Source organism: Terrapene carolina, unplaced genomic scaffold (assembly GCF_002925995.2).
Source record: "Terrapene carolina triunguis isolate 2854851 unplaced genomic scaffold, T_m_triunguis-2.0 Scaffold192, whole genome shotgun sequence".
NCBI lineage: Eukaryota > Metazoa > Chordata > Testudines > Emydidae > Terrapene > Terrapene triunguis.
Genome location: NW_020664543.1, coordinates 25,042,170 through 25,113,231, shown reverse-complemented (window position 1 = coordinate 25,113,231; position 71,062 = coordinate 25,042,170). Strand labels below are relative to the sequence as shown.

Here is a 71,062-nt window from a genome sequence, read left to right as displayed (position 1 = left end):
CTGTGCCTGAAAGAGTCCAGCCTCTCTGCTCCCTCTTGGGGCCGCACTCACATCTCTCACTGTCTCATAGACTCATAGACTTTAAGGTCAGAAGGGACCATTATGATCATCTAGTCTGACCTCCCGCATGATGCAGGCCACAAAAGCTGACCCACCCACTCCTGGAATAATTCTCTCCCTTGACTCAGCTGTTGAAGTCCCCAAATCATGATTTAAAGACTTCAAGTCGCAGAGAATCCTCCAGCAGGCGACCCCTGCCCCATGCTGCGGAGGAAGGCGAAAAACCTCCAGGGCCTCTGCCAATCTACCCTGGAGGAAAATTCCTTCCTGACCCCAAATATGGTGATCAGCTGAACCCCGAGCATGCGGGCAAGATTCTCCAGCCAGACCCTCCGGAAAAAGTTCTCTGTGGTAACTTTTAATATCCCATCATTGACCATTGTTACTAATTACCAGCGATGGCACGTTATTGACCTATTGACTAAAATCATGTTATCCCATCAAACCATCCCCTCCATAAACTTATCAAGCTTAATCTTAAAGCCAGAGAGGTCTTTCGCCCCCACTGTTTCCCTCGGAAGGCTGTTCCAGAACTTCACCCCTCTGATGGTTAGAAACCTTCGTCTAATTTCAAGCCTAAACTTCCCGACGGCCAGTTTATATCCATTTGTTCTCGTGTCCACATTAGTACTGAGCTGAAATAATTCCTCTCCCTCCCTGGTATTTATCCCTCTGATATATTTAAAGAGAGCAATCATATCCCCCCTCAGCCTTCTTTTGGTTAAGGTAAACAAACCGAGCTCCTCGAGTCTCCTTTGGTACGACAGGTTTTCCATTCCTCGGATCATCCTAGTGGCCCTTCTCTGTACCCGTTCCAGTTTGAGTTCATCCTTTTTAAACATGGGAGACCAGAACTGCACACAGTACTCCAAATGAGGTCTCACCAGTGCCTTGTATAACGGAACCAGCACCTCCTTATCCCTACTAGAAATATCTCGCCTAATGCATCCCAAGACCGCATTAGCTTTTTTCACGGCCACATCACATTGCCGACTCATAGTCATCCTGCGATCAACCAGGACTCCGAGGTCCTTCTCCTCTTCCGTTACTTCCAACTGATGCGTCCCCAGCTTATAACTAAAATTCTTGTTAGTCATCCCTAAATGCATAACTTTACACTTCTCACTATTAAATTTCATCCTATTACTATTACTCCAGTTTACAAGGTCATCCAAATCTCCCTGCAGGATATCCCGATCCTTCTCCGAATTGGCAATACCTCCCAACTTTGTGTCATCCGCAAACTTTATTAGCCCACTCCTACATTTGGTTCCGAGGTCAGTAATAAATAGATTAAATAAAATCAGACCCAAAACTGAACCTTGAGGAACTCCACTGTTAACCTCCCTCCAACCTGACAGTTCACCTTTCAGTACAACCCGCTGCAGTCTCCCCTTTAACCAGTTCTTTATCCACCTCTGGATTTTCATATCGATCCCCATCTTTTCCAATTTAACCAATAATTCCTCATGCGGTACCGTATCAAACGCTTTACTGAAATCGAGGTATATTAGATCCACCGCATTTCCTTTATCTAAAAAATCTGTTACTTTCTCAAAGAAGGAGATCAGGTTGGTTTGGCACGATCTACCTTTCGTAAAACCATGTTGTAATTTGTCCCAATTGCCATTGACCTCAAGGTCCTTAACTACTTTCTCCTTCAAAAATTTTTCCAAGAAAAAATTGCATATTACAGATGTCTGCTGTCTGCTGGCTTTCACTGCTCTAGCATACCCTGAGCCCCTGCAGTGCCACGGAAACCCCTCAGGCCCCATTGCTTACCCCAGCTCGGGCTTTGTCATGCAACCCCATGCCTTGGGGAGTAACTCCTATAGTTTCCACTTATCACTACACAAATGGACATTTAATTGCTCCTTCCATTTAGCCTGAAGAAGGGTGTTTTGCACACCCGTCGGTTTTAACCAGGTCTGTGACTGTGTAATGATCAAAGGCCTGCTTGATGGCAGCCACTAACACCTCCCAGCCTCACAGCACAAGCGTTTTTGGCCCAGGTTCTGCAGTTACAGTTCTTACATGAGATGAGCCCAGGTCAATGTGGGATAAAGCTGACACAGCTGGCACCCTATATGCCAAACTGCACAAGAAAAGACTCTTGTCTGCATTCAGAGGTCTCCTTGTGAAAATGCTGATGCAGGGAGGGGACAGTAGCAGGGAGGGGGGCAGTGGCAGGGAGAGGGGCAGTGGCACACTGGCTGTACCAACGCAGTGACACGGGCACACTTACAATGCCTACAGCCGCATCCTTAAATCCTTGTCCAAACTGATGTCTTCCAATGTAGGGCCTGCGTCTGCCAGCACTTTGTTACAGAGGGTTTCCAGGATCGGGCCTTTGGAACGCTGAAGGAGAGAGCAACGGGGGTAATACTGCAGTAGCCAGAGGCCTGGGTGTCCTGACTCTATCCTCATACTTGTAAATGTTTAGGTTTCTTTTGTGTTGATTTTGAACTGAATTTCCCCTGGGTATAGTCTTGTTGCTCTAATATCTGCACCATCCTTGCAAGGGTTTGTTACCCTCGCGCCACGGATCTGGGTGCTCAGCCTTCGCTATGGTTTAATGGAATAACAGCACATGGCATTTCACCATGGCTGGGCTGAGAGCTAAGGATTCCCACCCTCAGCTGAGCGGCCCCTGGACTTGGGCTCTTTTGACAGTTGCTGTCCTAGCTGTTCAGGTAAGTGAGAGGTTTAGCTACCCTTTTATCCAAAGGAGAGGGGCTGGGCAGTGCCTGGGAAATGCCAGGTCAATAGCCGTTCTCTGCTCTGGAAGGCTGGTTATTGTGCCCTTAGGAACAGGCTGCAGCTGCTGCTACATTTGTGCATGACGATTGGGGTTAAAAGGGAATATTGTAACACTCACCAAGTAATGCACTTTGACACCCATCATCGCTTCCATGCTCAGAATTAAGATGTGGAGTTTTCATCAAGGTGGTAAAAGTCTCAGCTTGTAAATTTCAGCAGTCCATGCCTTCAGCACCAGGACAAGAGCAGGTTATATTGCTGCTCACTTAAACTACTTAAAACCCTGTGACAGGTTCAGCTAAATCATACCAGCTGCACCAGGAACAGAAAATAAGGAGGAACTCATTTAAAGGGCCCTGCTGCCACTCAGACCAACAAGGATGATTGTAATTTCTAGGCTGGCTGTCAGAACATAAAATAATCACGACTCATTGCATGTGGAGTGCTAGCAGCGGCAGCTCTAGGCACCAGCGCTCCAAGCGCGTGCCTGGGGCAGCAAGCCACAGGGGGCGCCCTGCCGGACCCTGCGAGGGCGACAGTCAGGCAGCCTTCGGCGGCATGCCTGCGGGAGATCCGCCGGTCCCGCGGATTTGGCAGCAATTCTGCGGCGGGTACGCCGAAGCCGCGAGACCGGTGGACCTCCCGCAGGCATGCCGCCGAATCTGTGAGACCGGGGACCTCCCGCAGGCGCGCCGCTGAAAGCCGCCTGCCTGCTGTGCTTGGGGAGGCAAAAAAGCTAGAGCCGCCCCTGAGTGCTAGGTGTTTGCTTCCCCCCGATCACTTATTGAAAGAACAGAAAGCAATCCTTCCCCAACTGGCCTGTGACTGGATGAGAGGTATTTGCCGCCATGGGGGTCACTTTCATCCATACATCTGCTTTCTTGGCAACTAGAAAAAAGCAGAGTTCTTGACAAAATTAAACATAAGAAATGTGAACTCTCTTTTAATGAACTCTGCTAGATTATACCTCACTGTTGGTCTGTGCTCACTGCGGTTGTTCAGCACCTGGCTCTGAGAGCTGCCGGTGTGTTAATAAAGCACAAAACAAAACCGATTTGGGGGAGAAAAATTGCAATTTTGAATAAAAAGTGTTAACTGGAGTTTTCCTGTCTTTGTTTCTATTCTAGTTCTACAAGGTTTTGCCCGTTTGTTCTGTCTCTACAAATATTTCACTGGCCTGATGAGAGCCACCTGCAAAATGAACAATTTCTGCTTCATCTGAATTTGCACACATGACAAAATGGAATTGTTTGCAAGCATTTGTCACTGAGGTGCAGTGTGAAATATTTCTGTTTCCATCAGCTGTTGCTGATTTATATAAAAAACTTGCAAAGCGTCACTTACTGGAAAATATGGTGAAATGTAGTGAATGATCTCAATTCAGAAGTTCACCATGTTCATAGCAAAACCACTATTTCCAAGGTGAAAGGATTTTTCTTCCACTAAAATCGACCTCTGCTCAGTACAATAGCCAAAGCTAACAGAAGTACTGCTTGCCTCAGAAAGATTGCGCTTATATAGCTTCAAACCCACCTGATTTGTTCTGTAGATCTTATCCAGTTCTAAACACGAAGGCATCTTTGAAGAAAATCCATCTGGTGGTTTTAGAGTTACGAAGGTTTCAGGTGGCCATCTTCTCAGAAAATGGGCGTGGCCCAAATAATGCCTCGACTAGCAAAAGTAGAAGAATCAAATCTACTTTGTTCTGTAGAGCACTGTAGCACGGAGGCAGGGCCTCCCGCGGACGGGGAGGGAACGCCGCAAGCCACCTGGTGGGCGGAGCCAGGAAAACCATGCCCCGCACGCCAGAAGCAGAGGGACAGGACAGGAAGCGGAAGTATAAAAGGCTGACCCAGCAGCTCAGTTGGGAGGGAGCTGCCGAAGGAGACAGACGCTTCTTCCCCACTGCTGGAGATGGATGCCAAGGAGAACCTCTGCTGCCCCAGGACCAGCCTGAGCTTCCTGAGAGCACAGATACTCCCAACGCTGAGGAGCTGCTACTGTTACCCTTGGCGGTGTATCCCGGGGATCCTGAGGACGACCCCTGGACATAGGTACACCCGAGTGGGAGAGTAGGAAGCAGCCAGGGAAACCAGGCAACAGTCTGGTTGAGAGTGGGCCTGAAACAAGATCAGCATGTTGTGGGCAGATCCCAGCTGACCAGTGGCAGACCCCTCCGCCGCTGTTAGGGCCCTGGGCTGGGATGCGGTGGAGTTGAGCGGGCCCGCGTCCCTGCTGCCACCCCATCCCCAAGGTGGCAGTACTCCCCATCCCCAAGGTGGCAGTACTCCCCCTCCTTAGGCCAGGGGACCTGTGCTCCTCAGTCCCTACCTGAGCCCCAGAGACTGGGCTGGTGCTACAGTTCTGCCTCACTGCAGGCCAGAGACCATACTGTTTACGGCCCCGCCCTGCTTGAAGGCCAGGGCCCATTGAGAACTGCTAATTCCCCCCTTTCCCCTTTGCTTGGAGAAGGCTCTAGCAGACCCAACCTGCAAGGAGGCGTGGCCTCCCTAAAACAAAGATGTGGAGGGATGGCCCCGCCAGCCTACAAACACATTCAGATTAAAAGATCGAGGCATATTTGAATGAAAGTGCCCCACTGTGTGAGTTACATCGGAGAATGACCTGTCCACAAAGAATATGGCCACGGCTACTTGAGGTTTAAGTATTTGCCCATTTGTGCTCAGTCTCCTCAGGAAAAAAACTTTGCAATGCATCTGCCTGGTTCTCAGAAGGTGGGAGTGACTCAGGGACGTTTGTCAAGGCAGCGTGGGGAAGCTGGCACTGCCCCTGCCTGTGCTGTACGGATTCCCTGGGTAACAGAGTCTGCTGCTCTTCACTAGTACTAACGCCAGCTGAAAAGCCAACAAGCTGCCCACATGTGCCCCTGCACTGGTGGACCCCTTGCCAGCCGCACCTGCAGATTCCCGTCCAACTCCACGTCCCAGACAGGTTTGGCCTGGAGGCTTGCACCTGCAGTCAAAGGAGACTGCACTGTGACTGCAAACTCTTCAAAACACCACTCACCTCCCCGCCCCCAGTCTTCTTCATCCCGCACCCCATCCCACAAGGGACATGGCTTCCCTAGAGTCTACCCTTTGCCCTTCCTTGTCTGGAAAGCCAAGTGGCCTTGGTGGTACTGGTGCCATGAATAAATGGAATATGCTTCTCTCCTGCTCTTCCTGAGCCTCCAGGAGGTCCCCCATACCAAGCTCTGGCTTGCTGTGGCTATTGCCTGGCTTTCACGTTCCTTCCCTTCCCTCCTCTGCTACTGCTGCTTCTCATATTGGCCTGCCCAGTTGTCTTTAAGAGCAACGAGTTTCATAAGCAGCTTAAAGGGCCCCTGAGCCACCAAAATTCTTTCTATTGTTCTCTGTCATACCTAATCTATACTGAAATCTGTTCCTTTAATAAACCAAACCGATGGGGGATGGTAGATAATCACTATGATAAACAGCCTCTGTGTTAGCAAACAAACGGAAATATCAGTGTCACCTGGGGGAAAGTCTCAGCGTTAACCATCCCCCTTGTCCACTCAGGGTATCTATCGGGATATTGCTTTTAAATCTCTCTTCTGACACAGCGATGCTATCACAGCAGTTAACCAAGCTCTGCATTACTGTGTGTGATTTAAGTACTGATGGCCCAGCTGGGGCTTATTTCAAAGCTTCCCCTTCAAACCTGGGGCAACATCTGGCCCTTTGATTTCCTAACAACTCCCTAAGCTGGGGATGATTACAACATGTGATCTTCACCCGCTGAAAAGATGAAGCATTAGGGAGAAATTAGATAGTAATTTAGCCTTATGACACAGGGTAAGCAAAGGCCTGAGAGCCTGGATTCCAGAAAGCTCCTGTCTGCTAGGTGCTCTGCTCCCCCATCTTTACACAGCATAGGGGGACGGCCATTGTCCGTCTCCACAGCCCAGCACTGGGTACACATGGTACATGCCCTGCCTGCTTGCTAAATGCATGTAGAAGCCAAAAAGGCAATGGCAGTTACAGAGCAAGACACCTAATACATGAATATTTATCTGCACTTAGCACCAGGGTCTGAAGTTTTAAAGGCAATGTGGTGCTTGCAGAGGGCACTGGATGAGAGCCCTGGCGTCTGCCTGATGTCTTCTAGCCACATGACAGGACAACACGTCAGAGCCCCTGACTCAGAGCCTGACACATGGAGACAAACAGGACATAGGCATTAGGCCTTTCCTCTGGAGATCCTGAAAACCTGAGCAACTTGCTAGGCCCTGGGTAGCAGGCCCCAAGCACCGGCACCTGCCACTCAGGTGCAGGGAGAATATGCCAAGAAAGTGCTGGCTGAAAATCCAGCTGGGGATCAGGAGAGAGAGCTCCACCATTACAGCGCCAATGCCAGCAGCAAGCAAGTCCTAGGCCCCTATTAACGCATGCCAGTTAGGAAGTGCCCCGTCCTCAGATCATCTCCACTTGTTGCCCTGCTATGGCAGGCAGGATCAGATGCCAACACCAACATCCTTCTGCCTGTTGTGCATCCCTGCTGTGGGCACGGGCATAGGGTTGCCACCTTTCTAATGGCTGGTAACTGGACCCCTGAGGCCCTGCCCCCTCCTCCACCTCTTACCCCAAGACTCCACCCCTGCTCCACCTCTTCCCTCCCAGATCACAAAAGCCAGACATCAGGGCTTGTCAAGTGGCACCCGGACAAACAAGCCAAAACCCAGACTGTCCAGGGGAAAACTAGATGGGGGGCAACCCTATGGGCAGAACACAGCCAGCTGCCTTTTCTACTGCCTCTACATTTATACTTTCATCAGTGGACACAGGAGTGCCGCCAGCTTTTTTGCCGCCCTAGGCGGTGGAAGGTCCCGCCCCGAAATGCTGCTCCCCACAGAGGCAGCGGAAGGTCCCGCTGCCGAAATACCGCCGCAGTCACCGCCCCCCAAATTGTAGCGCCCTAGGCGACCACCTAGGTCGCCTAATGGGTTGCGCTAGCCCTGAGTGGACACAAGGTAGCGAGCTCCTCAGAGGCCACCTCCCAGGCATGACATGTTAAGTATGGTGGGAATGAGCCCCATACCCATATGAGACGCAGGCAGCTGACATGGGGGGTGGGGAGGGGAGATAGGTAAAGACAGTTACCTCCTGCTTGAGACTGGACAGGTCACTGCCTCTGTTGCTCCCTTTTCAGGGTCTGGAGAATGAGAACAGGCCAGCGGCCTCCTGAGCACCCTTGTAAGGGATATATGGGACAGATATACCTTGAATGTTTAATAACTAATAATTCCTTCAGGCCCTCCAATTAGAAAAGCTCTCTCCTCTGTTTATGCCAAAACAGGACCCAGGCCCACCTAGGAAAACAATAAGAAAATTGTTCACATGATGTGAGACATATTGTCTAAATTGTCTAAAGACCCACAGATCAGCCAAGGTCAGGTGTTCCCCTCCCCAGTTACAGAAACTCAAATGGGTGAGCGTATTAATCACCTAGGCAAGAATCTCATAATTTGCATACATATAGTCCTCTTTCTTCCTCCCAGTCTAGCTAAAAACTCCAAGTTATCCCACAAACGTCAGACCCTGCTTTCATATGAAGAGTGTTTTCACCCCCACACTAATTATAAATTGTGCATTGTGTTCTTTATAAATCAAATATACCATAGATAATCTCTTTCACCCCAAATTAGAATCTGCACATTTGTTTGCCTTGAGTCAGATCTACATCCTTCTGTATGTGGAAAATGTCTCCTACTCTATTGTAAGTCCTAAATAATGTTAAATGCGCATGTATAACCAAAGGATGTATGGAGTATGGCCTCCAAATTAAGAAGGCTATAAGAATTTTGTTGGTTTTCATTATAAATGATTGTTGCAGTGTAGAAGTAATAGGAATTGTCTGGCACAAGGGAGGAGAAATGTTGAAAGATATAATCCAGGGTATAACTCTGGAACTTGCTTGAAAGGGGAGATCCCAATAATAGGGGCAAATAATGAAATATAGTCCCTGAAATCAATCAAACTTAAAAAGCCTCTGGATAAGAAAAGGATTAAGGACATTTGTTATACACCTTGCATGGCGACAGGTTTCAGAGGGGTAGCCGTGTTAGTCTGTATCAGCAAAAACAATGAGGAGTCCTTGTGGCACCTTAGAGACTAACAAATTTATTTGGGCATAAGCTTTTGTGGGCTATAACCCACTTCATCAGATGCATGGAGTGAAAAATACAGTAGGTAGGTATAAATATACAGCACATGAAAAGACAGGAGTTGCCTTACCAAGTGGAGGGTCAGTGCTAAGGAGGCCAATTCAATCAGGGTGGATGTCGCCTATTCCCAACAGTTGACAAGAAAGTGTGAGTATCATCAGAGGGAAAATTACTTTTTGTAGTGACCCAGCCACTCCCAGTCTTTATTCAGGCCTAATTTGATGGCTTCAAGTTTGCAAATTAATTCCAGTTCTGCAGTTTCTCATTGAAGTCTGTTTTTGAAGTTTTTTTTGTTGAAGAATGGCCACTTTTAAGAGTTATTGAGTGTCCAGGGAGATTGTAGTGCTCTCCTACTGGTTTTTGTATGTTACAATTCTTGATGTCTGATTTGTGTCCATTTATTTTTTTGCGTAGAGACTGTCCGGTTTGGCCAACGTACATGGCAGAGGGGCATTGCTGGCACATGATGGCATATATCACATTGGTAGATGTGCAGGTGAATGAGCCCCTGATGGTGTGGCTGATGTGGTTAGTCCTATGATGGTGTCCCTTGAATAGATATGCAGACAGGGTTGGCAACGGGGTTTGTTGCGGGGATTGGTTCCTGGGTTAGTGTTTCTGTTGTGTGGTGTGTAGTTGCTGGTGAGTATTTGATTCAGGTTAGGGGGCTGTCTGTAAGCGAAGACTGGCCTGCCTCCCAAGGTCTGTGAGAGTGAGGGATTGTCCTCCAGGATAGGTTGTAGATCCTTGATGATGCACTGGAGAGGTTTTAGTTGGGGGCTGTAGGTACTGGCTAGTGGCATTCTGTTACTATCTTTATTGGACCTGTCCTGTAGTACGTGACTTCTGGATACCCTTCTGGCTCTGTCAGTTTTCCCTCTGTTGATACTCACACCTTCTTGTCAACTGTTGGGAATGGGCCACATCCACCATGATTGAATTGGCCACTACAAAAAGTGAATTAGCACTACAAAAAGTAATTTTCCCTCTGTTGAAATTCACCCCTTCTTGTCAACTGTTGGGAATTGGCCTCGTTAGCACTGACCCCCACTTGGTAAGGCAATTCCCGACTTTTCATGTGCTGTATATTTATACCTACCTACTGTATTTTTCACTCCATGCATCTGATGAAGTGGGTTTTAGCCCACGAAAGCTTATGCCCAAATAAATTTGTTAGTCTCTAAAGTGACACAAGGACTACTCGTTGTTTTTGTTATACACCAGCACCATCTACTGGATACCAATGGAAGCAACAGAGAAACTAAGAGCGAAATCTGAGGACCTGCTTGGCACAGGTCCAGTAAGAATCAGAGGGTGGCCCCCTCTTACAAGCCCTGAAACTAAAGTATATAAAAATGAGGGGATGTTCTCGGGGGAATTGGGTTAACCCAACACAAGACACTGCAGAATACTGAGTGCGACTGACACCCAGTCCAACTATGTGGACAGGACTCTTGCCCCAGCCCAGGATTAAGAAGAAGTGGTGAGATTTCATGTAAAAGACTGTACTTCTCCTTCTATTCTTTAATATCAGTAACTGTATGGGGCACTTTAACTTTTCAGATATAAATGGGAGGACAAGTGCTTCTAATAATAGTAAGGCCCGGATTTTCCTGGATGTGACAGCTGACAGATTTCTTCACCAAACAGTCTCCAAACCAACAAGAGGTGATGCCATTTTAGATTTGGTATTAGTGAGTAGTGAGGACATCATAGAAAAATTGGTTGTAGGGGGCAACCTTGGTTCGAATGATCCTGAGCTAATTCAGTTTAAACTAAATGGAAGGATAAACAAAATAGATCTGCAACTAGGGTCCTTGATTTCAAAAGGGCAAACTTAAAAAAATTAAGGAAAGCAGTTAGTGAAGTGGACTGGACCATAGGTGCAGGAACTAGGGTGCGGGGGGTGCTGCACCCAGGTTTCACTGTGAAAAGTTTGCTGGGGCTGTCAGAAGCTAACATTTCGTGATTCTTGAGAATCCTGGAGCTGTGCTGCACTGCACCCCTGTGGTGTGAGCGGGAATTGTGCTTTTTCACATTGGTCTATTATTGTGGGTCTATGTGTGTTCAAAAGCAATCAAATCAATGCTGCATTGCTGTCTGTCATAGCAGGGGCAGGCGGCGTGGGAGATTTTGAAGATCACATAGTTGCAATCTCTCAAGTGTCAGATAGCAGTTGAAGTGTAAATTTGTTAACGTATGGCATGTCCATGGCATGTAGTCATTCAAGAATGTCACAAAAAAGAATATCAGACTTTTTGGTGACTTACTCAGCTGAACCACCAACTAAAATCTGCTCATCACAAATTCTGCTAACTGGGGGGTGCTGGTTTGAGCAGTAATTCAAACAATGCAAGTTCCCCGATTCCAGTGAAGGCGGATCCCGTGATTCCCGCCAGCAGTCTGCCTCAGCCAGAAACCACAGCCAGATCAGCCTTTTCAGCCAAGGGACTACAGTTCTCCTACAAGGTGCTTTGGGATAGAAAATTTCACCTGATGATTTCAGTTTGGCTGGGTTGAAAAATGGCCATGGCTACACTATATAAAGGGAAGTGATCATGTTCTTTGCTTTACCTGTTTAAAAGCAACTGAGAAAAGACTGATCAATGACAGGCGTGAATTTACTTTTGTTAGGGGTGGCTTTTGAAACTGGTGGAAAGCTTCTGAAACGTTTAGCGGGCATGAAAAATCACACTTTCACACAGAAGCTGTGAAGAAGATTGCCGGGCTTGGTTGTACACCCATTAATGCTCTTCTGCCAGATTGTGTTGCCAAAGAACAAAAACACTGCAAGAACTGTGTTAGAACTGTTGTTTGGGTCCATCAAGTTCCTTGGCCATCAGGGATTGCCTTTTAGAAGCCACAAAAATCATGATGGAGTATTCTGGCAGCTAATGTTAGAATGGACATACACTGAACTCACTGCTAGAGAATGGCTACACAGACATGACAACTGGATATCGGACACTATCCACAATGAGATTACTGAACTTTTTGCTCATGCAATTCAGTGGAAAATAGTGTCACAAGCCCTAGGAAGTCCATTCTTCGGACTGACTGCAGATGGAATGACAGATATAAGTACATGTGAGCAGTTTCCATGTAACTTGCAGTTTACAGATAAAACTCTTAATGTACAAAGTAATTTTCTGGGATTTTACAATGTGCCCAACACTACAGCAAAAACTTTATTTTTGTGTATCAAAGATGTTTTCTTTCGATGGAATCTGCCTCCCGAATGTCTGCAGGGTTATTGTTTTGATGGCGCAAGCAACATGACTGGTCGGTTCTCGGGTGTGCAATCCCGACTTAAAAGAAATATGTCCTGATTCACTGGCGCTAACTTTCCAATGTGCCTGGGGGTGCTCGACCCCTGGCTCTGCCCCAGGCCCTGCCCCCACTCCACCCCTTCCCCCAAGCCCTCACCCCCGCCCCGCCTCTTCCCGCCCCCATCCAACTCCTACCCCAAGCATGCCCCATCCCTACTCCTCCCCACTAGAGCCTCCTGCACACTGCGAAACAGCTGATTATGGCAGGTGGGAGGCATGGGAGGGAGGGGGAGGTGCTGATTGGCAGGGCCCACTGGCAGGCGAGAGGCACTGGGAGGGAAAGGGGGGAGCTGATAGGGGGGCTGGCAGTGGGTGCTCAGCACCCACCATTTTTACCCCATGGGTGCTTCAGCCCTGGAGCACCCACGGAGTCAGTGCCTATACCCAGATTCACTGTTTGTTCACTAGTAACCATTCACTGGATCTTGTTCTGCAAGAGGTGGGCCAGGAAGTACGTCTTGTGGCAGACACACTAAACTTTGTTCAGGATGTGTCTGTTCTTATTTGAGAATCTGCAAAGCATAAACACATTACGAATCTGTCTTTGGCTGCCGTGAAGCAGTGTGCAATATTTTAGGTCTGTGCCCCACTAGGTGGTGTGTTTGTACAGTAGCAATCTCCTGGGTTTGTTCCACTTAGTGTACTCCTGGAGACCCTGCTAACCCTTCAGCATGACAGCAGTGTTAGAAGCGAAATGTGAGCAAGATAGCCGGGCTTTTCAAACAAGCTAAAAATGCAAGGACATACTTCGGTTTACTGTGCTGCAAAGCTGTATTTTGGACCCAGTGAAACATTAGCTAAAGCCTTCAGAGTGGTAATGCAAGTGCACTTGGAGCATTTGAATGTGTACAATTGTTAGCAGAATGGATAAGTGTACTAAGACAGGATGCCACAGTTCAGGAGATGATGACCAAAATGAATTACTGTGCAGCCAAGAACAAGCTAAAGATTCCATAGCCTAAAACTAGGCTTAGCAAACACCAGCTCTCTTTCACCAAACTACTGAAGTAGAAGACGTGTCTGAAACAAATGAAATGCTATGGAACCAAGAATTTTACGAAGCCCTGGATCTGGTAAAGGCTGAACTACACTGACGTGTCGACCAGGATGGAATGAAAACTGCAGCATACAGGGAGAAAATTCTTATTGATGCAGCACGGGCAAGATAAGCTCTGTAGATGTCGAGGCAAACTCTCAACTTCACCTTCCACATCAATTTCATAAATCCAAACTTTACGTGCAGTTAATAATGCTGGATGATCTCACCAAAGAAAAGTCATTCAATACTGTTCCAGAGATTGCAGCATTTTTTTGGAACTCTACAGCTCAAACAAGGGAACTCTTTAAAGAAACGGAAAATTTCATTAAACTTAGCTTGTATTTACCAGTGTCAGTTGCTGAGTCAGAGTGATATTTTTCTACCCTCCATCACCTTAACACTTGGATATGTAGCACAATGACCCAGAAGAACCCAACACACCTTGCTCTAATGGACGTACACAGTGACATTCTGGATGCACTAGATATTCATTCCCTCATGAAAAAATTCATCAGCATGCCACCGGAGCCCAAGTCCACCTTTGGAGCCTTCTGACTGGCCATTGACAGTGCCAGGGTTTTGGGGTTTTTTAAGTAAACAAGTCATTTTTATGTTCAGCTATTTAACTGCATAGATAGATAGATAGATGTTGGCTTCATTTTCTTAACATACTTTAAAATAATAACCTAGAAGTCTCCAATCTGTGGGGCGTGCCAAGCAATGTTCAGGGGGGCACGGTTGGGGTCTGGGCCAGCCCACACGGACGGTGGAAAGGGAACACCACCCAGCACTGCTCTTGGCCCTGGCTCCGGCTGCTGGCCCCAGCTACCGGTCCCGTGCCCAGGGCTCTGCTCCTGGCCCTGGCTCCACTGCTGGCCTCGCATGCGGGGCTCTGCTCCTGGCCCCGGTTCTGCTGCTGGCCCTGTGCCCGTGGTCCCGGCTCCTGGCCCTGTGCCCAGAACTCTGCTCCTGGCCCTGCGCCAGGGGTCCCAGCTGATGGCCCCACACCCAGGACTCCGTGCCCACCCCCAGCTGTGGCCCCAGCCTCGGCACCCTTATCCACGTCCATGTCGTCCCCCCCCAGCCCCAGCTCTGGGGAGTGTGGGTGGGTGGGAACAGACAGGGGTAAGGGAAGGCACAAGGTAAAAAGTTTGGGGACCACTACTTTACAGTTTTGCTGGCTTTCAGCACCCCCACTATAAAAAGTGTTCCAGCACCACTGGGCTGGAATGAAGAACTCAAGGATCTGAATGTGGAGAAGGTTTGGAATTACTTTAAGTCAAAGCTGCAGAAACTATCTGAAGCCTGCATCCTGAACAAAGGGGGGGAAATGCATAGGAAAGGGTTGCAGACCAAGCTGGACGAAACAGCTCAAACAGGTGATTAAGAGAAAGCAGAAAGCCTACAAGGAATGCAAGGTGGGATGGATCAACAAGGAAAGCTACATCTTGGGGGCCAGAAAGTGTAGGGACAAAGTGAGAACTGCCAAGAGCCAAGCAGAATTGACCTTGCAAAGGGAATTAAAATGAAAAAGAAAAGGTTCTATAGCCATATAAATAATAAGAAAACAAGGAAAGAAGTGGGACCACTAAGCATTGAAGAGGGGGTGGAGATTAAAGATAATCTAGGCTTGACCCAAAACCTAAATGAATATTTTGCCTCCATTTTTAGTAAGGTAATGAGGAGCTTAGGGGTAGCGGCAGGGTGGCTAATGGAAGTGAGGATAGGGAAGTAGAAGTTACCACTTCTGAGGTAGAAGTCAAACAGTTTAATGAGACTAAACTGGGGGGGGAGATAATCTCCATCTATAAATATTAAAGGAACTGGCACATGAAATTGCAAGCCCACCGGCAAGGATTTTCAATTAATATGTAAACTCGGGGGTCATACCCTATGACTGGCGAATTTCAAATATAGTACTTATTTTTAAGAAAGGGGGAAGGGAAATGTGATTCAGGAAACTACAGGCCTGTAGGGACTGCCTACAATGGCATGTAGCAGATCTGTGACGGCGAGTATCAAATATTTCCAATGGCTGGTGATAGGACACTAGAGGGAGAGGGCTCTGAGTTACTATAGAGATTTGTCTCTCAGGTTTCTGGCTTTTGGGTCTCTCGCACATGCTCAGGGTCTAACTGATCACCATATTTGGAGTTGGGATGGAACTTTCCCCAGGTCAGATTGGCAGAGAAGGGGTTTCACCTTCCTCTGCAGCATGGGGCACAGGTCACTTGCTGGTTTGAACTAATTGTGTAAATCGTGGACTCTTTGTAACTTGAAGTCTTTAAACCATGATTAGAGAATGTCAGTAACTCAGCTAGAGATTCTGGGCCTATGACAGGAGTGGGTGGGTGAGGTTCTGTGGCCTGCAATGTGCAAGTCAGACTAGATGATCATAATGGTCCCTTTTGGCCTTAAAGTCTATAAGGTAAGGGAAGTTGGCAAACCAGATCTGTAACTTAGGGATAAGGATTGTTTCTAAGGTCATTTGGGCTGCAGTGTGAAGCAGGGCTGGGTTTGAGCCATGGGTGGCAGCAACTCTGGACTTGAGCCAGCCTTTGCCTGTGGATCAACACAGGTGCACCAGGCATACCACACCTCTCCCCCTCCATCGGGGAGGGGGACAGACCATTCTGCCTCGGCCGGCACCTAGCAGCTGACTTAGAATTGGTGCAGACCAGGGGAATCCAACAGCTGACACAATGTGTTTTCTGCCCAGTGCTTTGGAGGTCAAAGTGAAGAAATTCACTGAACTACGGGTAAACGGTAGGAGTAACTATGATTCTCCCTAAGCTGAGTTGGATTCCTGAGGCAGGAAGAAGCTGCTTGCTTGTCTCAGGAGGCTTCCCTTGCTGCTCCTGGGGTCAGGATGGTGATGGTGAGTCCTGGGCAGTTGGGTGTGTGTGTGTGGCGGGGAAACAGGGTCCCACTCTCAGTGGGCCCAATCCTTTTTCTCTTGAAGAGTTCCGGGGCTCCCCTGGCTGGTTCACAGGTTCTGATCAGACCCTTCCTCCCCATTGTCAGTCAAAGTTCAACCAGATATGGGCTGGCTGCAGAGTTTCCTTCTGAGCAAGGTACACACCAGATGGGTTCATCATAAGATCCTTTAATGCTCTGCCAGGTATGGCTGAAGTTAACTTAAATAAGGTAATTTTACACACTGTGCCACCTAGTGGCTTAACGGTACAATACAACAAGATGCACAAGTAAAAATAATGCACGTAGAAGTCCAGCAGCAGAGTGGGGGCTATCCAGTTCATTGCACAGTACGATTACTTGCCTTGTGTGCATTTGGTGCAAGGAGCTCCTTGCCCTCAGAGACCAAGTATGGCCTCAGGAGACCAGAGTGGTTGAATTGGAGGAGCTAAGGGAGACAGAAGTACATAGAGGAGACTTTCCGGGACACAGTAGAACGGTCCCAGTCCCGGTCTGACAGCCTCTGTGCTGTTAAGGAGGGTGAAAGTCTCAGGGAAGGAGAACATCCAACTGGAGTAGAAAGAAACGATCCCATAGTTGGGTCCCTCCTTCCAGATAATGTCGTGGTATCCTCTCACACTGAGAATACCTCTCCGGGGGAGGGAACTCCAGTTATTAGGAAGAGACAGGTAATAGTTATGGGGGATTTGATCATAAGAAACATAAATAGCTGGATTTGTGATGACCAGAACTGCATGGTGACTTGCCTGCCTGGTGCAAAGGCTGTGGATCTCTCGAGACATCTAGATAGACTTATGTGTAGTTCTGGAGAAGAGCCAGTGGTTGGTTTACAGGGAGGCACCAATGACATAGGAAAAGGTAGGAAAGAGGTCCTGGAGGCCAAATGTAGTTTTCTAGGTAAGAGAAGAAGACCAGGCAGAATGGTGGGGTGTCAATGTGTGGATGAAACAATGGGGTTGGGAGGAAGATTTTAGGTTTATTATGAACTGGGGAACCTTTGGGGAAAGGAGGAGCTTACACAAGAAGGATGTGCTCCACCTAAACCAAAACAGAACCAGATTGCTGGCATGTAAAATTAAAAAGGTCATAAAGCAGTTTTTAAATGAAGGGCTGGGGGAAAGCCAACTGTGCAGAGGAGCATACTGTTCAGACAGAGACATCCCTTAGGGGAGGACCTATTAACAGGGATTCTCTATATCCTAGTAAAGAGGAGAGGATAGAAGTTGATAAAGTAAAGGTAAGAACTGAAGAGAAACAGTATCACTTGAAGGCAGACAACTAAAGCGTGACATACTTAATAAGGGCTTGTATACAAATGCTAGAAGTATCGCAGTAGGAATATACTACCAGCTACTTGACCAGCATGGGACGGTGATTGTGAAATGTTCCAGGAACTGAGAGAGCCTATAACAATAGAAAACTCAGTAATAATAGGGGATTTCAGCTATCCCTATATTGACTGGGTACATGTCACTTCAGGATGGGATGCTGAAATAAAGTTTCTAGACATCATTAATGACTGCTCCTTAGAGTAACTAGTCCTGGAACCCACAAGGAGAAAGGCAATTCTAGATTTAGTCCTAAATGGAGCACAGAATCTGGTCCAAGAGGTGAATATAGCTGAACCTCTTAGTAATAGTGACCATAGGCACAGACTCTGTGGGTGTTCCAGGGCTGGAGCACCCACAGAAAAAAATAGTGGGTGCTCAGCACCCCCCAGCCACTACTGTTCATTGGGGCCCCACCCATCAGCTGCTGGGCAGCTGGGAAAGAGGCTTGGGGGAGGCCAGAGAGCAGCAGGTAAGTTGGGGCCTCCGGGAGGAGGCAGAGCAGGGGCGGGAAGAGGCGGAGCGAGGGTGGGGCCTCAGGAGAAGGGGCAGAGTGGGGGCAGGGCCTCAGGGAGGAGCGGGGATGGAGCACCCCAAAAAAAATAAAAGTCAGCACCTATGATAGTGATCATAATGTAATTAAATGTAACATCCTTTTGGGAGGGAAAATACCAAAAAATCCTACCACAGTAGCATTTAACTTCAAAAAAAGTTCCATCCTAAACAGCAGGAAGTCAACATTGATTCCAACTCAAAGAATCAAGTTGAAGAGCATTTCTGACAACTGACCAATTCCACGCAATTTGCCACCTATGTCTGGAACTGCAGTCTCAACCCTCAACCACAGCCCAAGTTTGCCTGAGGTTGCTAGGTAACATAGCTGCATGCACACAGGTAGTCTAATTTGGCCGATTGTGCCTTCATCCTCTTCAAACGTAGAATGCCCTCTACCGGAGTGGTCTATTTGGCCAAATGAAAGCGGTTCCGGATGGGGTCTCTTCCAGTCCTATGATTTTATGATTTTTGAATGGTTAGAAAAATTCTTAAATTCAGTTTGTAAAACACAAGTTTTCAAAGTGTGGGCACACCCCACTGGGGTGTGGGGGGGAATGGAGGAACGTTCCAGAAGGTGCAGGACCCCTGGGCACCAGCCATCCCAGGGTTGACAATGGAAGGCCACACCCCCCTCCAATCATTTCTATAGAAACATCTACCTTTCCCGCCTTCCAGTTTAGTATCATATGCTGTCCTTACAACAAGCAGTTGTGTAGTGCTTATTTCACTGGTGAGTTTGATATTTTTTTCATATCATTGTGTGGTGAAAAATGGATTGGTACTTACTGACAGAAGATGTTACTGTTCCAAAACAAAAGCCAGAAGCTGAAATGGCTAAAGTCTATACAAAGAAAAAATCTGCAAAAACAATAAAATATGATGAAGCATATATGGATTTTAGTTTCACTTCCATTGCAGTTAATGGAGAAATCAATGTGTAGTCTGTGCAGTAACTTTAGCACATGATAGCCTGAAGCCAACAAAATTAAGACACCATTTAGAAACAAAACATGGTGATTTGGTAGGAAAGATCAGAGATTTTTTCGAATGAAAGCTACAAGAAATTAATAAACAAAATGAAAAATGTGGTATCTATTCCACAAGTGCTTTAAAAGCATCATATCAAGTTACATACCACATTGCCAAGAATAAAAAGACTTACAAAAACTGGGGAAGAACCAGGGGCGGCTCTATGTATTTTGCCGCCCCAAGAACGGCAGTGAGGCAGCCTTCGGTGGTGTGCCTGAGGGAGGTTCGCCGGACCCACGCCTTCGGTGTACCCACCGCTGAAACCGCGGGACCGGTAGACCTCCCGCAGGCACGCCGCCAAAGGCAGCCTGACTACCGCCCTCACAGCGACTGGCAGGCCGCCCCCTCGGCTTGCCGCCCCAGGCATGCGCTTGGTGCATTGGTGCCTGGAGCCGCCCCGGGGAAGAACTGATTCTCCCAGCTGCAATTGACATTTGCAGGATGATGCTTGTGACAGTGTGGCAAAGAAGTTAAAACAACATAGTCAGCCGCCAAATTTCTGACATGTCAGAAAATATCAAGGCACAGCTAATCTCTTGATTGCAATCCAGTTTATTTGCAGTCCAGTTGGATGAAACAACAGATCTATCAAAAGCTCATTTAATTGCTTACATTTGGTACTCTCATGAAACATCAATATTGGAAGATTTTTTTTGTTCTGCAAGCCAATTAAGACACGTGTAACTGGATCTGAGCTGTTTAACACTTTAAACAAGTTCCTAATTTTTCACAAGTTGAAATGGGAAGCCTGTACTGGAATCTGCATGGATGGAGCCCCTTCTATGTCTGGAGATAGGGCAGGCTTGAAAGTCAAAGTGTTTGAAATTGCTCCACATATATAATGGACTCATTGTATGATACACCGTGAAGTCTTTTCAACTCGAAACATGGATCAGGAACTTACTGATGTTCTGAGTTCTTCTATTAAAATTGTGAACTTTATCAAGATGCAGCCCACAAAGGCACATCTCTTTGCAATGCTTTGTGCAGAAATGGGAGTGGAGCCCGATGCTTTGTTGTTTCACACAGAAGTCAGGTGGCTACCCATGGGGAAAGTGTTGAAACGCGTTTATGAACTGAGAAATGAAGTTTGACTTTTTCTAGTGGATTAGAATTTCAGCAACACAGACAGGCCTTGTTGATATTTTTGACAAACTGAATTCTCTAAATGTCTCATAGCAAGGAACAGAAAGTACTATTTTTGAACTGCACAAGATTCTGGCATTCAAGAGAAAGGTAGATCTCTGGAAAACAAAGATTGAAACTGGTTTAAGCAGTCCATTCCCGTTGTTAACTGACGCTATCGAGGAAAGAGAATCTGAACTATTGAGTGTTGTGGAGCCAATCGAGAATCACTAGACTTCTCTCAGAGCCAGTTTGAATAAATATTTTCCCAAAGGAAATGCACCCCTGAATGACTGGATTATCCAACCTTTTGTAACTGAGACAGTGACCTTGTCCCATCTCTCAAATGACATTCAAGAGTAGCTGATTAACTTCAGAGTGATAGGACACTGGAAATTCAATTTTAAAAATAGTCTATGGGGGATTTTTGGTTGAAAGTTGGCTCAGAATATCTAGCTTTGTCGAAGTGTGAAATCAAACCTCTTTTACCATTTGGTTCATCTTAGCTGTGTGAGATTGGATTCTCTGCGCTGGCTGTGCTAAAGACCAAGTACCATTCGAGACTGGAAGAGGAGGAGAACTTCAAAGTGTCAGTTTCAAAAATCTCCTCAAAAATTGATAAACTGTCCACAGAGAAACAGGCACACCCTTCACATTAAGTATCTGTGTATTTGAAATGTACAGGTGTAGGTAATTTAATTAAAGTTCTGTTAAGGTCTCTGTTACATTTATGCTATCAATAAGGCTGCAAGTTTGTCATGGAGGTAATGGAAGTCACAGATTAAGTGACTTCTACAGCGGCAGGCGCAACTCAGGCAGCGCCTGCGCCAACTGCACCGGCCGCTGATGGGGCAGTCTCAGGCCCCTGGACCTCCCCCCCCCCCAACAGCAGCAGAGTTTGGGTGTGTGGGAGAGGTCAGGGGATTGGGGTATGAGACGGGGTGAGGCGCACTCTGGGCGGCGCTTACCGGAGGGACTCCCTGGAAGCAGCAACATCCCCCTCACTCAGCTGCTAGGCGGAGGCATGGCCAGGCCACCGAGGGCACCGCCCCCGCAGCTCCCAAATGGCCAGGAATTTTTGTTTACTGCCCATGACTTTTACTAAAAATACCCATGACTAAAACGTAGCCTTAGCTATCAAGCATAATTTTGCATGTGTCTATTTTTGTCTGGATGGGGCAGGGGCCGCAACCAAAAATTGTAACTCAAAAGAGTGGGCTCAGGTCAAAAAGTTAGAAAACCATGGTTGTAAAACAAGGAAGATTGGCAAGAGGTTTTTGTTTTGTTTTGTTTTTTTAAGAAAGCAGTTCAGTTAAATGCCAGTTCTGGGAAAAACTGACTATTAAAAGAACTGTTATAAATTTAAGCCAGGACAGAGTATCGCAAGTGTCTAGTGAAAGTCCCTCTCCCAGTTGGGGAAATGGGGAAACACCAAGCTGAAGGGGCAAAGTTTGGAGGTACCAAGATCAGCCCCACGATTTTTGGTTAGTTCTGAGCAACTAAACAACAATAATTGGGTGTTTGGCAAATGAATGTGTAATAGGAGCTGTGACATGCACAGGAATTGTGGACGCTGACTCAAATGTAAACCAGACATGCTACAAATAGTAGGAAATGAAGCATCCAGAATTGAACCACCTAATTGGTCCCAAATAGATAAGAGTGATTGAGAAATTCGTAGTTGTACTCAATTAGGGGAAATTGGGTTTAAAAACTGGACCTCTAGAATTTGAGCCAGGAGTCTGGATAGCTAAGACAGTGGATGGTCAAATAATCAGTTTGAATTTTATTATAGCTACTAACTGTGAAATATCAAGAACAGTGTCTTGCAAATTCAATCTGTGGAAATTCCCTTTAAAGATGTGACCCATAAAAAATAGATGATTTGTAGGGGACTGGTTTGCAGTGAACAACTTGTCGCCCAGGGGCTGAAACCACAATATCAGTGACATGCTGTGGTAGTGAATGTGTGAGACTTGCTTTGAGACCGTAGCTGACAAAGTCCTATTGGATCTAAAGCAGGAATGGATTCTTCTTTGATTGCTGAATATTTCTGACAAACAATACATGGTAAAAGAATGGACCCACAGCTGTAAAATGTGAATCAGAGGATACAGTAAATGAGGCACAGAGAAAAATCTGAAGGGGGAAACAGTCTGAGAAACTTTCAAGTTAGGAATCAGGAGTTGTTCTCCAATGAAAATGTTATTACAAGGGAAGGGAAACCTCACTTGACCATGCCCTGATCCTTCAAGGTCAAGTATTCTCAGCCAGCCTTTGGAGATACGCACGCTAACATCGGCTTTATTCTTTTACACTCTGGGTATGTCCGGACTACCTGCCGAATCGGCGGGTAGTACTCGATCTATCGCGTCTCATCTAGACGTGATATATCGATCCCCGAACGTGCTCCCGTCGACCTGGAACTACACCAGCGCGAGCGGCAGTAGCGCAGTCGATGGGGGAGCTGTGGCCGTAGATCCCGCGCCGTGTGGACCGCAGGTAATTCGATCTAAGAGACGTCGACTTCAGCTACGCTATCCCCGTAGCTGAAGTTGCGTATCTATGGCCTGGTCCACACTAACCCCCTACTTCGGACTAAGGTACGCAAATTCAGCTAGGTTAATAACGTAGCTGAATTCGAAGTACCTTAGTCCGAATTCACCGCATTCGGGGCCCTTTATCTCGCAGTGATTGCCGCAAGCGCGGGACTGAACCCCCGGGAATGGTGGTTCGAAGGCGGGGAGGCTGTAACTGGTCGGGTTGGGGCCACGCGCCCAAACCGGCCGGGACCAGCCGCCCCCTTCCACCGTACCGACACCGCAGCACGCGCAGCCCCCCGCCCAGGGCCGGGCCAGAGACACGCTCGCGGCAACGCACTTCGGGATCCGCGTCAGGCCTGGCGCACACGGACGCGCTCGTGACACGCCAGGGGCCGACAGCCCGCCCGGGGCAGCGCGCGCGCTCCTCCGGATCCCCGCGAGCTCCGCCGGGCGGGGGGGCAGCCTCGCGCAGGCGCTCTTCGAAAGCCGCCCCCCTCCCAGCCAATGTCGCAGGGCGCTGCCAACAGACACCCGCAAAGGGAGGGGGAGCTAATCCCGCTCAATAATCCCTTAGCCATGTGACGACCCTCGGAACGTGAAATAGCACGGCCAGCATGTGTCATATGACAGGGGCGCGTGGCTGGCTACTGAAATCCCATTGGTTGGAACGTGACACGCGGATGCTGAATTCTCATTAGCTGATCGGTGTCTGGTGAAGGAAATAGAGGCACTAATACTTGATTTCGATTGGGTGGCGGTGTCACGTGAGAGGGAATTCTGGGTCCGATGGCGAATGTTTATTGGCTGCAGGTGCGCCATGGTTGAGGTGAGCGCGGCGGGATTGGTCCATGAGTGTCACATGCGAGGGGAGTGACACCGGTCGGAGAGCACGTGTGGAGGAGGCCGGGCCAAGCCGGGGGCAACGTAGCTACTGAATGTGGGGCTGTTTGCTGGGGCTGCGGCTGAAGCTGCATTGCCGCTGGACTCCGCTCCGCCGCGCCATGTCCCGGGGCCCTGCTCTGCCGCGCCGGCCCCAGCCGCCTAAGGACCCTTTGCGGCACCTGCGGGCCCGGGAGAAGCGGTGGAGCTCGGAGTTGGGCGCGCCCGGACCCAGCATCGTCTACGTGCAGGTCGTGGCGGCTGGGAACCGGGACTCGGGCGCCGCGCTCTACGTCTTCTCCGACTACAACCGGTCAGTGCGGGGGCGGCCTGGGTAGCTGCTTGTTGGGCTCTCGCTACCAGGCCGGCCTGGGCCGCCTGCCTTCCCCGCGTCGCTGGCTGCGCCTAACAGCGTCACCGGGAGGCACTGAGGACCCGCTCCCCACCCCACTAAACCGCGGGTGTCGCCCGGCCCCGGCTCTTCCTGCGGGCCATATCCTCGGCACCGTGCCGGTAGCGCTACCTGGCCCTACACCCCTGCTGGGCTGTATCAGACTTAGCCCCTCTAGACCCCCCTGTGGGCAGTTGTAAGCTAACCTGCCCTCAGGTGAAGTGTCCCTGCCCCTGTGGAGGTTGCTGGCTCCCAAAGCAGGACACTACACTAGACCAACCAGGTATCTGCACTGCCCTATCAGTGCTGCAGGATTTATACCCATCCTTGTGCTGAGCTTTCTTCTTAAAGTGGGGCAAAAGTAAACTACTTTTAATATAAAAATGCGATGTTTCCTCTAATAAGAGTTCTAATCTCATTCCAGATATCTCTTTAACTGCGGGGAAGGGCTCCAGCGCCTTATGCAGGAACACAAGTAAGTGTCCTTACTGTGTTCTTAAAGGAAAGAAGCTGTAACGACATACAGGCTGCATTTCAGTTATTCCATAATCCAAACCTTTCTCTTTTCAGGTTAAAAGTAGCTCGTTTAGACAACATCTTTCTGACCAGAATGAACTGGGCGAATGTTGGTGGTTTGTCTGGTAAGTGGGACTGGAGGTGCACACTTTGTAGCTTATTTAGACTGGGTTTATTGCATACAGTAGGGGCTGCTTGCCTCCCTCCATATCCCTATAGCAAGCTCCCTGTGTGCCTCCCTCACAACTCCCGCTATTTCAGGGGCTCCCTGCAGCTCCCACAATCTCCCTCTGGCAGGAGTTCTGGGTGCCCCCACCCCCATACCTGGATCTCCCATTCTCCCCCTATGCAAGGGGCTCTGTGTGTGCCTCCATTTTCCTTTCCCACCATAGCAAGGCCTCTGCATGTGCTCTGTCCCCCATACTGGGTTCTTCCAATCTCCCTCCCACCACAGGTTGTATTACCCCCATTCTCCCCCATGACAGCAGCTCTGTGTGCACGCCCATTGCAGAGGTTCTATGTGCATTCGATTTTCCTCTTTCCCCTGTTGCAGGGTCCCCCAGTCACACCCATTTTTCCCTTCACCCATTCCAGGATCCCCCTTTCTTGCCTTATGACAGGAGTTCTGTATGACCTTCACACACCATTGGTGCACTTTCTCCCTGTAACACATTAATTAAGCTCTATTGGGTGTTTAGGAAGTGATGAAATACTATTAAGCTAAAAAGCATTGAGTGTCATCAGCTGTGGCTCTGCTAAAGAGTTGGTGAGGGCTTCATGTATTTTGTTTTCCCAGTTTTGGTTTTCTGGTTCTTTTCTCCTTCTCTCTTTCCCTCCCCTCCATAAAAAGGGTCCTGCCCACTCACTGATGCCTAGAATATTCCTAGAAGTTTTGGATTTGATCAGATGTGGTGTTCAAACAGAGAGATGTTAGACAGAGAGGAGGCTTTTAAATTGAGCATATGGACTCACAAGCTTGGCCAATTAATAGCTTGGTGGAGTCAGTTATTAAACTGAGTTGCTGCCAGCCTGTACATGTTGGTTTGTTTCCTTATCCAGCACCCAACTGCAATATGGTTTAATCTGTTCTTGTAAGGTAGCTTTCATGCTCGTACCAGACCAACTAAGGTGGTAAATTGTTCTCAAAATGTCATGTCTGTCTAAACTTTCCTACTTTAGTTGCTAGTAGTACCAAAGATCCCCCTAACAGGAAAAGATAGGGGGAAATTGTCTTTCTAATCTGTCAATTTACTTTGCATTTTAGCACTTTGTATATAATCAGATTCTGTTTTCCTTTACTAGTCAATTTCCCTTTTGTTGGTAGGTTTCTTCACCGCAAAGGAGAGCGGAAAGGTGTTTCAGAAGTAAATTATTTAGAGTCCCAATTTTGGGAAATTTACAATTACTTTCCACTACAGCACATTCCTCTAGTGTAATTCTCATCCCTGTAGCACCTGTGTGCCTTCCCAACATTTATGGATTTATCCTCCCAACATCCCTGTGAGGTGGTCCTTGTTTTACAGATGGGGATCTGGGTGCAAAGAGAAATGACTTGCTCAAGGTCACACAAAGCAGAGTCAAGGACTCGACCCAGATCTCCTGAGTCTCAGACCAGGACCTTAATCACAGGGCGTGACATCTCCTTGTGAAGAAAGGTGGAAATTGGACAGATAGTGGAAAGTGAATTACAATCTTTGCTGTGGAGGCACTTCTGGGGGTTTGTGATGAAGGCTGTTTCCAAAGCTGCACTCTCCCTGCTCTCTCTTCCAGGAATGATTCTCACCTTAAAGGAAACGGGGCTCCCAAAGTGTGTTCTCTCAGGGCCACCGCAGCTGGTGAGTAGCTGTTTTCTTTGGAAAGTGGGGACCCTCTTTTTAAGAGTCCCAGACCTTAGCCTGTGAGTGAAGAGCTGTTGCTAGGTGCTGAGTGACCTTGTAAAATGCTCCTTCTGTGAGGTGTTGCTCTAACTGAAGAAGCACCACCCTGTAATTGTTTGGTTCTGCTTTTGGGGCTGTCTTCACAGTGTGTACAGCTCGCTTGTGAGTTGCACCGATTGAAAACAGCTCGAGGCAGCAGCAAACTGCTGCCACTTGTCTGCTAATGGCTCACTAGTAGATGGAACAGCCCTTCACCTGTCTCCCTAAACAATATGATGGGGCAGTTCTTCTGGATGTGCCTTTTTAAAGCAGCGATTAGAGGTCTCTGCAAGTATCTTAACAAGTTCTAAATCTGCTGTGCTGGCAGGAGGCACTGGCTACATAGATCCAATGCTGGTCTCAGTATCTGGGCTGTTGGTTCCTTTTGTCAGCATTGAATTTTTCTTACAGTATCTATGGGTATTTAGTGATTGTCCACTCGTCGGGATGCTCTTCTCTTTGACCTTCATATTCTTTTTTCTAACCCCTGTCCCAAAAAGAAAGCGCTTGCTAGGTGGGAGAACTCGCTAGAGATCTCTGGCCAGCTTGTTCATTCTGCAGCTGTTAGGACCATATGTCAGTTCCAGGGAGACACTGTCCTAAACTAATGTACAAAACTGAATGTACTTCTGTGGCGGATTAATATAGTAAGAAGAAATATAGTGTCCATTTTTCTCTCTGTAGTAGAAAGAGCGAGCCTGGGGCATGGTGTCAGGCTCTGTTACAAAGCAGATTCACTGTCAGGTACATAAACTCGGTGAGAACATGGCTGATTTTTGCAAAAACACAAAACACTCCTAAGAAGTGCAAAGCACTGGATACTTGCATGAACACATTCCAGAAGGATGGTGCCAGAACACACCAATACCCCAAGTTAGGTATAAACACGCTCCCCGAAGATGATACAGGGACATACTGACTTCTCTTAAAGATGAACAGAGATATTTTGGTGAAACTAACAGGTACAAGGTATAGGGTGGGGTCCACTTTTTTTTTTTCTCCTGGCTCGAGTTGAGCTTATGAGCTTCTCTGCACCTGAGAGAGAATCTTATTTCATTAGATGTGAACCTTTGCTTGAAAAAGTTACCTAATCTGAGTAATAAGCAGGCAATGACCTCTTTAAGTGGTGATTTTTCACCTTCTTGTCTTATTTTTTTAATTTTTTTTTTCAGCGAAACTACCTGGAAGCTATCAAAGTGTTTTCTGGGCCACTGAAAGGAATAGACCTGGGTATGTACAGCACTCATCCGTGTGCACTTACTGTCTCCAATGTCTACACCTTACTGTTGCATGTGTGTCTGTCCGAACAGCAGCCTTGCGATGTGCAAGGTATTAAAGGAGCTCTCAAGGATGACGAGGCCATTGCAGAGAAGCTAAATGAATTCATTTAATCAATCTTCGCTGCAGAGGATGTGGGGGAGATACCCACATCACAGCTGTCCCACACTGATCATACTATCCTAGGACTGGAAGGGACGTCGAGAGAGCATCTAGTCCAGTCCTCTGCACTAATGGCAGGATTAAGTATTATCCAGATCATCCCTGACAGGTGTTTGTCTAACCTGCTCTTAAAAATCTTCAATGACGGAGATTCCACAACATCCCTGGGCAGTTTATTCCACTGCTTCACTACCCTGATGGGAAGTTTTTCCTAAGGTCCAACCAAAACCACCCTTGCTGTAATTTAAGACCATTGCTTCTTAAATGCCTCAGTAGAAGAGGTTTTAGAAAAAAATTAGTTTAATTGATCAGTCACCAGGAGCAGAGGGTTTCACCCAAGAGTTCTGAAGGAACTCAAATGTGAAATGGCACTACTAATTAGTATATAACCTATTCCTGAAACAAGCCTCTGTACCTGATGACTGGAAGGTAGCTAATGTAACGCTGACTCCAGAGGTGATCCTGGCAATTACAAGCCGGTAAGCCTAACTTCAGTATTGGGGCAAATTGGCAGAAACTATAGTAAAGAACAGAATGATCAGACCGATAAATAAACATGATTTGTTGGGAAAGAGTCAATATGGCTCTTGTAAAAGGAAATAATGCCTCACCAATCTAATAGAATTCTCTGAGGGGGTCAGCAAACATGTGGCCTAGGATGATGCTGACAGTACAGAAAGCCTTTGATGGTATCCCTCTCTAATGGCTCTTAAGGAAAACAAGCAGTCATGGGATAAGAGGGAGGGTCATCTCATGGATCAGTAACTTCTTAAAAGATAAGGAACACAGGGTAGGAATAAATGGTCACTTTACATAATGAAGTGAGGTCAACAGCAAGGTCCCCCAAGGTCTGTATTGGGACCTGTTCTGTTCACTGTCCACTCCTTTCCAGATCATTTATGATTATGTTGAAGTGGCAAGGATTGCTGCTGATACAAAAATATTCAAGATAGTTAAGGCCAAAGCTGGCTGTGGAGCGTTACGGGGGATCTCACTAAACAGGGTGACTGGGCAACACAATGACAATGAAATTCAGGGTTGATAAGCGCAAAGTAATGAACATTGCGGAAAAAATAATCCTAACTGCACGCGTACAGCTATGGGTTCTAAATTATCTGTGACCACTCAAAGATTTTCTGAAAATTTTAGCTCAATGTCCAGTAGCAGTCAAAAAGTTCCTAACATACTTCGCCTATTAGGAAGAGGTTAGAAAATAAAACAGAAAACATCATAAAGCTACTGTATAAAATCCATGGTGCACCCACATCTTGAATACTGTGTCCAGTTCTGTTGCTGCATCTCAAAAGTATATAGTGCAACTGGAAAAGGTTTTGAAAAGGGCAACAAAGATGATCGAGGGTATGGATCGGCTCCCATAGGAGGAGGAGAATAAAAAGATTAGGGCTGTTGTGCTTACAAAAGACTATTAAGGAGGGTTACGATAGAGGTCTACATAATCATGAATGGTATGGAAAAAGTGAATAGAGAAGTGTTTTTTATCCTTTCCCACAATACAAAATACAGGGGTCACCAAATTACATTAATAGGCAGCTGATTTAATACAAAGAAGAGGAAGTATTTTTTTTTTCCATACAGCACACAATTAACCTTTGAAACTCATTGCTAGAGGATGTAGTGATGGCCAAAAGTATAACTAGGTTTAAAAAAAGACAGCCAAAATGGTCAGGGATGCAACCCCATGTTTGGTGCAACCCTAAACTGACTACCAGAAGCTAGGAGGAGACTGGGTGCATCACTCAACTGTAGCTCTGGGACTTGCCACTGTTAGAGACACGATAAAGGGCTAGATGGACCATTTGTCTGACCCATTATGGCTGTTCCTGTGCTCTTATGAGGCAAAGCTCCAAGCTGTAGCCACCGCAGCCTCTGAGAAATGGAAAGAGAATGAGTTCGTCCAACTGTTTATTTTGGCATCCCTCTGGAGTCTGGTTTCCAAGCTGCTTCAGGTGACAAAATGGAGATGCACTTAGTTTCCCTGCATATCAGAAAACACAGAAGTCACTGTAATGCTTGGTTGTCTTGGCACCTCATTTTCCAGGACCAGGAACGCATTGGTAATGTCTTGATAAGAACTTAGTTTTAAAAGAAAGCACCAAGCTGTCTGGCTCAGGGATTGAGAATGGGCAACAGATCCTATCCCATCTAAAAAAAGAACAGGAGTACTTGTGGCACCTTAGAGACTAACAAATTTATTAGAGCATAAGCTTTCGTGGGCTACAGCCCACGAAAGCTTATGCTCTAATAAATTTGTTAGTCTCTAAGGTGCCACAAGTACTCCTGTTCTTTTTGCGGATACAGACTAACATGGCTGCTACTCTGAAATCTGTATCCCATCTAAGTCACTGGCTCAAACCCAGCATGCTGTTCAGTGACCTGTGTGAAATGAAGCGTTTCCAGTCCACTTCCTGGTAGACAGCTCTCTATGTATCTCACACTATCACAGCTCTCATTGTTGGGCATCTTTGGAAACTGAAGGCCAAGGGTTGACTGGGCCCAAAGAGTAATCGCTTCCTTACTCTTGCTATGGGGTAGCTCCTCCAGGGGAGGGGAGGGGAGAGAAGAATACAACACATGAATTGCCATAATGGATCAGCTGTTGGTCTGACTAGTGCGTTAACTTGTCTGTGACAAAGGCCAATGCCAGACTCTTCAGAGGAAGGTGCACAAAACCACCTGGACAACTACAGAAAAACTAACTTGCATGTAGGGGAAGCTCAATGGCTGGCTTATGCCCTGATGCCAGAGGATTTACATCCCTTCAGTTGTATTAATTTCCAGGACCAACCTCATCACCTTTTTAAAAACAATAAGTGATGGCATTTGTCCCCCTCCCATCTTCTAATGCAGTAATTGATTTAATGAGCGATCACATAGCTACCTTAGCAGCAAAGGTATGTGTGTGCCCGAGGTCCTGTGCCTGTGCTGCTGGGATTTCTCCATTCTTGTGAGCAGGCAGTTGATTTAAATGGAGCATCATTTCTGAGCTATAACATACTGAGCAGGTTTCTTGCACTGCCCTGCCCAGTTGTGGTGGGGGGGAATGCAATGCAGATTTCCACTATTGGTTTGGATACAGACTTGTGACAGATCCACTCCTGATCCCATTGCTGTTAATTCATTACATATGTTACAAACTCAGGTACAACTTCCTAATGTATTATGTGAAGTAAATAAGATGTCTGATTATAATCAACCTTTTGGTGCTGCAGTGTAGCATTTGCCATCTACTGACTTCATACCAAAAGCAACTTGCAATTATGTGAGTGCTTGTTTTATTCTTCAGAGTGTAAGTAGCGATTCATAAATATATAATACCTCTGCTATCTACAGAGTCAGATGTAGGGCTGCCCCTGCTTTAAGCACCGCCTTGGGATTGTATAAAGGCAGAATGGAAACTTGTAAAAAGAACAGAGGCCACAGAAACCCTGGCCTGTTCAGAGATGTGCAGGGATGAATTGTTTTAATCTCTGCTACTTAGAGCAGTTGTGAGTATAATTGCTTTCTCTTGAAGTCATATATATATTTGTCTCTGTAGTAGTGGAGAATTTCAGCATCTGGCCTGAGGAAACTGCCTGATGAGTAGCTCCTGTGAGATGCATGCTCCTGAATGCGTTTGTTAAAACGTGTCTCTAATTTCCAGGCTGCTTTATCAACAATCCTGGAGTCTGAGGCATCTGTTTGTAGTAACTGGTTAATACTTGCTTTGGAGGGGTTAATAGCCATGCTGATGTCTAATGTTTTAACTATCTTGTTGCTAGTTGTGCGGCCACATACAGAGCCCGAGTATAAGGATGAGACGATGACCGTCTATCAAGTACCTCTTGTGGGTGAGTATGGACTTCGGATTGGAATGGTAGGAAGCAAAGGGTATCTGGAGCTGCAGTTGGAGAAGGAGGAGCAGGGTTACTTGTTGCAGTAAGAGCTTCCTTGAACTGGTTATGGTATCTGGTTACTGTTTGTAAACCTGAAACATAGTAACTATAGGTTGTGTTAGGTTACTTCTGCTGTGGTGAGAATGTAGCTTTCAAAGAAACCTGAGCCGGTGCCGGACCTTAGGGTAAAAGGATGCTGCCTCCTCTAAGAACTCTGGTATTTTCCTTCAGGTGATAGTCCATGGAAGAGACATGGGAAGTTACTGTGAATCATACTTCCTTAACTGGCTTTCCATGTTATTCGGTACACTCGTACAAGCTGCTGTACTCAGAGCACATGCTTGAGTTCGATAAGGTTTTGTTGCTTTTGGAGAATCTGCTGAGGAGAGCTCTTGGAATGAGTGAAGTGCAATATGGAGAAACAAGGAAGCAGGCTCTCTTGTCCCTTTTTAAACTGCTCAGGGCATTTTGAAGAAACTTTTTGAGTAAGACTCCATTTGTGTGTTCTCATTCCTGCCTCCTGAACAAGCCTGTTTTTTTCCCTTGGGTTTGGAACAGGAAGGCATTTAGCCAGTGAGCACAGGCTGCATCAGAGTCCTGAAAGGTCAGTCCATGGTGGAGTCAGCCGCAAATATGCCCCAGAGCCTGGATCTCCCACCGCTGAGCAGCAGTGTCCAGAAGGTGACAAGAATAGAGAAGCCCCGAAGAAAACAGGTGCAGGAACTTGTATTTTCTTAGTGTAATTGGAACAAAAACTCTAAAATGTTGGTGTAATTTCTCTCCTACACAAATATTCTTAGTGCAGATAAGAAAGTGCTGGTCCTCTCTGCTGAAATATTGCTTAGGGGTAATTTGAGCATACGGAGAACATGAGGCAAAACAAGATCCAGTGGTTGGATGCTGAAGCTAGACTAATTCAAACTAGAAATGAGACAGATTTTTTTTTTTTTTTTTTTTTTTTAACACTGATGGTAATTAACCATTGGAACAAATTACCTTGGTACCAGGTGGATTCTCTGTTCCCTCAAATTGTGAAATCAAGACTGGATGTCTTTCAGATGTTTTGGATTTGATGGAGGAATTACTGGGTTGTAATTCTATACAACAGGTTAGACTAAGATGATTGTAATGGTCACTTATGGCTAAGGCTGCATCTCTGTCACGGAGGTTGTGGAAGTCACGGATTCCATGACTTTCCACAACCTCCATGGTTTCTGCAGCAGCCAGTGTGGGGCTCAAGCAGCCCTGCAATCAGCCGCTGCTTGGGTGGCCCTGGGCAGCTAAGATTGTCAGGGGTATTTATAGCAAAGGTCATGCACAGGTCACGGCCTGTGGATTTTTTTTGTTTATTGCCCATGAACTGTCCGTGAGTCTTACTAAAAATACTCATGACTAAATCCTAGCCTTACTTATGGCCCTTGTGTATTAAACCTTTGGAAGGGACGGGACACTGCAAGAAGTTGGCACCTTTTGCTTAAAGGAAAAAGGATGATATAGTTTCAGCATCAATGAACTTTTTTTTTCTTTTTCTTTTTTTAAAGATGGCAACAGGAGAGTTGGCAGCAGAGACCCGACCCTGGTGGTGGCTTTCATCTGTAAAGTAAGAAATATCATATGGAATAGGAGTTCCTGCGTTCTTTTATCTAGGCCAGTTTAATTACAAATACCACCACCTAGCAGGGTAGGGTTTTTTGGACATTTATTCTATGCCAACCTTTGTATCCAGTAACACTGCACTCAAATCTAGCAATTGAGAATTGGGGGGGGGGGGTTTGGAATGCAGTCTGGTGCTTCACATTTAGAAGTGACCTACAAAAGGAAAAGCTTTTTTAATTTGCTGCTTCATCAAAGCTAGAAAGATTTTTATTTCTGCTTGTCTATTACCCTACAAATTCAGGTCTTGTCTACCCTGCTCTTTCTAGAAGACTCTGGGCAACTGAAGAACTAGTGGGGTTATGAGACTGGACGTATAACAGCAATGAAAGCTCATGGAGAATAGAAAGACTTCTAGTTGCTGTTTAAAATACTTTGGGTAGCGCTTTATTTTTGTAACACTTCTGTAAGTCAGCTACTGAACTCTCAAAAGAGAATCTTAGACTCTCCACCTCTACAAGTTGGAGCTCCAGATCCATACCTATGGGCAGATCAGCCACTGAAGCAGGGCAGAGAGGACTTGATGTGCCAGAGACTTAAAATAAATAAATAAATTCCTGAGGAAAATCTCTCCTGCAGTCCCTCTTCATGGCTCATTTCAGAGCTAGTAAGGGCATGAACCCCATTTTTGCCCCTTTCCCTTTTCCATCCATGTTTAAACATTGTAAAGAGTTGGTGACTTGTTACATGAGAACTTTGAGAAACACTTCTTTCTTTTAAATTATTTTCAGCTTCACCCAAAGAAGGGAAACTTCTTGGTGGCCAAAGCAAAGGAGCTGGGCCTGCCAGTGTAAGTACGAGAGCCCTGCCTGTGTGCTTAGAAGGTGGGAGGATCCTGGTCGTATGCACGCTGTCAATCTAATGCTGTCTCTGTGTTCTCATCCTTAGTGGGACAGCAGCCATTGGCCCCATCATTGCGGCTCTCAAAGATGGGAAGAGTGTCACGTTCGAAGGCAGAGAGGTATGACTGCACTCTAGGCTATCTCAGTTGTGCTGCATGCTGGGTTTGTAACCAGTGCTGCTCGTGGGACCCATCTCATCCAGAACATTGTAGTAACTAAATGCTGCTCATACGCCAACCACAATCATCCCCTCTCTTGGATCCGAAGGGATTGCAGCTGTAACCAGTCCAGTCCTCTCATTGCTCCTGTTGCGTGGTAGGATTGACTGAACTGTCCCTGAACCATGCCTCTTAGTGGCAAGTGCCAGTCTTGCATGTTTCCTTGGATTCCATAACCTTCCTTGGCAGCTTGTTTCAATTTTAAGCTTTCCCAGGCTCATTCCTTCTGTAATGGGTTGTCCCAGGGTGCCTGTCACTGCAGATGAGATCCGTTCAGTATCTGCCATCACAGGAGAAGGGTTGGTGATACACACGGAAATGACCATGTATCCCATGCCAACAGTGGGGTGTTTTGTTTCTCAGCTTCAATGGCTGGCCCAGTTATAGTGATTTGAGTCTGACAGCCTGTGAGCTAACAAAGCTGGTCCGTTAGCTCAGGCAGTAGAGGCGTTTATGCTTTCAGACCCAGAGGGAGTGCCCACATCTGACCCACTATAAGCAGGGTTCCCCACTCACTGATTACACTCGTTCATTATCCTGTCACACCCCCTACAGGTGGTTAAAAGGCTCTGATGTTGGGGGCCAGATAAAGACTTTAATCTCCAAGGCTAGTAGCTGGTGAGCAGGAGAGACCCTAACCATGAGTGATTCTGGTGGATCCATAAATAAAATCACTGCCAGGAGATACGAGTGAGGGACAACTGGCCCTGCTCCCCAAAGGAGCTCACGGGAGCATGCCCCAGTGCACAGAGGGAAAGCGGCTGAACTTTCCTCAGCTGCAGCTGAGACGCTTCTTGCTTTGTTGAGGCCATTGTCAGGGCTCCATTGGGCCATGTGACCCAGCAAAATCAATGAGAGAGGAGGAGAGAAAATGGCTCCAGTGCCAGAATGGTAACTGGAGCACGAGTCCTTGGACTCGCTGACCATTGAGCATGCCCTGGCACCCAACTGATGAGCAAGCAAGTTCTGTGAGGTCCCCAGCTGGCTGTGGAAGAGCAGTGAAGTTGGGCAGCGTGTGCTGGGCAGCATGTGCTGTTGGTTATGTTGCCAAAAGGGAGCTGCATACTCGGGCATGTTCAGGCAGCATGTACCATGGGCCGTCGACCATGGCGTAACCCTTGGGTGCTTCATTGCAGATCCTGCCCGAAGAGGTCTGTACCCCTCCTGATCCAGGCCCTGTGTTCATTGTAGTGGAATGTCCTCATGAAGGCTTTGTGGATGCCGTCTGTGAAAATGACACGTTCCGCAGGTATAGTGAGGTTGGAGGAAGGGAAGGATGCTCCCTGAAATACAGGGTTGGTGCGGGAGCGGGTATCCGGCTTGAGCACTTCTTTATGAAAACGAAAAATCTCCTGTTAGCCTGGTTACAAATGGAATCTGACACGCTTCGTGGGCTAATGCCAGAGCCACAGACAGCAAAGTCATCCTGAATGACCTGGTTAAGGAAACCTGCAGGTAGTGCTCCGAGACATAGAGCCACCAAAAAAGGATCCACAGAGGCACAGAAGTTGGAGTATGAGAGGCCGGGGTGTGCTCTGTGCAGGGCGCTTGACTCTAGAACTCGCTTCCCCAGGGCTTGGAGTAGCCTGGATTTGTTACCTTCAGGGCACCTTGCAAGGCCCATCTTCCTTGGGAGAGGGAGCTTTTGGGGGAGGGGAGGAAGGTCTTTATTTCTCTCTGGTGCACTTAGTAATTTACTATATTTTGTGAGGTTGCCACTATCTTAGTTTTAAATAGTCACGTGACTGGACTGCACCTTTTAATGGGTTCTTACATCTAAGTAGCTGAGGGTTCAAAGGTCTTTGCATACGGTGATCTTACCCATGTTCAGTCTGGATCTCACCCCAGAATGTGTGAAGTTATCTCTTACCCCATAACTCTTAAGTGCCTTAATGCTTCACTACTGTAGTTGTCTGTCTGGGATGCCCACAGTTAGCAACAAGCATGCACTTGGTCTATGTACTGAGCAGCCCTGGCCCAACACTTGGGATCTAGGAGCCTACCAGCAACATCAGATTTCTACTGGTCTCCACCAGCCTTGGTTAATAACTGGTAAGGTGACTCCACACACTCTCCAACCCCACATTTCTGCAAAAAGTGTTCTGAAATGTCCAGCCCTGTCCTGGAATCATCAGAGGAAGGTTAAGGTTTGTTGCTCCTTTAAAGAGTCAATATCTAGCAGTTTGTTGCTGTAACTGGAGTTACCGAACAGTTCAGTTCAAACACAGCACTAGATTGGTTTAAATTAAGTTCATTGAATTCCAGAGAGATTTGAACTGAGCATAAGGATTAAAGTTTGAAATGGTTACAAGAGAGATAAAAACACTTTCTTGACACTAAAATCTAACAGATTAGACTGGGTTCAAGGTAAAATCCCCTCAGCATGTTTCCATCAATATCACTGATCAAGCTCCTGGCTTAGGATCTATCCTCCAAAGTCAAAAGGCTGGTACCTTTGTTGTTTTAGGCTGATAATTTGGGATTCTGTATCCTTCTCTTCTGTAATCCGTTGAATCTTTGAGATGATTCTTCTGAACTTATCTCCAGATAAGTCAGTTTCCAGTTGAGGGGTAGGGAGCATGGAGTCTGTCTTGCAGGAAGTGTCCTGCTGCTTTCCCCACTGGGGTTATCTGCCAAAACGCACAATACTCCAGTTGAGGCCTAATCAGCACGGAGGAGAGCAGAAGAATTACTTCTAGGGTCTTGCTTACAACATTACTGGTAATGTTCGCTTTTTTTGCAGCGGTGTTACGCTATTGACTCATATTTAGCTTGTGATCTCCTATAGCGCCCCCTCCCTCCCCCCGATCCCTTTCTGCAGTATTCCTTCCTAGGCAGTCATTTACCATTTTGTGTGTGTGCAACTGATTGCTCCTTCCTAAGTGGAGTACTTTGCATTTGTCCTTATTGAATTTCATCCTATTTACTTCAGACCATTTCTCCACTTTGTCCAGATCCTTTTGAATTTTAGTCCTATCCTACAAAGCACTTGCAACCCCTCCCAGCTTGGTATTGTCCGCTGTCTTTTTTTTTAAGTGTACACTCTATAATTATCGAAATCATTTAAGAACATAAGAACGGCCATACTGGGTCAGACCAAAGGTCCATCTAATCCAGTATCCTGTTTTCCGACAGTGGCCAAAGCCAGGTGCTTCAGAGGGAATGAACAGATAATCAAGTGATCCATCCCCTGTCGCCCATTCCCAGCTTCTGGCAGACAGAGGCTATTGATGCCATCCCTGCCCATCCTGGCTAGTATGGAAGATATTAACCAGAACTGGCCCTGAACTGATCCCTGCGGGACCCCACCTGATATGCCCTTCCAGCTGGACTGTGAACCACAGATAACTGATTGGAAAGCCATACCCAGAGAGTAGTTATGCCCCCAGCTGATAGTAGCTCCATCTAAGTTGTATATCCCTAGTTGTCTATGAGAAGGTTATATTAGACAGTATCAAAAACCTTACTAAAGTCAAGATATACCACATCTACTGCTTAACCTCTTCTCCCCTCTCCCCCAAGCTACAAGGCTTGTTACCTGTTGAAGAAAACTATCAGGTTGGTTTGACACAGTTTGTTCTTAACAAATCCATGCTGACTATTACTTATCACCTTATTATCTTCTAGTTTGCAAATTGATTATTCCATTCTTTCCAGTTACCGAAGTTAGTCTGACTGGTCTGTAATTCCTTGGGTTGTCCTCTCACACACTTTTTTTTTTTTTTTAATTGGCACTATATTTGGTCTTTTCCTGACCTGTGGAACCTCACACATCTTACATGACTTTTCAGAGATAATCACTAATGGCTCAGATATCTCCTCAGTCAGCTCCTTGAGTATTCTAGGATGTATTTCATCAGGCCCTGGTGACTTGAAGATCTCCAACTTGTCTAGGTCATTTTTAACTTGTTCTTTCCTTATCCTAAATGATGCCTCTTATCTTGCCTCATTTTTACTGGCATTCACGATGTTAGATGTCCAATTGCTACTAAACTTTTTGGTGAAAACTGAGACACAGTTGTTTAGGACTTCTGCCATGTCCACATTTTCTGTTATTGTCTTTTCCCCACTCACTGAGTAACGGGCCTACCCTGTCCTTGGCCTCCCTCTTGCTTGTGAGGAATTGTCCCTTGTATAGATGGAAGCAGTGGGATCAGAGGCCCAAGGCCACTGTGGATCTTGGCGAGTGTGGAGTAGAACCCAGAACTCCTTGACTCTCAGATCTGAGCTTTAACCTCTCTGCTAGGCTTCCTGGAGGAAATCGTTTATGCTCTATGGTGTCCTTGGTAGTAAATAGATTCTGGAGAGCAGCCTTGTCATCTTAGGTGAGGAGGTGAGATCTCTGTGTAATAGGAGCCAAGCTTGTTGTCATCTTTGATCTTAAATGTCTATTCTAGGTACCAAGAAGGGAAGGCTGAGGGTCACGTGGCCTTGGTTATTCACATCACCCCAGAGTCAGTGCTTCGAGACAGCCGGTACAAACAGTGGCTGGAAAGGTACATGGCTTTTATTTATTTACGTTGACTTAAAATAACCTTGAAGGAAGCATAACCCACAAACTCAGTGATCCCAGACTGGCTAATAACAGCCATGGGTCAGGGCATGTATCGGCTCAGAGAGCAGTGGTTAGTTAACGGCATCAGGTGCCCGGCAGTGGATTGGAGCTGAAGTTGTCTTGTATCTGGACACGTATCTTACTATTCCTTCTTTCTTTCTCCAGGTTTGGACCCACAACTGAACACTTGATACTTAATGAAAATGCAAACACTGTGCACTGTCTCCGCAGCCACAAGATTCAAACCCAGCTGAACCTCATTCACTCAGAAATCTTCCCACTGCTAACCAGCTACCAGAGTCGGGTAAGAGGCTGCGCCTGGCTGCAGGTGTCTGCAGAGGCGAGCTTGTGCACGCTTACATGTTGCTCCTTCTGTCTCCTCTCCAGGAAGAAGAGGCCACTTTCAGCGTTCCTGTTGTGCGGGGAGAGTGCCTCCTGAGATACCAGCTGAGACCCAAACCGCAGTGGCAGAGGTTGGTACCCTCGGTTATATATAAACTGAAGAGAGACCTGGCCTCCTGCCTTGGGGGGCACCTGCATGGGTGCAGAAGTCATTTTAGAAGATCAGATGATGAGCTGAGATTAAGGAGCATTCAGCATCTAAATAGTGGTGGTGCAGCAAAGGTGGCTTGAAGTCACCTTTGCACTCTGATTCTGGGCCAGTCTGTGCAGGACCAGAACCCTGGAGAAACTTTGAACAGCTAGTTGTGGTGTTGGGGTGGGTGTGGGTGTGGGTGTGTGTGTGTTTGTTTGGATGTGGAGGGGGGGTTGCATTGTGGGGTCCCCAAAGAAATCCAAGGGTCCCGTTTTGTTGAATGCTGCACAAATCTCTACTAAGACTCTGTGCTCCAGAGCACTTAGACTCTATGTTTGACTGGACCTGTAGGTGAAATGTACAAGTGGATGCCTAAATGTATGTCTTCTGTCATAGAGATTTCATATTTTTTAAGGCAAGAAGGAATCATTAGATCTAATCCAATGGTTCTCAATGTTTCCAGACTACTGTACCTCTTTCACGAGTCTGATTTGTCTTGCATAGCCCATGGCTCACCTCACTTTAAAAACAGCTTGCTTACAAAATCAGACATAAAAATAGAAAAGTGTCAGAGCACACTTACTGAAAAATTGCTGACTTTCTTATTTTTACCATATAATTATAAAATAAGCCAACTGGAATAGAAATATCTCACTTACATTTCAGTGTGTAGAGCAGGATAAACAAGCCGTTGTCTGTATGAAATTTTAGTTTGTACTGACTTAGTTAGTGCTTTTTATGTAGCCTGTTGTAAAACTAGGCAAATACCTAGATGAGTTGATTGTATGCCCAGAAGACCTCTGCGTGCCCTCGGGGATATGCATACCCCTGGTTGAGAACCACTGATCTAGTCCGACCTGTATATCACAGGCCATTACATTACACTCTGTTACCCCTGTATCAAATCCCATGGCTTGTGTTAGACTAAAGCATTTGTCCTCCGGATACTAAATGGTGGTGTGCCCAAGGCCGAGAACAGGAGAGACCTAGGGGGTACCAATGCCCAAGACCCCTGCAATGTCAAGGAACTGATTAGGGAAGACCTGCCCAGATCCCAGCAGGTGAGAGAGGCCCCATGCTGCAGAAGGGAAAACACACACTGTTGTACCTGCTAGTCTGATGGGGAAGGGGGGACAGAATTCCTTCCAAACCCCACATTGTTACGACCCTGAGTGTGAGCAAGACCAGCCAGCCATCTAAGAAAGGTCTGTGTACCACTGGTCCTCCCTGTCCAGTGTCCTGTCTCCAGCTGTGGCTGATGGCTTCAGAGGAAGAGGGAAGTCTCAAATTCAGTTGTGAGGAAGGGGAATGGATTCTGTTTAAACATTTAGGCTTCACTCTACCTGCGCGTGATAACAGTCCTGAAACCTTGTCAGGATATTCCTGACCATGCAAGAAGATTGGCTCTGAAACTAGTATGGGTGAGTGAAGTTTTCAGCACATGGTGCCATACGCTGCCCCTGAGCTGTGCAGGACTCGCTGGGACCCAGTGCACTATGTAGCCCTTAAATCCTGAGGTCATGCAATGATTCCCTCTTGCTGGAGTTAGTTACCCATTTCCAAGAGCCCATGCGCCTCCTGCAGTCTGCTGGCAATCCTGGATATGAGGAGTTTTACTGCCCTCTGGATGGTAGTTTCAAAGCAGGCACATCTGGGGACTGTTAAGGAAACTTTCATACTAGGCTAGTATCTAAGCAGTAATTTGACACTTTGCCCCATAAATTAAACTCTTCAGCTGTCCCCTCCCTCCCCAGCCACATGCTGATCTGTGGCCTGTGGATCCTTTCAGGGATGTGGTTGCTGTCTGCAATTCCAGTGAATTTGTGGCTGAAGCCCTGAAGCTCCCTGGCTTCCAGGACCGTGTGAAGGAGTGCAGAGAGAGCCTGCAGGCTGGGCCAGTCAGGTCAGGTGAGGAGAGTGTGCAGGGTCCTTTGATTGGAGTAGCAGATAGGTCTGCTTGACCGGGAAGGTGGGTTGAGTTGTTGGATAGAAACAAACTGGGGACTTGAGTTCTAAGGGAATGCTGTCCAGGCGAAATATTCCCATCACCCTGCAAGCTAATGAACTCGGCGTATTGTTAGGGTCGCTTTGAGTGCCCAGCAGAGCATGGGATGGGCTCATTCCCACTTGTTCTTTGCAAACTGGCTTGTGCCATGTTGAGTGACATTCTTAGCTCTAGAGGGTGCTGGGTTTGGGGCTCCAGCACTGCGGGGGGTGGGGGGGTAAATCAACAAAACCCCAGCATTGCATTCTACTGCAGTGCTCTGCTCAACACTGGTTGCTTTGGGTTTTTAAAATTGTGATCCCAAATGGTCAGTGTTCCTCTAACATGCTGCCCGTGTGGTGGAGTATGGGAAAAGCAGCATCTAATCCACAGCTGGCTCCCTCTAGAGCCCAGCTCTGGTCATCTGGCTATGCACGGATGCCACTGTGTGTGACACGGGGCAGTGAATCAACATCTAAATCATGACAGCAGGAAAAGCCAGCACAGCCTGTCCGCAATCCTGCCGTGAGGGCCACGTCCCTTCTCATTGGATGGCAGTGTATGTCTGTCACTACCAAGCCAAGTCCTGACTCGCCTGCCTCCATTCTGGGTGGACATGCAGCAAGGTGTCCTGCTATCATTTTAGAAGACTTTGTCCCTTTTCCCCATCCCCACTCCATTAGCATTGATGCTGTGGTGAGCTTGGAGGCTAGGGGTCAAGACCCAGTTGGACAAGCTGACTAACCTGAGGCAGGATCTGGAGATCTTATGCTTAAATATTGAACTTCTAACCTGGCTGGGAGCTGATCATACCACAATGCAGCGGGCTCTTGCCAGCGTTAATGCAAAGCATGTTATATATTTTCTCTAGGTAAAACTGAGAATTACCCAGAAATCGTTTTCCTAGGAACAGGCTCTGCAATTCCAATGAAAATCCGGAACGTCAGCTCCACCCTGATAAATAGCAGGTAAATGCTAGCACTCTGTACTTTTCCCCTCCAGTACATGTGGAATCGCCAGGGGCGGGAAGAGGTTTGTCATGTGGATGGCTATACAGATGTGCCAGCATACTGAATGTGTGCCTCACTTGGCGTTCATGGACCTATTAAACTTGCAGATGCTGAAGGGATTGGGGATGGGCCTGGGAATGTTGAACCTTGGTCACTAGTCCAAACGTACTCAAGATTCTCATTGTAGAAGGGCAAAGTGCTTCCCACAGGTGGTCTTGTGACTGCCTTCACAGGGCCTGTTAGGACCACCACTCTGCTTGACATCAGGTGTCCCCATTCCTGTCTGCATCAGGTCAGAGAACAAGAGCTGAAGCCGCTATGGAGACTGAACTCTCAAAGTTGGCCCCTCCAGGTCCTTTCTACAGAGAGACAGCACTAGTGGCAGAAATGCTGTTTGCTGCCTTTCCAGATCACACCTTGAGCTGGCGTGCTGGGCAGCATTCATTTGTTGTCATCCATTCTGGTTACTGCCAGCAATACACCCGCTCTTTCCTCTCACCAGCTCTACCCAGGCACTGCTCCTGGACTGTGGGGAGGGAACGTTTGGCCAGCTCTGTCGCCACTATGGGGACCAGGTGGACAAAATCCTGTGCAACATAGCAGCTGTGTTTGTCTCTCACATCCATGCCGATCATCACACAGTGAGTATCGCTGGTGGGGGACAGAGTTAGAGAAGGCGAGTTCCCAGCTGGGTGTGGGCTGTATCCACTTCAGCGGTGGCTCTTGTCACAGAAAGTTCTGTTGTGTGCTGCTCATTTTCTCCTGTGAATGTTTCACTCCTGCTTGGCTCTGTAACCATTCCAGTCTCTCCATCAAATGTCCTGCCCTGTTCCGCTCCATGCAATTCTGTTGCTCCTGTTTTTAGATGTTCCTGGAATTAATATTGGTTGTAGCCTCCCAGCTGTATCTCATAAGCTGTTCTTCTGACTGTGGAATTCCCCAAGCCTTGCTGAATTCTGCTCTGCTACTAATCCTGTCTCTTCCTATTACTGGTCCCTGCAAGTCTGGGTTCAGGCATGTTGCTGGGGCTGGGTGAATAAACTTGGATTTTTGCGGTACCTGTTTCTGGGGGTTCTTGAGCTCCCAGGGGTATAAATTCAGCACTCTTCACTGCTTGGAATGTGCTTTCACAAGAAGCTTCAGCAAACTAGCAGGCTCCCTGTTTCATGCTGGCTTGATCCAGGCAGGCTGCGTTTCATGCCCCGATAGCTTGCACTTTACAGAAGGGCTTCCCTTTCTCCAAGGGTTGTGGGGAAAGGGGCAGCTGCATCCTTGGCAGAATCTGGGTAAGGTCTTATATCAAGTACTTTAGTGGTTTGTCACTAGCTCTTCAGAACCAGCGGGTGTTGGATCTGAGTGTTCTCTGCTGCTCGCTAACACCGCCATGGCACAGAACTCAGAAAGGAGATTAGGGTCTTCTCCTTCCTGGCTGACATTGCCTCAGCTGCAGTGTTTCTCCTCCCCATGCCCTCTCACCCCCACCCCACCCCCAGTCTTTATAAGGATTGTAGCTTTCAGACATGAGGTTTTAGGACACAGATTTACGAGGGGTTGGGCTACAGGATTGCTTTCTCTCACTGCTCTGGAGGGCAAAGGCCATCTGGGCAGAGGCAGCATCGGTGGGGAGGCCTAGGAGCAGTGCTTCAGTTTACACGTAACCTTTCTCTAGTTTGTCCCTCAAGAGGTGCCCCACACTTCACTGAGCTGGTGGAATGGCTGTGAAATCAGCTCTGTTAGTGCCGCCCTGCTTCACTGATGTGGGTTTATTACACAGTAACTGACAACAAGTCTTCCGTATTCTCTCTTCTAGGGCTTGTTGAACATTCTGCTGGAGAGACAGCGAGCATTCGTAAGTACCACAGCTATTTCACTGCCATTTAAACCTTGGGGCCAAGTTCACCACTGGTGCCAGTGGATGTGGTTCCACTGACACCATTGGAGCAACACCTGCCTCTCCCTTGACACAAGGCAGGACTCAATCTGTTTCTGAAGCAATTTCCCCGGTACTGACTCTTCCTTGCCTGTTCTGCTCTTTCAGGCATCCCTTGGTCAGCCATCAAGCCCGCTGCTGCTGATAGCGCCCACGCAGATCATGTCATGGCTACACCAGTACCACGACAACTGCCAAGAGATTCTTGGTCACATCAAGTGAGTGCCTCCCTGGCTAGTCGCAGGTAGTTGAATTAGTGGGAAATACTCTTGCTGTGTCCTTGTCATTCATGGGCCAGGACAAACCACTGCCTTGCCCATGCTGCCGTGCAGTATGCTGTACAGGCCCTGTCTGCTGTATTTCAATTGATCTCTGCAATTGATGAGCACTTGAATGCAGCTGGTCAGAGAATCTTATCAGCAAAATGTCACCTCACTGCAAAAACTAACCAGCCAAAAGGGCTGATCTCAAATACCCACTTCAGACACTGCTTTCTTGCTCCTTCCTCCCCTAGAGCCTGAGCACACAGGTGGGGTTTGCAGCATGCACTGATGGGGCTGAAGTATAGCTTCAAATCACAGGCCTTGTGGCAGGCTGGTAGAGTACTTGGAGTTGCTGGTTTCTCCTTCATCTTCCCTGGGGACTCAGTGTGTAGGGTCAGATGATTGTATTCCAAGGGCACATGCCTGGGACCCAGGCATTAGCAGTGGCTGCTAATGACTGCAGCAGCTGGGGGCAGGAGAGCGCCGACCTTGCCCCATAGGGTGATGTTTGTTCCCCAGCCCCTCAGTGCCAGCTCTCTGTCTCCAGCCCTGAGGCCAGGGATCCCAAGGCCGAAGGGAGAGATGTTCTTGCTGCTGGGCTAGGCACCCCATCCCTGACACTTTGGGTACATGTAAGCTGCAGTTGGGGAGCACGCTCCCCAGCCCACATGAAAACACAAACTAGCTCTGATCCAGCTAATACGCTAAAATTAGCATTGTGGTCACAGTGGCTCGGGCTAGCCACCCAAGTACACACCTAGGATCGTGGACCGGATTATGCTCGGGTGGCTCATCCTTACAGCCACACTGCTATTTTTAGCATGCTGGCTCATTCAAAGCTAGAGCCTGTAATGGCAGACACTGCGTTTTTTATTTAGTAAAACTTGGCAATCTAATCAACATTGAATCTCCCTTCAATCAAACTGCAGCCATATTGGTGTACGTTACCTTTCTGCTGTGTGACTCCGAATCGGAGGTTTTCAAACCGTGGGTGGGCCCTCCTAGGGGGGCACAGAGGAGCATTTGGGGAGCAAGTAGTAATGCCAGGGAGCAGTCTTCAAAATTTTTGAGCTGAGTGTCCCCCAAGTCAGACGGGCTGGATGGCTCACCCCAGAGGGGTGAAGGTGACACTCGGTTCCTGAGCCCTGCCACACTGAGTTGCTGCTCCCCCCGTGAACATTTCTCCACCCCCGCCCCCAAGGGGGGGTGCCCCACAGTTTGAAAACCTCTAGAAGCTGTTGTTAAATGGAAGGCAGAAATCTGGGAGGGGGCACATAACCCTGTGTCCCCCCCCCACACACTGCTTCTGCCCATCTCAGATGGGGGTATGTGGTAGACTACCTTATTTGGAAAGGGTTATGCAGCCCAAAACACTTGAAAACCATTGCCCTAGTAGAATTGGTCAGCAGACCACTAGCAAGTCTGAGCTGCATTGTGTAATATATATCAGACTTACTAACTACCCCTTCACCAGCCCAGGCCAGTAACAAGCATCAAGACCTCCCCGAAACTCCAGGGGCTCTGCCCAGCCCTCGGCAGAGCTGCTGTGGATTTAACCTTGCGGATGTGCTCTCCAGTTACACTAAACACAACTTCAGAAAATGATTCACAACACTGTGTGGAGACGGGCTGCTCTGTTCTACTGTGTGGGCTTTTCAGACTGCCAACGTTGGCCTACCCCCGTTCTTGTCAAAGTGTATGGCCGAATTCCCATTCTGCTTCAGTAGGGGCAGAGTCAGCCCAATGCTGAGCACTTGGAAAAGCTCCTGCTTGTTTGTAGGAGGCGTGAATGCTGAGGCCTTATGTCAAAGGATCACTTTAGGTTTTGCAGTTGCATACCAGTAGCTAGACTTGACCTTTCGGCAGCCAGGTTCCTTCTGTGTTACACTGTGGGCTTGGACACTGCATGTCTGGAGTTACAGGGCCATGTGACCCAACTGGGGCGGGAAGAGAAGCAGTCCAGCACCGTATGGCTTTAGAAGTTGCTGAGATCTGCTCAGAATAGGCTCCTTCTAGGCCTGTGCTCTCTTTGGTATTGTTCAGACGTGGAGTTCCTGCCGTTAGTGTTGCTGTGCTTGGACTAGAGCACTAATAGCTCAGAATGTCAGGCAGTAACTTCTCAAACCAGGGTGCTTTGCAGGCAGTTCCACTAATGCAGTGGAGGATGCTCTGACTTGTCCCCAGTGCATGTTTCCATATGTTGTAGTTTGGATGTGGCTTGACATTGCTGAATTGTACTAGCCATTTATGCGATGATGCAAAACTTGCATGGCACTCCAGCAACCCAGCAAGATCTTGAGCAGAGAGAAAACAAACAGGCATGAAGCAACAGCCCAGGCAAGAGAGTGGGAGAACAAGGGAGCAAGGATTCCTGGAGGGGAAATTAATTTGAAGATGGGAAGAGGGTACTTGGTTGGATGAGTCTTCCCTGCTTATGGAGGAAGGGTGTGGGAGGAGAGAATGAGAGGAGAGCTGTGCGCAAGGGCATGGAGGGAGGGTGTTCTCATGGGCAAGGCACCTGCCCTGGGACTCGGCAGGGTTTGGTGAGGATGAACAATCTGAAGTTGGGAAAAATAAAACGTGAACGCCCCAGCACAGACCTAGTAGACCTGTCCTGGGGAAATCTCGCTGTACTACAATAGGCTGCTGTTTCCCAAATGGAACGTGCTGCTCTGCTGACATGAACAGTTTTCAGTGTAGCCTTGACTTCCTAAACGTCTCCCCTTTTTTCTCTGCAGTATGATTCCTGCCAGGTTTCTGGTGGAAGGGGCGAAAGTCAACGGACCTAAAGCCGAAGCTCTCATTAGCCCAATGCTGGAGAAGTATGACTTTGCAGAGGTAAGCTGGCTGGCGGCCAGGAGAAGGCGGCGAGAAGAGTGTAGGGGTAACCTATGGTGGATAACTCTTGTGGTCCTCTTCAGTTCCAGACATGCGAGGTCCGGCACTGTAAAAATGCCTTTGCTTGTTCGATGGAACACACATCTGGCTGGAAAATAGTCTATTCTGGTGACACGATGCCCTGCGAGGCCTTGGTCCGAATGGGTGAGTTGAAAATGCACTCTGGCTGAAAACGCATTGTAATCACTTTGCCAACAGCCGTTAGCCTGTTTAGTGAGTGAAACAGATGTCGATAAACCCTCCCTAATCTGCTCTTGCAAGTGTTGGGTGTCTCATCTCAAAATGCTGCAGGGAGGCGGTCTTGGGCTCTGTAGTAGAGACTATGCTAATCTGAGCACAGAACAGCTCTGTATGTTAACTTGTGTGCTACCTGTGTGAGCTGAGGGGTGAAAACATTAACCCTAGCTACACTGGTCAGTGGGACAAGCGTTGGGATGCATTATCTTTGTCTTTCTTTCTGGGTTCACTGCTGGAAGTATGGGGGGGGGGGGGGGTTAGAGAAGCACACTTGTCCCCTAATAAACATAGTACATGTCTACTTGATAAATCTCCCCCCTGACGTGGTATGTTCCACCAGAAGTACAGAATGAGTATATGGTCTTATGCAGGAAAAGATGCTACGCTGCTGATCCATGAAGCAACGTTGGAGGATGGCTTGGAAGAAGAGGCAGTAGAGAAGACGCATAGGTAGGGTATTTCTGAGAAACTGGTTCTGTCTTCCTAGGAGTGAGATACAGAACTGGGCTTGGCCCTCAGAGCTGGTGATGAAAGAGGTTTCTGCTGCCCATGATGTCCTGGGTGCACACATCTCCAGGCTCTGGAGGATCCCAGTTAGAGAGTTTGATCTCTTATTGATGGTGAATGAACTGGTTCTGTAACCTGGACACAGGGGGCATCCCCTCAAGATAGGGAGCGGTTACTGTACAGCTGGGTAGCTGGAGAAATGTGATCTGCTAGAGGGGCCCTTAGCTGGTTACCCATTGGCATTGGGGTGAGGACTTGGATCATTTGGCACCCGTCTCACTCTTGAATTCATTTTGGGACCTATCTGAGCTGTCTCTCTCAAGACTGGTATGTGCCTTGTGAATGCCCAATTCAAAGGGGGTGAGAAGGGGAGCACTGTGCCCTACATGGGTGCAGAGAAGACCCAAGTGCAGCATTTGGGGTAAGGGGGAGGGATGTGGGTGTGGTTAAGGTACATGGGATGGGGGGGGGCGGGGGAGGATGGGAACAACAAGCTGGCACCCCCAGGGACAAGCGTTCAAGTAAACCCCATGCTCCCAGAATTCTTCTCAAAAATGGTGAACACCCATCTCACTGCAGCCTTGCTTGCCCCCTCCTCATTGCTGGAGGGGCAAGTGTGACTCGCTCGCTGTATGCCACATCCGCTGATGGGCAAGCTGTCTTCATGCACTGGCTGATTCAAATAAGAGCAATGCAAGTTCTCGTGCACTTGAGCTCCAGCTGGCACGTTTTGCCTGTGTTGGGTAAAGGCTGGGGCATTAGCACTTGGTAACGCTGCCTCTAGGTCCCCTCATGGAGAGGGCTGTGCTGTCTGGCCTCTCCGTGCGGTCACCAGGGTTCCACTAACCATTCAGTCTTGCTCCCCTTGCAGCACGACGTCCCAGGCGATTGGGGTTGGGATGAAGATGAATGCAGAATTCATCATGCTCAATCACTTCAGCCAGCGGTACGCCAAGATCCCGCTCTTCAGTGCAGATTTCTCTGACAAGGTTGGAATCGCATTTGATCACATGAGGGTAAGTTGGGAACTTGGAGCCAGGCTCTCCAGGGAGCTGGGCTGTACTGAAAATCGGGCTGTTTGCAGATCTGTTGCTGAACCCAGAATAGTAGGCTTTCAGTGAGCTTCCCAGGCACAATGGGTTCCACTGGCAGCGCTTCATTGGGTACAGGAAATCTCTGCTAGAAGTGGACTGTTTGCTCAGCAGCTGGAGGTGAAGTCTTCAGTTGCCACAATCAATATGCTTGGGTAAACTTGCCAGCTGGGGAGGTGTCCAGAGGTAGCTCTTCTGAAGGAGGCTAGTTTTGCAGCGATTGTCCTTTCCTGGCATTGCTGCAAACATAGGGGAGTTCATGTCTGCAGTGTTCACTGGCTGCCAGCTTTGTGCCCAGGAGCCTGCCTTGCCTGGTTCCACTGGTGTAGAGGCCAAGAGGATGAGTGTGAAAGGAGAGGGCTTTTCTGTGCCACTTGCCCAGTAAGAACTGAAAAGCCACTTGTCCAGAGGGAACCTTGTGGGGCAATGTTAGAGCAGCCGCTCCCAGGCAACGCTGGAACCCTCCCTCTGTGTGAGCGAGGTGCATGCATTGTCAGGACTAACAGACTGATGGGCATACACGTCTAGTATCCGAATTCCCCTTGGCACTAACCTAATCCCCTGCAGGCTGGGGATTAGAGCCCTCCGGTCATCAATAGCATAGCAAGGTGCCCCAACACTGACTTCTGAGAGAGCAGCGCCCCTTCCTCCTGCCCTCCCTTCCAGTGCTTTCTGCTGCCACTGCAGCACTTACATAGCAATTACCACATCTAAATGGGTCAAGTTGTCTCCCAGAAAGATGCCTTTGTATGCATTGGCCCTCTCTAAATTGGTGTACTAGATATGCTCCCCTGTGTGCGATCCAGGGGGGTTGCCTGTCTGTGGGCCACTGTCCTCTCCAAAGTGCCCCTGGGTGTCAAAGCATTATTGCTACCTTAGGTATAATCGGTGCACTGAGTGCCACCATCCTCCCCTTCCCCTCATCTCATTGCATTCTTTTTGGGTGTGTCTTTACATGGCAAAAGGCTACTAAACATGAACTTGTTGCACTTATGAACTGAACAAATACTAGCCGAAGGATTGGTGCCATTAACTCTTGTATTGTGTGTTCCCTGCCTTGTGCTCAGAAGAGATCTTTTTACACGATGCCTTCTCTGGGGATTCTGAGATAAATAGAAAAGGAAACACCCACTGCCCCTGTATTGCGATCTGGACCCCACTGGGCTGGGTGCTGGACAGACATAATGAGTGTCCCTGGTCTAAAGAGCTTGAGGTGTAAATGGACGAGACAAAGGGTGGAAGGGGAAACAGAGGCACAGAGCAAAATGCTATTCCTCTGCCGTGTCCCCTTCCTGTGAATGTCAATCTGAAACTAATTGCTTTTCAGGTGTGTTTTGGGGACTTTGTGACCATCCCTAAGCTGATCCAGCCCCTGAAGGCTCTGTTTGCTGATGAGATCGTGGAAATGGAGGAGCGGAAGGAGAAGCGGGAGCTACGCCTGTTGAGAGAGGCTATTGTAGCTTCAGAGAAGCTGATGGACAGTGAGAACAAGGCTAGCAAGTCGATCGCGGCCTCCAAGAAACGGGAACATGCAGAGAACCATCAGGAAGGGCCGAGCAAGAAGCTTAAAACAGCAAACTGAGCCAAGCGTGTGAAAGAAAGTGGCTCTGAGCAGCTTTGGGGAGTGTGGAGTGCTGCATACCTCCCCAAGTGAGGGCATGGGGTGCCAGTGGTGATGGGCTGGTGATGCCTGCAACTGCTACATGGGCAGGGTTCCCCCTTGTGCTGATGTTACCAAGTATACAGTAAGAAGTGACAAGGTCTCTGGCCCATGTCAGCACATGCAATTCATGTTTCTCGCTGGTGCTACCAGCCATCTGTCAACTTCCAGCTGCCTTTCTTCCCTCAAGTGTTTTTATTTATTTTTTTGGTTTTAGACTGGAAGCTGTTGTGTGTAACAGCGGTTGTGATGACAGGAAGTCGCTGAAGGTGAGGTCCACAAAACCCCCATGGGGCCGTGGAATCTCCCAGAGTACATTAGGAAAGCCCCTGCTTACAATTGTGGGAATGTAACAATGTAAATAAGGGTCTGATCCCAGATGATAAGATGAGGTAATTCCACAATAAAATAGGACCCTATTAACCGTTTATTTTGGAGCTCGAGCTTCACTGGGCTTGAACACAGGAATCTCGAGTAATTTTGCAGTGTTCATCTTTATTACTATGGCTTTCTCAATTTGATTCTATGAGTTCTGCTAGTGAGCAGATCCTTGCAGATGTGATCTCTTCATAGTGCTGATCTGAACAAAACAAACTGGGAATAGCTGAGTATGACCCTGATCCTAAATTGCTGTCGTAGCCCTGCTGGAAAGACCAGAATCTCTCATGTTCTTGAGCTATGCGTAGGGATTCATGCCCCCTCTAGCATTACTCGGTATCACTTGAGTTCAGGGAAAATAATCTTCCTCTGCCACACAATCAGCTCATTTTGTTAATGTAAATAAGGAGCTGATACCAAAGTTGGATGCTTCTCCTCTAGTGCTCCAAGGGGTAGAGACTGAAGTGCTAAGTAGGACAGCATTGCTGAAAAGCTTTCCTCAATCAGAGGGCCACAGGGCTGGTTAGACACCAAAGGACTGAGTCCCATCCAGCTGATCAAGTACTGGATAAGGGGAAAGGGAAGGTTCACAAGTGAACTAACATAACAGAGGGTGTGCTGCTGAGAGAACAGCACTCTGCTAACCAGTGGAACAATTTACCAAGGGCCATGAAGGATTTTCCATCACTGACAACTTTTAAATCAAGAGTGGATCTTTTTAAAAAAAAGATTCTTTAGTTCAAAGGGAATTATTCCGGGGGGGTTCTGTGACCTGTGCTCTATGGGAGGTCAGACTAGATGATCACAGTGGCTCCTTCTGACCTTGGATCTCTGAATCTGATGTGTCAAACTAGTGGTGTTCCTTGCTCAGCTGTGTGGTTACTGCAACAGTTGCAAGTGCATTTATGGGGAGACCCTGCTTAACTGTCTGGCTTAATCAGAAGTTTTTTTTCTTGTACCGAACGCTAATTTTAGGCAACTAATCCTACATGAGAGGTTTGCTCAAGAAATGGTGGTAGCAAAGCTTTAAGAATGTTAAATCTTCAGTCAGAGTGAAAATTGAGACAAATTGGCTAAATAACAAATCATTTGTGGTTTAGTAGGGCTGTAACATCTACAGAGGGAAGCTATACTGACAAGTACAATCCAATACTGCAAAAAGTCACGAGGCTTTGAGACCCTGTGACACTTAGAGCGTCTTTGTTCATTGCTCTGAATTCTGATATAACCTAATCCCTGTTATCATTTATTTATCTCCTAGGAATGCAACCCTGTGTAGTGTAAAATAGCTGCTGTTTAACAAGGCACAGTGACAACACACTAGTAAGAAGTCTCCCAGAACTGTTTTAGGTAAAGCTATTACTAAAATGCAGGCAAAGAAGTACTTGGAAAATCTGAACCCGTCCAGTGCAGTAACTCTCCACATGAGGGTAGGAATTGTTTCACAAGTCTGTAGAGCTATTGCCAACAAGTCATTAATAAATGGAGGGAGTGAATAAGAATAGAAAAAAAACCCATGTGCTGTACTAGTCTTCCACACTGAGGCAACAGCAATCCTGGCTCTTTACCAATGCTAATTACTTAGTGAATTAATGGAAAAGTTACTCAGTACCCTCTGGGAAGCTATGCAGGGGTGGGTAGGGCCAAAGATACAGTATTGTCATTCTAATTGCAAAGTTAAGAGGCATGTCTTGTGGTGCACAGGTGAATTGCTCTGGCTGGAGATTGGCCAGGGCCGCAGGGCTAACTGCTTCCCCAGCGTGAGATTGCCCTCTTGTTCCTCACTTTGAAATGGGGGCTGTTACCCCCACACAGATACAAAAGTAAGTGATGTGCCTGTGGAACATTTTCTCCCTGCTGCTACACCTGTCACTTCTGCCTAACACACAGCAGCGCCTGTCTAGAAGCACAGCTAGCTTCTGTCCATGCTGCCCACATAAAGAAACCTGCTGCCTTCTTTCCCCATGCTCAGCACTGCTCTGCAGCAATGGCTGGCACAATCTAGGCTCCTCACTAGGCTGGGAAGCCCTGTGTCCCTCCCAGCCAGGGGCTACATGTCCCAGATCGGCCCTCTGGCTCTGGGAGTCTTACAGGAAATGGGGCTTTATGCTGGTTTTGGAAGACCCAGCAACATGCCCCACAACAAGCTGCTGGCTGAGGTGGTACCACTGCCCCAGGCAGAGTGAGCACGTGCACAGTAGGGACCAGCTCCAGCGGACAGCATTACATAAGAGCCAAGACCAAAGGTCCATCTAGCCCACTATCCTGTCTGCCGACAGCGACCCATGCCAGGTTACCCTGAAGGGAATTAACAGAACAGGTAACACTGCTCTACAGCCAAAATGCTTCTGAAATAAATGTAGTCAAACTTTACTAATTCTGGGTCACTGAGAATGAAAATGATGCTTAAAATTGTTGATTGGCTCTAGTTTTCAAGATCTGCTATTGGGTCAGTATATACGACCCTTGACTTGGGAATGGCGGAGGATAAGTGAGTTATAAAGGGAAGGGATCTCAATTTAAACCAGAAATGACTAAAATACATCTTTGACTGGATCTATGAATAAATCTGACTGGGTTTGGACAGTACTTGCTTTTTAGGCAAAACAATGAATGATGCAATCTGAAGCAGGTATTGCGTCATACATGATATGAATTGCATCATGTTATTCCTAGAAGTCATGCATGATGCAATCATAACGAAGCTTACATCACTCTGCTGAACAAATTGTCCTATATCAGCTCTAGAAATCAGTGTCATGCTCTCTTATTTGTCAGTGTTTGATTTTTGCAAAGGGACACATTTCTGTTTAGCCAAAGTGAGCAGAGATGCCTCGTACTTGTGTGAACAGTGCAGATAACTTCTGCTATGTTTGTGGTGAAGTGACTTTTGCATCACAAAAGTGCAATATAACCACTAAGGCTTTCTTAACCAATCACCTTTATTTTGGCTGCAAAATTGGAGATCAGGACAAGAGGTGGGCCCCACACATATGCTGCAACACTTGTGCAACAAATCTTTGCCAGTGGTTGAACAGGAAAAGGAAATCTATGCCTTTTGCAGTGCCAATGATTTGGAGAGAGCCAACAGATCATACCAGCAATTGTTGCTTCTGCATGGTGCCTCCAGTTGGGAAAGGTGTGTCAAAGAAGAAAAAGTGGACTGTGCATTATCCAAACATTCCATCAGCTATACGCCCAGTACCCCACGGAGAAGGACTGCCGGTTCCTGATGCACCAGAATCATTCTCACTTGAGTCAGACGAGGAAGAGGATGAAACTTCTGGTCCTGAACCATCAATGTCACAGGACCCACATTTTCTCCCATCCTCCTCCTCTGAACCACACCTCATAACACAAGGTGAACTGAATGACCTTGTCAGGGATTTGGAACTACCCAAGAGTAAGGCAGAGCTGTTGGGCTCCAGACTACAGCAGTGGAATCTCCTGGCAGGTGGTGTTAGGGTTTCCATGTTCCATGACCATCAAAAGGATCTTGTCCCATTCTTCTTCATGGAAAGTGATCTTGTAGCCTGCAACAACATCGATGGTGTGATGGCAGCCCTCAACATCATTCACCGTCCAGATGAGTGGAGACTGTTCATTGATTCATCGAAGACGAGTCTTAAAGCTGTTTTACTGCATAATGGCAATGTTTTGCCATCAATTCCAGTCGGTCATGCAGTCCATAGGAAGGAAACCTATGACAACATGAAACAACTTTTGAGATGCATAAACTATGACCAACATCAGTGGCAGCTTTGTGGCGATTTGAAGGTTGTTGCTCTCTTGCTTGGTTTGCAGACTGGATACACACAGTACTGCTGTTTTCTCTGCGAATGGGATAGTCGTGCAAGAGATTCCCACTACATCAAGAAAGATTGGCCACTCCGACAGTCATTGGAGCCTGGGAGGAAAAGTGTTCAGCATCCACCACTTGTTGAATCAAGGAAGATTTTGTTACCACCCTTACACATCAAGCTGGGTCTGATGAACTTTGTCAAGGCCATTAACAAAACACAAGCAGCTTTCAAGTACCTCCATGGAAAATTTCCAATGTTAAGTGAAGCTAAGATAAAGGAAGGTGTCTTTGTTGGTCCTCAGATTCGTGAACTTCGAGATGATGCATTTGACCATGCACTGCGTGGCAAGGAAAAGACGGCATGGAAAGCCTTCCAGTTAGTGGCAATAAATTTTCTCGGAAACAACAAGGCAGACAACTACAGGTTGTTGGTGGAAAACCTCCTCAAGGCATACAAAAGCCTTGGTTGCAACATGTCACTAAAGATACATTTTTTTTGCACTCTCATCTAGATTTTTTTTCCACTGAACTGCGGAGCAGTGAGCGACGAGCGCGGTGAGCGATTTCATCAGGACATTGCAACAATGGAGAAACGCTATCAGGGCAAATGGAGCCCATCAATGCTTGCAGACTATTGCTGAACAGTGACAAGAGACAAGCCAAGAAGCGCCGAGTAGACACTGAATAGGACTAAACTATGTACATAATAGTTTTTTGCCTTTTGTTTCATAATAAATTTTATTTATATAACCCTTTTGCTGATTTTTAAAGTGTTACATAAACAGGACAGGTGAAATATTATCATGTAAAGCAACCATAAACACATGAAAAGACCTAGGTTTACAATTTATGATTAAAACTCTATCTACACAATATACATAGACATAAAATGTAAAAACTTAAATATCTTAGAAACAGTAGCCACTCAGTTGTTTTAATTGTCATATTTGAATTCAGCACATCAAAATACATAATAAATAGCACATTTTATCTCTAAAGCAGACGACTTCTCAAAAATTGTAGACCAGTGTAATCAAGTGATCCATCCTCGGTTGTCCACTCCCAGCTTCTGGCAACCAGAGGCTAGGGACATCATCCCTGCCCATTCATTGATGGACCTATCCTCCAAGAACTTTTCTTTTTTTTTTTTAAACCTAGGTATGCTTTTGGCCTTCACAATGTCCCCTAGCAAAGAGTTTCACAAGTTAACTGCGTTGTGTGAAAAAACACTTCCCTTTGTTTTAAATATGCAGACTATTTCAGGGGGTGAGCCCTAGTTCTTGTGTTATGAGGAGTAAATAACATTTCCTTAAAGTTGGTTTTATTAATCTCCCCTCATACAGAAGCTGTTTCATGCCACTAAACATTTTTGTTGCCATTTTCTGTACCTTTTCCAGTTCCAAAATAGTGTTGCTCCCTATAGACATTTCACTCTATGCAGCCGAAGAAGTGAGGTTTTTACCCACGAAAGCTTATGCCCAAATAAATCTGTTAGTCTTTAAGGTGCCACCAGACTCGTTGTTTTTGTAGATACAGACTAACAGGGCTACCTCCTGATACTTGTCCACTAGAGGGAGTATCTCCGGGGGCCAATTCCATCCACACCTACAGGGTCTGATCCAGGGCAGTTGGAGGGTGACAATCCCAGCCCCTTAAGTCAATGGCCCAGGGTTTCACCCTGAGACTCTTGGCCGTGTGGTGAGTAGTATGTCTACAGTCAGTTTAGCTGTATTGATCCCAGCATGATTTGTAGTACCATGGTGCTAGGTGCTGTACAAACACACCAAAACAGTTCCTGCTGCCAAAGAGTTTACAGTCTCTAAGGGTACGTCTACACTTACCTCCGGGTCCGACGGCAGGCAATCGATGTTCTGGGATCGATTTATCGCGTCTTGTCTAGACACGATAAATCGATCCCGGAAGTGCTCGCCGTCGACGCCGGTACTCCAGCTCGGTGAGAGGAGTACGCGGCATCGACGGGGGAGCCTGCCTGCCGCATCTGGACCCGCAGTAAGTTCGGACTAAGGTACTTTGAAGTCAGCTACGTTATTAACATAGCTGAATTTGCGTACCTTAGTCCGAAGTGGGGGGGTAGTGTGGACCAGGCCTAAGACAAGGACGGAGCACAAGGAGACAAGGGTGAGCAGTGTGAAGGGCAGTGGTCTCAGCACAGCAGCAGCCTGACTTTTCAAGCTTTTGTAGGCCTGGAGAATTTGAAGGAGTGTAATAGGCCTGGTCTACACTTCCGACTTAGAGCTAGTTACATCACTGAGGGCTGTTTTGAAAATGTCATGCCCAAGAATTCTTCTGTCAACCTAGCTACTGCATCTGAGGGATTAATTACATGGACAGAAAAAACCCTTTCTGTTGATGTAGGAATCGTCTGCCCTATGGCGCTATAGCTGTACAGCATAGTGTATCCATACTTAGTTTTGCAGATATTTATGGGGCGCTTTCCCAAGCTTGTGGGGCAGTGTGAGAGAGAGCACAAAGGGGCTTATTTAAAAATAACAAGGGGGTGATCAGAAGTGGAATTAGACATCTTGATAGTGAATGAGATGATAGGGTGGGGATATGCCATGAAGACCATAAGCAGGTGGCTACTGGTATAGACTTGGGACTGGCTTCTGCCCTTCTTCTCACCCAAACCTGCAAAGCACTATGCCTCTTGTGACACTCACACAGTCTGCAGGTCTGTCACATATTCCCCCACAACCAGCAAACTATCCCATGCTGATTGCCTTGAGAGAGACTTGCCCCACATAGTGCCTGGTAGAAGGGGCGCTTGGCTACTGGCAGAGACAAGAGCCCCTCGGTTGTAATCCCTGCTCTTCATGTTTCCGTGCCTTTCATGCTCACAGCCCTTTCCGGGAGAGAATAGCTATAATTCTCCTGCTTCACAGCTGGGGGGGAATGTATGAGCTCAAAGCAGAGACTAGAATGCAGCTCTGTAATGTGACCACCTCAAGGCTCGCTTTCTTTGCCACATTGTCTTTTGGAAAGATTGGACTCAGTCTTGTGAAACCCACCACAAATCTCTGTCCTGGCTTTAGCTTTTAAGAGCTTGTTGATGCTTGCATGCTATTGCTTGTAGTTGTTCAGCTCAAGTAATAGAGGGACATGCATTTAGACCCAGAGAATCCAAGTTCAGCCCCTGAAGATGATCCAGCAGGGCACTGTTACACTTGGCTGTTCCGCTGCTAGACCACACTTAGCTCCCAGAGTCAGGGGAGAGCTCAGGGATCTTCACACCCAGATTTCTAGCACTAGATCACAAATAGTTATCACCCAGTGGTAAAAAGTGTATTGTAGCTTCCTCTATGGGCTGCTCCTCACAGGATAATAGCAAGGCTTCATGAGCAGTTTTTCTGATATAACTTGTAGTGCCTGGGAGCTCAGTCATGGACTAGGACCCCACTCTGTTATTAGGGTGAGGCACTAGTTCCAATATTTAACCCTTTGTCCCACATCCCCATCAATGTATGATCGGGAAGCCATTTGTCCTGATATTCAGGTAAGGAGGCGAGCGGGAGGGAGGCACTGACCCTGTGGGTGCTCCGGGGCTGGGTCACCCATGGGGAAAAATTGCAGCCAAGCTCCTTCGTCCTCGCCTCCTTCTCCCGCATCCCTGCTCCTCCCCTCCTCCAGCGCTTCCCACCGCCTAACAGCTGTTTGGCAACACTTAGCGCTTTCTGGGAGGGAGGAGCAGGGACGTGGCATGCTCGGGAGGAGGTGGAGAAGAGGCAGGACAGGGATGGGGACTTGGGGGAAGGGAGTGGAATGGGGGCGGGGCGGGGCGAGGGCAGGAAGAGGCGAGCACCCACCCAGCAGAGGGGAAGTTGGTGCCATAGGGGTGAGTGGCGGGCGGGGAGGGTGAAGAGGCAAGCGGGGGGCCAGAGCCTGGGAGGAGCGGGGGTGGACTGTGGATGGGGCTGATGGCACCCCAATGTATCCCGATATTTTAGTGTGGTGATCTGGTCACCCTATGTGCTACCCACTCTGCAAACCCAGAGTCCCTGCCTCTAACCCTAACCGCATATGCTGTTAGTGCAGGAGGTGGCTGTGCTGTGGATCTGAAGAGAGGTAGGGGTAGGTGGGTGGGTGGGTGTGAAAACAGCATAAAGACAGAGCCTGTTCATTTTCACCTCCCTGTCTGTGGCCCCAAGGAGCCCAGAACCACCCTCCTTGCACTAACCACGTCGGCCTCTGGGAGGAGGAAGATCAGCCTGGGGTAGATAGACGCATGCTAGCTCATATTGACAGTTGCCAGTGCCAGGAGCCCCTGAGGGAATGAACAGCATAAGTAATCATCAAGTGATCCATCCTGTCACCCATTCCCAGCTTCTGGCAAACAGGCTAGGGACACCATCCCTGCCCATCCTGGCTAATAGCCATTGATGGACCTATTCTCCATGAATTTATCTAGTTCTTTTTTGAACCCTGTTATACTCTTAGACTTCACAACATCCTCTGACAAGGAGTTCCACAGGTTGACTGTGTGTAGTGTGAAAAAAATACTTCCTTTTGTTTTAAACCTGCTGCCTATTAATTTCATTTGTTAACCCCTAGTTCTTGTGTTATGAGTAAATAACACTTCCTTGTTTACTTTCTCTGCACCAGTCATGATTTTATAGACCTCTATCATATCCCCCTTATTCATTTCTTTTCCAAGCTGAAAAGTCCCAGTTTTATTAATCTCTCTCATATGGCAGCCATTCTATACCCCTAATAATTTTTAGTGCCCTTTTCTGAACCTTTTCCAATTCTAATACATCTTTTTCGAGCTGGGGAGACCACATCTGCATGCAGTATTCAAGATGTGGGCATACTATGGATTTATATAGAGGCAGCAAGATATTTTCTGTCTTATTATCTATCCCTTAATGATTCCCAACATTCTGTTTGCTTTTTTGACTGCCACTGCACATTGAGTGGATGTTTTCAGAGAACTATCCACAATGACTCCAAGATCTGTCTCTTGAGTGGTAACAGCTAATTTAGACCCCATCATTTTATATGTATAGTTGGGATTATGTTTTCCAATCTGCATTACTTTGCATTTATCAACATTGAATTTCATCTGCTATTATGTTGCCCAGTCACCCAGTTTCGAGAGATCCTTATGTAGCTCTTTGCAGTCTGCCCGGGACTTAACTATCTTGAGTAGTTTTGTAACATCTGCACATTTTGCCACCTCACTATTTACCCCTTTTTCCAGATCATTTGTGAATATGTTGAATAAGACTGGTCCCAGTACAGACCCCTGGGGGACACCACTATTTACCCCTCTCTATTCTGAAAACTGACCATTTATTCCTACCTTTTAACCAAACATGTAAAAACATGTTTAAAAAAAAAAACAAAAAACCCAGGGGAGATGCTGGCTTGCTTCCGGGGGCCAAGAAAAGCCTTTGGCTCAGTCAGGCACCCAGGATGGAATCTTCAATTGCTACAAAATGGAACTGGTGGGAAAACATAGGCCATTAAATCATGTGCCATGCATCCAATGCAGGCTAAAAATAAACAGTAGGCTAATGGAGGCCTTTCAAGCAAGAAAGGGGAATAAAGGAGGAATCTCCGCTCCATTCTCTTTGATCTACACATGGGTGACCTTTGGGGGGAGGGATAGCTCAGTGGTTTGAGCATTGGCCTGCTAAACCTAGGGTTGTGAGTTCAATCCTTGAGGGGGCCACTTAGGGATCTGGGGTAAAAATCTGTCTGGGGATTGGTCCTGCTTTGAGCAGGGGGTTGGACTAGATGACCTCCTGAGGTCCCTTCCAACCCTAATCTTCTATGATTCTATGACCTGCCAGCCCTACTGGAACAGTCCCCCAAAGCTAGGAGTCCCACTGCACAACTCTGAGATAAAGTGCTGCTATGTGTGGCTGATCTGGCCATGCTATCTAGCCAGCCAGCCCAGAGAAACTCACTGTCATACCCAGACCCTACAGGTTAGTCTGGGAAAACCTAGAACTCAGACATTTCCGAATGAGCCCCAGATCAACCAAACAAGGGTAGAACTGTGCTGCAGAGCCATGGAGACTGAACACACTGTGACATTGCACTCCATATTCTTTATGAAAATATGCTTATGAGTGTGAATATGATGTAAATGGAATATGCTTTATGCAAAAGGTCTCTTGTAAGGTATCACTACAAAGCCTATAATCTACTGAGTATGTTAATCCTATTTGTTTGCATGTATTATTTCTATGCCTGGAGTTAGGAGAATAAGATATAAACTTGTATTACTGATGTAAACATATTAAGTGGAAGCCATTAAGGGTGCTTCAGAATCAATGAACTGTAAATGGCTCTGTTTACCTGAAAACCTTCCTGTGTACCTGTGGGCCAGCCCAGGAAGAATGGAGGCTGGGATCTCACAGGACATGTGACCATGTCACCTGATACTGGAATCCATCTTAAATCTGGTACTTTTCCATTTAGATGGAGGGGTGGGGACCTGGAGAGACAAAAGATTCCCGCCTTGTGTCAAAGCTATAAAAGGGGGTGGAGCAGGACAAAGGGTCCCAGTCATGAGAATACCCCCTTTTACCACCTAAGATGTCTGCTAGAACTAACAAGGACTGTACCAGGGGAAAGGATTGGGCCCAGACTAGGAAGGAGTCTAGTCTGTGAAATAAGTTTATTGGAATATCTCTCAGGGTGAGATCTTACCTGTAATTAGTTTCTTAATGTATTAGGCTTAGACTTGCGTGTTTTGTTTTATTTTGCTTGGTGACTTACTTTGTTCTGTCTGTTATTACTTGAAACCACTTAAATCCTACTTTTTATACTTAATAAAATAACTTTTGTTTATTAATATGCCCAGAGTAAGTGATTAATACCTGGGGGAGCAAACAGCTGTGCATATCTCTCTATCAGTGTTATAGAGGGTGGACAATTTATGAGTTTACCCTGTATAAGCGTTATACAGAGTAAAACAGATTTATTTGAGGTTTGGATCCCATTGGGAACTGGGTGCTGGAGGTAGGTAACCTGCTGAGCAGTTTTCACTTAAAGCCTGCAGCTTTGGGGGTGTGATTCAGACCCTGAGTCTGTGTTGCAGCAGGCTAGCATGTCTGGCTCAAAAGGCAGGGTTCTGGAAGTCCCAAGCTGGCAGGGAAAACGGGCTCAGAGGTAATTTCAGCACATCAGGTAACAGTCCCAACGGGGATCTCTGACTGAACCCGTCACACACACCTTCCCAGTAGGTCACAATAAATGCAGCAGGGAGCGTCAGACTGGCTCTCAAAGCACAAGAAAAAGCTCTGCAGGCTTCTATGCCACAAAGAAAACACTGCCTCCTGCACAAGAAATTGCTAAAACTATTGCCCAGCCGCATGCAGCCCACTCTGCTAGAAGGCAGGAATGTGATCTTGGGGTTTGCACTACCTGGGACGAACCCTGACAGAAACCCTGTCCCTGCAGTTCTGCAAACAAAGCTGTGCAGAGGAACTCTAGCACCAATGCTGCCCAGCAGAACCAGGCCAATTCCCCCTTCCAGTCAACCCCCTTGGAAGGACGTTCAGCTTCTGGTGACATCCCAATGCTGCAAACGCTCCCTCAGGCACAAAGCAGTAGAGCAAGGGGGTTCAACCTTGTTTCATTTGCAGACCCCTTTGGGAAATTAGTCTGCAGACCCCCAGGGTTCATGGACCACAGGTTGAAATCCAAGTGCAAGCACAGTCCATTCCTTTGTGTCACCTCCAAAGCTGTAGCCGGCAGGGCAGGCCATGGAACCCCACAGAACTCACCAGCCCCCCACACTGGCAGGAGTACTGGAGAGAGAGAGAGAGAGAGAGTGTGTGTGTGTGTGCACGTGCACCAGTGAACCAAATTGTAAACCCTGGATATGATGAAAACTACTTCAAGCCAGAGGCTGTGGCGGTCCCCCCTTCTAGTTCCAGCACCCCAGTTCTAGTGCCTATGCACACTTAGGGTGACCAGATAGCAAGTGTGAAAAATTGGGACCGGGTGGGAGGGCAATAGGTGCCTATATATGAAAAAGCCCCAAATATTGGGACTGACCCTATGAAATCAGGACATCTGGTCATGCTGGGACAGACAAGTCAAACCCCAGGTGCAGGTGACTGGCAGAGTGATGGCACTAGGACACAGCACAGGCACGCCTCTGGGGCCCGGGGCCAGCAGGGGGTGGCATGTGCCACAGTCATAGAATCATAGAATATCAGGGTTGGAAGGGACCTCAGGAGGTCATCTAGTCCAACCCCCTACACTCCCCAGGGCCCTAAATGGCCCCCTCAAGGATTGAGCTCACAATCCTGGGTTTAGCAGGCCAATGCTCAAACCACTGAGCTATCCCCCCCTCGCACACATCACGAAACACCCACCCGGGGGGAGCCACAAGCTTCCACCTCCTGCCGCTCAAGGCTCCCCAGCCGGAGGGAACCGGAGCGGCCCCGGCGGCTGCCTCAGGGTGGGGAGGAGCCGCGTCCGGTCCCCAGAGCAACCGCAGCTCCGCCCTGTACACACGGTCGCCAAGGAGCCTCCGCGGAGCATCAAGCGCAGCCCCGGGCCCGCAGCGCAGCCCTCTCCCCGGACCGTGCGCAGCCCCCAGCTCCGGGACTCGAGCGCAGCTCCCAGCGCAGCCCCCTCTCCGGACCGAGCCCGAGCGCAGCCCCCTCCCCGGACCGTGCCCGAGCGTAGCCCCCAGCTCCGGGACCCGAGCGCAGCCCCCGCTCCGGGGTGTCCTGCCTGCAGCGCCATGGCCGGCCCGGAGGAGGAGGAGGGGTCCCCCGCGGAGGACGCCCCCGGCTCGGATCCCCGCGTCCGGCTGCTCGGGGAGCGCGTGGTGCGGAGCCTGCGGCTGAAGCCGGAGCGCTGGGAGCGCTGTGCGGGCAGCCCCGAGGCGCAGCCCCTGCTGCGGGGCTTCTTGGAGGGCGCCGCGGGGCAGCCGCCGCTGCTGCTGGTGACGCTGAGCCCGGCGGGGCAGCTGGCGCTCAGCACCCAGCTCCCCGCCAGCCCCGGCCGCAGCAAGGCGCTGTTCTTCCTGCGCAGGGGTCCCGGGCCGCTGAGCGCCCCGCCCGGCCCCGGGGAACTGCTCTACGGGGACCTGCCCGCCTCCTCCCTGGAGCACTTCGCCGCCCTGGTGGAGGAGGTAAGGGGGCCGCGGGGAGCCCCAGCGCGGAGGCGGATGGATGGGGTCCCAGGAGCAGCCCTTTCCCCTCCGCGGTTCTGGGTCCTGGCGGCTGGCAGGGACCTACCCCTTGTTGCGGCTGCCCCCCTTCTGGCCTGGCTCCCAGTCTATAGCAGCCCAGGGAGCCAGCGAGGTGCCCAGCCTAGCTGTGCTAGTGCCCCAGGTCCCTGGGCTGGCCTGGCACCAGGAGGGAACCTCTCTGGTTCCCACCTTAGTTCAGAGGTCTGTGACCCACCCCCACTCTTGAGGCTCTGTCCCCTCAGCCTGGCTGAGATGGAGGTGCAGGCTAAGGAGCTGTAGCCTGGCCAAGCAGTGGGGTCTTTTAGCTCAGGGAGCAGCAGCTCATGCTTGTGGAATCAGAGATTTCAGGGTCAGTCCCTGCTGTGGTGACTCACCCAGGGGTGTCCCCATGGACACAGGTCACAGGGGTAAAAAACAAGTTGCTAAGGGGTTGTGTGCAATGTTAAGGTAACATCAAGGAGAGCAAGTCGCTAAGGGACAACAGTGCAAAACTGGAACACACACAACGCAGTGTACTGCCATATACCTGGGTACATCAGCCCCACACATCCCTGTTCCCAGATAGCATCCATTTCCAGAGAAAAGCTGCTCTACTCATCCACACTCACAAGCCACCCAGATACCCTTAACTCTGCCATCTGTAAGCCCAGAAGGGAAGTGTTTACAAAATCAAAACACACCTGTAGACAGGGCCTGTTTAATGCCAGTGTTCCTATGGGATTAATCTGTATTTCTCATGGGTAGCTTGAATCTGGGTTATTTCCGTTTAGGATCACAACTAATATGTCCTTTTGTTTGTAATCTTAATATTGTGAACTAGAATATGTTACCAGTATTTTTCCCAATAGAGGTGTCACCTAATGAAATTTTTTTTAAATAAACATTTATTTTGAATGTGTTCAGTATGAATTTAAGATGGGAAATCTACACAATGATAAGAGTGTATGTGGAAGTAGGTGTGAATGTGGCAGTATTTTGGAGTTGACATTGTTATATTAAGACATTGAACTTTCAGCTCACAGTTGTAGGCTACCAACCAAGTTATTTTGATTTTGTGGGGTAGCATATTTGTTTATGTGGAGCAATATTACATCTCAGTCTTTTTGATGGGTTCTGCAATTTGGTAAATCGTAATTGCACAGATTGCAGTGTTTGTGTGCTGTGACTTTGTTTGTAAATGGTGACAGGTAGCATATGAGAGGACTTGTAAACTCCAGCTGTTATGTAGAATTTTTTGGGTGTAATGAATAGTTTTAGACTGATGTCACTGGGGCTCCTTTGGTCATGTGTCCTGAGCAGGGTGCATGTACTAATCTCTGCCATGCATATTTCTTTATGTAGCTTTTTGTCCGGGAGATGTAAGCATTGTTTCGTGGCACTCCACGGAGGGTAGAGTTAAGGGTCTGACTGTGGCGACAGTAGCTGAGTAGGACTGGTCAGCTTGGGGAATGGGCAGTGTGTGAGTGAGAGAGAGAGAAGAGGAGGGATGTAGGTGAATGGCTTTGTGCTGTGTTTCCTGGCGTTGTGCGTTTGGGTTTTGCATCGCTGTCTCTCAGCCACCTGAACTGTTTTTCACAAAGTGTCTTTTGTGTTTGAACTTCCTGGTTTTCTTGAAAATAGAGAGAGGCAGGCTCAAGAGGACTCAACCAAGGAGGCTCCTTCTCCTCCCCTGTGCAGTCGCTTTGCACCTGCTGTGTGTGCAGAGTAGGGTGAAGCTGGGCTGGCACCAAGGGGCTGCATGGCTCTCCTGGGTGAATTGCACCAGGGGCTCAGTGCCAACCCCATAGATTCTTCTGGTACAGGGGATGTTTCAGGGCAGATCGAGGGCAGGAAGAGACAGGCCTGCACCCCAGGGATCCCCTGCTACAGTCAGGGCCGGCTCTGGCTTTTTGGCCGCCCCAAGCAAAAAAAAAAAAAAACGGGGCGGCCAGAACGGCAAAGCAAAAAAACAAACAAACAAACAAACCTGCGGCGCGGCCGGAGCGCGGGTGCAGGGGGACCGGCTGGGGCTGGGGGGAGCGGGCGGGAGAGAGAGAGAGAGAAGGGGGCTGCCAGGGCTAAAGCAGGGGCGCTGCCACGCAGCCCCTCCCGCTGCGCTGCCGCCTGCCCTGAGGGCTCCGCTCCAGTCGGCGGGGAGGGAAGGAAGAGGACTGCCCTGCTGGGCGCTCTGGTTCTCTGCGCCGCCGCCCCCTACAGGGCAGCCGGAGCAGAACAAACAAACAAACAAACAAAAGCGGCCGTGCCTTCCTAGGATTGGGCAGAACACCGCCTCGAACAGTCTGCCGCCCCAAGCACCAGCTTGCTCAGCTGGTGCCTGGAGCCGGCCCTGGCTACAGTGATGCCCATAGGGACTATGGCAGTGGGAGGTAGGGAGGGCAAGCTAGGGCTGTCCGCAGGCTGCTCTAACCTGCTACTGTGGCCCCTCTGTCCTCTGCCTGCCCCAGCATCACATCAGGGAGGTGCAAAGCCTCCCCTCTTAGTCCCTGCGCTCACTCAGGAACCCAACGTGCTATAGAAAATCCACACTCAGGTTGATCATTCGTGACTCTTCTCTGATGTGAACAAACTGCACTATTGGGCTGAATCAGCCACTCACACTGGGGACAGGAGCAGGCCCTTCCACCCAGGGTGGGGCAGACCATGCAGATGAGCCCCCAGCTCTGTGGCGATGCCTCATATGGGAACGCCTCTGCTTGTGTCACATGTGCTCTTTGGCAGAGGGACCGAGCTGGGCCTGAAGGCAGTGCAGGAGCAGCGCAGAGCTGCAAGCAGAGCTGCTGAGCAGGCTCCACCCTCTGCTGAAGAGCTTCATGTGATTCTCTCATCTTCCCATTCTCCTACTCTGCCCTGTCAGCCAAGCCCTTGTTTCTCTGAAGGAGCGCAGTACCCAAGTGGAATGAACACTGGTCTTGCTGGCTAGACTGACTTCAATGACCTGCGAGGAGGACTTGAAGGAGTCTGAAGAACCTCTCCTTTTGCTGACCAGGGCGCCTGACGAGAGCCCGGTATAGTGACACCTTTTCTGCTGCAGTAACATGTATGGCCCTGGCAGTTGGGATGTCACGCAATTAAGTTCACTATTTTATTGGGGATTTTTTTTTTTTTATAATTTGTGTGGCTGTTCCCTAGCCTAGGCTATAGTCTAGTGTACTAAATACCGTGAGTTCCTCGCTGTGTGTGACTGTTAACGCGAGAACACCGTACTGAGTGAACACAGGAATTATGGAGATGGTGGCCACAGCTCTGTAGTTAAGGTTGACTTTTCCACCAATGACAGGGATTCAGCTTTTTTATTACGCATGACAGCATCCCTGCACCCTCCCCACAATTACAGCACTTGCTCCTTGAACTTCAAATGACTTCTCAGAGAAGTTAAACATAAATCCGTTAATTAGTTTATGAATTAAAATTAATTTTAAAATCGGTCCTTTAAGAACTTTAGCGGCTTGTTAGACTCTGCTCAGTCATTGTCTATTAACAGAGAAATTGGCAGAAAGGTGAATCTTGAGAAAATCTGGCGCAATAATTAGTTGTTTTTGAAGATACAGATAGATGAATATATAGATATGTAGAATTAATAGTAACTTTATCCATTATTTCTCATAATTGAAAGTTTCCCCTTCAGCAGAGGCTGAGGAATAAAGTTCTGCTCTAGAAAAACTTACCAAGAATTGCCCTCTTTCAAAATGGCTGCCATCTCCTGTTCTCATCGGGACTGAAGCCACAGGCTGCCTTTAGCAAAGATAGCCAACCCCTGCATTCTGCTGCGCCTCTCTGCCTCCAGCATAGCTTCACTCCAGTTGGGAATAGTGGGAAGAAGTGTCCATCTTTGGTAAGGGCAGCTGATGGTTTCAATCCTATTGAGAACAATTTGAGATGGTGACTATTTTGAGAAGGCCATCTTAACCAAGGGTGAAACCCACTCTTTGGACTCCACCTGGAAACCAATAGGCTGGCAGTAGAGGTCCCAGAGCACTGATGTCATGTGCTGTTGCCAAGATACACTGCATTGTGCGCTGGCTTCAGTTTCTGGGTTGATTTAAGGCCAAGCCCCATGTACAGCGCATTGCAGTACTCTAATCCCGAGGTGATAACAGCATGAATAATGGTAACAAGGACCTCATCTGAAAGAAACGCACAACCTCAGTACAGATGAAGATGGACAAGAGCCTTCCTAGAAGCTGCTGCTATATGATTATGATCATCTAGCAAGAGCTAGGATCCAATATACCCTCAGTCACAGTGGCTAATACAATCCTTGCCGTATCTTCTGGTTGTTTCCTCCAACCAATAAACATTACCTCTGTCTTATTTGGACTGAGCTTCAGCCACTTAGCTCTCATTGAAGTCCCAATCTCACCCAGACATCACAGAACAGTGGCTGATTTGAATCAGACAGATGCACTGCTGGCTGTCAGCATACTGAAAGCACTGGTCTCCCATATCCTCTCATTAACTTTTCTAATGGCCTTGCACACAAGTGGAACAAAAGTAAAGACACGCGGGGAGCTTGCTGGGCTCCAGATGAGTGCCCTCAGTGATGAAGAAAAGTCTCCTAAAGCCACCTTCTGGAGGGAAAGGAGTCACCAGAGAACAACCCCATCTGCTCCTGTTACATTCTGCAGCTTAGGACCAATGGTATTGAAAGCAGCTGGTAGATTTAATCTTATCAGCCTGGAAACCCAGTCTCCTTCCATCCTTAGGGTGAGATCATTTCTGCTGGAGCAGTTTCTGTTCTGTGCCCTTATTGATAAGGGTCAAAGAGACCTGAGACATCTAGGTGTTCTGTGTCTATAATCTTAACCAGAACTGGAAGATTAGATGCTGGGCAATTGTCAGCCAGAGTGTCAAAGTTAAGTGTTGGTTTTTTGAACAAAGGACACATAACAGCTTCCGTAAGAGAAACTGGCATGCTGTCCTCCCTAGGCGTTGGCTATCTCCACTAGCAACAGAAGATCCAGTCCGATCTTAACACAGCATCAAGACAATAATGCTTTAGCTGAGCTCCAAGTAGCAGCTTTACAGCTCTCAATCAGCACAGGATGAACAAATGCTGTGGAAGTGACCGCTACCCACCCTCCAGTAGAAAGGTCTGTAAGTTGTTCTGGTGGAGGAACTTCACTGAGCACACAGCATGGGTGGATACAGAATATGATCCCATTGGATCACTTCTGGAGTGAATGGGACTGTCCTTTAGCTTTTCAGCAAAAGCCGCAGGCAGTATTGGGGAGGTCATGAAAGGCATTGTCCCCACAGCCATCTGAACACCTGAGGTGTGCAGCTGAGTTTAGCATGGAAGATCATGAGGCTTAAGAACAATACTGACACAGAAACTGCCTTATTTCAATCAAAATATGGGACCACAGTCCAGGCTTTGGGATGGGATGTTAGGATGGCTTCCCCCTTAAGAAAACTGTCATCAAAGCCTGCAGCTGCCACTCTCCTGGCATATGAGAGAGCCTGCAGGAAGGAACCTCCAATGACAGGTGAAAGGAGCAGACACCAAGAGGCACCGAAGGATCCCCCATAGCCTAGATCAGAGGTCTGAAACACGCGGCCCGCGCAGCTCATCCCTGCGGCCCGCCAAGCTCCCCGCGCCGCCTCCCCCATTACTTCCTGTCGCCGCCAAACTCCCCGCCCCCCCGAGTTATTTTATGTGGCAGCTAAGCTCCCCGGGCGCTGCTCCCCAATGTTTGGGGCCGGGTCTCTCCCCCGGCCCCGCCTGCCGCCCCCACACACCTCCCCCGAGTGTCCCCCGGCCTCACTTGCTGCCCCCTCACCGCCCCAAGTCTGCAGCTCTGCTCCGCTCTCTTCTGCCGGTTTCCAGCATCACCTGCTGCCGCAGGGTCCTAGTGCCCCGCTCCACTAGGGCCAGGGCAGGCTGCCCTTCCCCTGCCCTTCTGCCCTAGTCCTGAGCCTCTCCAATGCCCTGAGCCTCTCCAATGCCCCAAACCCCTCATCCCCAGCCCCATAGCCCTCACCCCTGCACCCCCTCCTATCCCCAGACTCCATCCCAGAGCCTGAACCCCCCACCCCCTGCCCCAGCCCGGAGCCTGCACCCAGCACCCAAACTCCATCCCAGAGTCTGCACCCCAGACTCCCTCCCCCATCCAAACTCCCTCCCAGAGCCTTAGGCAGGTGGGGGCGGAGTTTGGGGGGGGCAGGTTCTGGGCACCACCAAAATTTCTACAAACCTGCCACCCCTGGAAGAGGCAGAGCAGGGGTGGAGTGGTGGTGCAGCCCAGTGCAGTGGGGGGGGGGGGCTTTACTGAGTGTATATATTTTATTAAAACCACTTGGAGGAGGAGGTGGAGAAGAGATGGGGTGGGGTGGGGCCTCATGGAAGGGGTGGAGTGGGGGCGGGGCCAGGGGCAGCAATGGGGGGTGTCAGTGA

At 48.1% G+C, this 71,062-nt stretch overlaps 2 protein-coding genes across 2 annotated transcripts in view; both read left to right on the top strand.

The window, feature by feature from the left end:
* The first annotated feature begins 23,808 nt into the window (after nt 1-23,808).
* Nucleotides 23,809-54,054, top strand: ELAC2 (elaC ribonuclease Z 2). The gene is made up of 24 exons (XM_024208239.3): nt 23,809-24,081; nt 24,584-24,634; nt 24,730-24,800; nt 26,446-26,510; nt 27,764-27,821; nt 31,811-31,879; nt 32,483-32,638; nt 33,466-33,524; nt 34,309-34,367; nt 34,466-34,538; nt 35,774-35,886; nt 39,035-39,133; nt 39,358-39,496; nt 39,580-39,665; nt 41,517-41,635; nt 42,583-42,679; nt 43,224-43,362; nt 44,532-44,570; nt 44,760-44,869; nt 47,653-47,752; nt 47,836-47,956; nt 48,421-48,499; nt 49,428-49,572; nt 50,975-54,054. Exons 1-24 carry the CDS (start codon nt 23,825-23,827, stop codon nt 51,227-51,229), a joined length of 2,559 nt encoding a protein of 852 aa, XP_024064007.2. The 5' UTR covers nt 23,809-23,824; the 3' UTR covers nt 51,230-54,054.
* A 10,161-nt stretch (nt 54,055-64,215) lies between these two features.
* The window catches only part of DNAH9 (dynein axonemal heavy chain 9), a 374,844-nt gene continuing 367,997 nt past the window's right edge, over nt 64,216-71,062 (top strand). Inside the window, exon 1 of the mRNA XM_026654587.1 lies at nt 64,216-64,608. Coding sequence (XP_026510372.1) covers nt 64,216-64,608 — 393 coding nt within the window. The remainder of the gene's footprint in view (nt 64,609-71,062) is intronic.

Excerpts from the sequence above, each read along its gene's own strand:
- ELAC2 (XM_024208239.3), top strand. The coding sequence starts at position 23,825 with ATGTGGGGCTGTTTGCTGGGGCTGCGGCTGAAGCTGCATTGCCGCTGG. Across the intron at positions 24,635-24,729 it reads CGCCTTATGCAGGAACACAA|GTTAAAAGTAGCTCGTTTAG; the intron begins GTAAGTGTCCTT and ends TTCTCTTTTCAG. Across the intron at positions 44,870-47,652 it reads GAGATTCTTGGTCACATCAA|TATGATTCCTGCCAGGTTTC; the intron begins GTGAGTGCCTCC and ends TTTTCTCTGCAG.